This window comes from Oryctolagus cuniculus, chromosome 6 (genome assembly GCF_964237555.1).
Source record: "Oryctolagus cuniculus chromosome 6, mOryCun1.1, whole genome shotgun sequence".
Taxonomy (NCBI): Eukaryota; Metazoa; Chordata; class Mammalia; order Lagomorpha; family Leporidae; genus Oryctolagus; species Oryctolagus cuniculus.
The window spans coordinates 122915841-122987701 of record NC_091437.1 but is presented as its reverse complement, the minus strand read 5'-3'; the positions used below and the strand labels follow the sequence as shown (position 1 = coordinate 122987701).

At 45.3% G+C, this 71861-nt stretch overlaps 1 protein-coding gene across 5 annotated transcripts; it reads left to right on the top strand.

The window, feature by feature from the left end:
- The first annotated feature begins 12742 nt into the window (after nt 1-12742).
- On the top strand, nt 12743-70682 carry TSPYL5 (TSPY like 5). 5 transcript variants are annotated; one of them, XM_070075333.1, is made up of 3 exons: nt 12743-14965; nt 63754-64443; nt 69562-70682. In XM_070075333.1, exon 1 carries the CDS (start codon nt 12850-12852, stop codon nt 14098-14100), a length of 1251 nt encoding a protein of 416 aa, XP_069931434.1. In that variant the 5' UTR covers nt 12743-12849; the 3' UTR covers nt 14101-14965; nt 63754-64443; nt 69562-70682. The 5 variants fall into 5 exon arrangements, with proteins under 5 accessions (XP_069931434.1, XP_069931433.1, XP_008253998.2 ...); XM_070075332.1 differs by having other exon boundaries at nt 12743-15009; XM_008255776.4 differs by lacking the exon at nt 63754-64443.
- The last annotated feature ends 1179 nt before the right edge of the window (nt 70683-71861 follow it).

Below are 71861 nucleotides of genomic sequence, written 5' to 3'. Positions count from 1 at the left end.
TTTCTCCCCCTGTCTCTGTCATTCATCCCAGGCATTGATCACCTTGGAAGAGAGGAGGTGATGTGATTATGTAACAGGCATGATCATACCCTCCCACTGCTGACAACAGAGGAGATCGATCATGCCAAAATTGGGTGTCACCATGGATTCTTGCTCCACCCTGGAGCACTGACCAGAGCTTGCTGACCCACCCAGCATGCACCTCTAGGCATTCCCTGAAGGAGCAGACACTCATCTAAGCCACAGAGCCATAGTTGAAAGATAAAACCCACAGTGGAGAAATCCAACAACTGTTTCCACCAATGCCTAAAAATATACACAGAAATAGAAGATAAACAAGAACAAGGAAGACAACATGACTCTGAAAGACAATAGCATTTCAACATTAGAATGTGAAGACGAAGAAACTGATGAAATGCCTGAAAAGAAATTCAAAACAATGATCATAGGATTACTCAGAAGCAAATTCATCAGTTAAAGAAATCCACACATGACCAGGATGAAAAAAATCCCTTTGAGATAGAGATTCTGAAGAGAAATCAAGCTGAAATATTAGAAATGAAGAATTCAATAAGTTGAATAAAAATACAATGGAAAGTCTTAATAACAGACTTGGTGAGCCAGAGAAGGAATATCTGAGCTAGAAGAGAAATCTTTGGAAATACATCAGAACAAAAACAATAATAAATTAGAAAAATTAAAAACAGTGTTGGAGATTTTTGGGATACTATCAAATGATGCAACATATGGGTCTTAGGAGTTCCTGAAGGTGTGGAAAGACAGAAGGGATTAGAAGGCCTATTCAGTGAAATACTAACAGAAAACTTCCATGATTTGGAGAAAGAAAGAGACATACAAGTACATCAGGCATGCAGAACTCCTAATACACATGCCCAGAAAAGATCATCACCATGATACATTGTAGTTAAACTTTCAACAGTAAAACATAAGGAAAAGATTCTAAAATGTGTACTAGAGAAATGCCAGACTACTTTCAGAGAATCTCCAATTAGACTCAAAGCTAATTTCTCATCAGATACCCCACAGGCTAGGAGAGAATGAAGAGACATAGTCCAAGTCCTAAAAGAACGAAAGTGTCAGTGCAGAATACTGTACCCTGCAATTCTCTCATTTATGATAAAGGTGAAATAAAGATCTTCAATAGAAAACAGAAATTGAAAGATTTTGTCACCACTTGTCTGTCCTTACATATGATGCTTAAGGGTGTGCTACACACAGAAACACAAAAGATAGTTATCAGCTTCTGCACTGCAAAGGAAACACTCAGCAAAGTGAAGAGGCAGCTGACAGAGAAATTACTGCAAACTATGCAACTGATAAAAGATTAATATCCAGAATCTATAAAGAGATCAAGAAACCCTAAAACAACAAAACAAACAAGCTAGTCAAGAAATAGGCAGAACACTTGAACAGGCATTTTTCAAAAGAGGAATTTCAAATGGCTAACAGATACATGAAAAAATGCTCAGGATCACTAGCCATCAGAGAAATGTAAATCAAAAGTACAATGAGGTTTCACTTCACCCCAGTTAGAATAGTTTTTTTTAAAGATTTATTTATTTATTTGAAAGTCAGAGTTACACAGAGAAAGAGAGACAGATAGAGAGGTCTTCCATCTGCTGGTTCACTCCCCAATTGTCTGCCATGGCCAGAGCTGAGCCAATCTGAAGCCAGGAACCAGGAGCTTCTTCTGGGTCTTCTGCATGGGTGCAGAAGCCCAAAGACTTGGGCCATATTCTACTGCTCTTCCAGGCCATAGCAGAGAGCTGGATTGGAAGTGGAGCAGTCAGGAATTGAACCGGCACCCATATGGAATGCCGGCACTGCAGGCATTGGCTTTACCCGCTACATTACAGCACTGGCCCCTAGAATAGCTTTCATACAGAAATAAACAAACAACAAATAATGGTGAAGATGTGGTGAAAAAGGAACCCTAATCCACTGTTGGTGGGAATATAAACTGGAACATCCACTGTGGAAGATGACATGGAGATACCTCAGAACTCTGAATATAGATCTACCATATGACACAGCCATCCCATTCCTGAAAGTTTACCCAAGGGAAATGAAATCAGCATTGGAAAGAGTTATCTGTACCCTCATGTTTATTGCAGCTTAATTCACAATAGCTAAGATATGGAATCAACCCAGAGTTCCATCAACTGAATGCAGGATAAAGAAATTATGGTATATATATACCATGGAATACTACACAGCAGTAAAAAATGAAATCCTGTCATTTGCAAAAAATCGATGCAACTAGAAACCACTATACTTAGTGAAATAATCCAGTTCCAAAAAGACAAATATCATGTTTTTTCCTGTTCTGTGGTAACTAATAGAGTACCTAAAAGGTAATTTATCAGAGGGAAATCAACACTTTGGATGTGATGATTTTGAACAGCCCTTGTCACAACTGTTGAGGAACAGTTTTTGTTTTCCATACTATTTGTTGAACTATTTATTTAGGGTAGGGTTAATCTTATGAATATAAAGTTAACTGAAAATAGGTCTTTGTATAAAATAAGGATGGGAATAGGAAAGGGAGGAGTAAGAAGGATGGGAGGGAGGGTAGAGTGGGTGGGAAAAATCACTGTGTTCCTAAATTTGTATATATGAAATGCATGAAGCTTGTATACCTTAAACAAAGCTTTCTAGGTAAAAAAAGTCATCATTATGAAAGAGTGTGAAGACAGAAAATCTAGTAAAAGAGCAAAGGAAATCCAAAGCAAAGAATAGGAATATTTACAGAAAAGTGGCAAGACCAAAAACTACTTATCAATAGTAACATTGAGTGTAAAAGGCCTGTATTCTCCAATTAAAAGATACGGATTGTGGGCTGGTGCTGTGGCGTAGTGAGTAAGGCTGCTGTCTGCAGTGCTGGGATCCCATATGGGCGCTAGTCCCAGCTGCTCCACTTCCAGTCTAGCTCTCTGCTATGGCCTGGGAAAGCAGTGGAGGATGGCTCAAGTCCTTGGGCCCCTGAAGTTGCGTGGAGACCCAGAGGAAGCTCCTGGCTCATGGATTTGAATTGGTGCATCTCTGGCCTCTCTCTCCCTCTCCCTCTCCCTCTCCCTCTCCCTCTCCCTCTTTCTCTCTCTCTCTCTCTCCCCTCCTGCCTCTGCCTCTGCCTCTCTGTAACTCTGCCTTTCAAACAAATAAGTAAATCTTTAAAAAAAGATACAGATTAATCAAATGAATAAAGAACAAGACCCATCTATTTGTTGCCTACAAGAAACACACCTTGCAAACAAAAATATATGCAGACTGAATGAAAGGATGGAAAAAGATATTCTATGCTAACAGAAAGCAAAAATGAGCAGATGTAGTCATACTAATATCAGACAAAATAGACTTTAAAACAAAAACTGCCAAAAGAGACAAAGAAGGACTTTATGAAATGATTAAGGGATCAATTTAACAAGAAGATATGATTATAACAAATGTCTATGCACCCAAGGCCAAGGCACTTGGCTATTTAAAACAAATGTTAATGGATCTAAAGGGAGACATAGACTTCAATACAATAATAACAGGGCACTTTAACACCCCCATTCATCAATAGACAGATAAACTAGACAGAAAATCAACAAAGAAACAACAGAAATAATCTGTGGACCAAATGGACCTAACTTAATCCACAGATCATTACATTCCACAGTTGCAGAATATATATTCCCTTCATCAGTACATGGAACTTTCTCTAGGATAGACCATAGGCTGGGCCACAAAACAAGTCTCAGCAAATTCAAAACAACTGAAATCATACCATGTATTTTGTATGACCACAATGGAATGAAGCTGGAAATTAACAACCTAAGAATCTCTAGAAAATATGCAAACACATGGAGACTGAACAACATGCTCCAGAATAAACAATGAGTCTTGAAAGAAATCAAAAGGGAAATAAAAAAGTTCTTGGAAACGAATGAAGGTGACAATACAACATATCAAAACATAGCAAAGCAGTGTTAAGAAGGAAGTTTATAGCAACTGGTGCCTACATCAAGTAATTGGAAAGACATCAAATAAATGAGCTATCAAGTCATCTCAAGAACCTAGAAAAAAACAACAAGCCAAATTCAAAATTAGTAGGAGGAAAGAGATAATTAAAATTAGAGAATAAACAAAATTGAAACAATCAAAATACAAAAGATCAATGATGAAGAGCTGGTTTTTGCAAAAATAAACAAAATTGGTCCAACTAATCAAAAACAAAACAAAGAAGAGGCCAAAGACCAAAGTCAATAAAATCAGAGATGAAAAAGGAGAACTAACAATGGGTACTGCAGAAATGAAAAGAATAATAAAAAATGACTATAAACAGTTATATGTCAACAAATTAGGAAACCTAAAAGAAATGGATAGATTCCTGGACATGTACAGTTGACCAAAATTGAATCATGAAGACAGAGAAAACCTAAACAGACCAATAAACAGATGGGGATTGAATCAGTAATAAAGACCCTTGCAACAAAGAAAAGCCTAGGACCAGATGGCTTCACTGCTGAATTCTAACATACATTTAAAGAAGAACTAATTACAATTCTTCTCAAAATAGCCAAAGCAATTGAAAGGTAGGGAATCCTCCCAAACTCCTTATATGAAGCCAGCCTCACCTTAATTCCTAAACCATAAAAAGACACAACAAATAAAGAAAACTATAGATCAATATCAATGATGAACATATATAAAAATCCCCAATACATACTAGCTAATCAAATCGAACAACACATCAGAAAGATTATTCACCTGGACCAAGTGGGATTTATCCATGAGATGCAGGGATGTTTCAACATATGAAAATCACTAGATGTTATATATCACATTAACAAACTGAAGAATAAAAGCCACATGATTGCCTCAATAGATGCAGAGAAACCATTTGATAAAATATAACATCCTTTCATGATGAAAATCTTAAGCAAACTGGGTATACAAGGAACATTCCTCAATACAATCAAGGCAATTTTTGACAAACCTATAGCCAGCATCATATTGAATTAGAAATGATGAATGCCTTTCCATTAAGATCTGGAAACAGACAAGGATGCCAACTTTCACCATTGCTATTCAACATAGTCACGATAATTTTACCCAGAGCTATTAGGCAAGAAAAAGAAGTCAAAGAGATACAAATTGGAAAGGAAGATTTTAAATTATCACTGTTTACAGATGACATGATTCTAAATATAGGGGAACCAAAAGATTGTACTCAGAAACTATTGGAACTCATAAGAGAGTTTGGTAAAGTTGCAGGATATAACGTTAACATACAAATACAAATAGCCTTTGTATACACAGACAATGTCTTGGCTGGGAGTGAATTTGTAAGTTCAATCCCATTCATAATAGCTAACACAATTTAAATACTTTGAATAAATTTAACCAAGGAGATGAAGATCTCGACAGTGAAAATTACAAATCATTGGAATAAATATAAGAAGACTCAAAACTGGAAAAAATCTTCCATGTTCGTGGATTGGATGAATTAATAGCATCAAAATATCCATACTACTGAAAGCAACTTACAGATTCAATGCAATTCCAATCAAAATATCAAGGACGTTCTTCTCATATATAGAAAAAATGATGCAAAAATTCATTTAGAAACAAAAGAGACCTGAGTAGCTAAAGCAGTCTTAAACAACAAAAACAAAGCTGGAGGTATCACAACACCAGATTTCAAGACATACTACAGGGCAGTTATAATCAAAACAGTCTCATACTGGCATAAAGATAGACATATAGACCAATGGAACAGAGTAGAATCCCCCAAAAATCAATAGACGAACCTACAATCTTTGAAAAAGGAGGTAAAAATTAATCCCTGGAGAAAAGACAGTCTATTCAACAAATGGTGCTGGGAAAATCGGATCTGTGTGTGCAGAAGTATGAAACTTGACCTCAATCTTATACCCTATACAAAAATCAACTCAAAATGGATCAATGGAGCAAGGATCTAAATCTATGACCTAATACTATCAAATTACTAGAGGGAGAACTTTGGGGAAGCTATTCAGGACATTGGCATAGGCAACAACTTTTTGGAAAAGACCCCAGAAGCATAGGCAATCAAAACCCAAATAGACAAGCAGGATTATATCAAACTGAGAAGCTTCTGCACTGCAAAGGAAACACTCAGCAAAGTGAAGAGCAACCAACAGAATGGGGGAGACTACTTGCAAACTATTAAACTGATAAAGGATTAATATCCAGAATCTAGAAGGAGCTCAAGAAGCTCAAAAACAACAAAACAAACCATCCAGTTAATTAATGGGCAAAGGACTTGAACTGGAATTTTTCAAAAAAAGAAATTTAAATGACCAACAGATAAATGAAAAAATATTCAGGATCACTAGCTTTTAGGGAAATGCAAATAAATCACAACAAGGTTTTACCTCACCCAAGTTACAAGGACTCTCATACATAAATCAACAAATAACAAATGCTGGTGAGGAGAGGACGAGGGGAAAAAGGTTCTCTAATTCACTGTTGGTGGGATGGAAACTAGTACAGGCCATCGTGGAAGACAGTATAGAGATTCCACAGAAAGCACAAACTAGATCTACCATATCATCCATCCATCCTACTCTTGTTAATTTACCCAAATGAAATGAAATCAGCATATGAAAGTGTTTATCTGTACCCCCATGTTTAATGTAGCTCATTTCACAACAGCTAAGATACAGAATCAACCCAGATGCCCATCCATCAATGACTGGATAAAGAACATGTTGTACTTATACACTCTCAAATATTATTTAGCCACATAAAAGAATGAAATGGGGCTTTCACAACAAAGTGGATGCAACTGGAAACTATAATACTTAGTGAAATAATCCAGTCCTCAAAAGACAAATACTATATATTTTTCCTGATCTGTGGTAACTTATAGAGTACAAAAAAGTAATGTATGTGAGTGAAATTGATATTTTGAGAATTGATTATTGTTTACAGTCCTTGTCTCTACTGTTGTAGAACAGTGCTTCTTTTTTTTTTCTTGCTTTTTGTTGAATTCTTTTTGTAGTCAAGGTTAATCTTATGATTATAAAGAAACTGAAAGTATGTCATTGTAAAAATTTAAATAATAATAAAGGGAGGAGGAGGAGGTGAGGGCACTGTTGGGAGGCAGGGTAGGGTGGGAAGAATCACATCTACATATATGAAATACATGAAATTTGTTCACCTTATATAAATAAAGTTAAAAAATAAAAGGAAAAAGAAAAAAGAAAAACAGAACCTATGCCAACTATTTACTTTCTGAATCTTCCCCGAACTCCTCAAGCCCAGACCAGAGAAGAATCTCACTTCCCATCTGTGTGGCAGAGAAGCGGCTTTATCATTACATGTTTTTTCTCTTTCCTGTTTTGTGTTAGAAACTCTACTCTGAGTATTCCAGGATTAACTCTGAAGAATGAAAAAATATGGATATGTACATGTGTGTGTGTGTCTGTGTGTGTATATATATATATATATATATATTCTTTCAATGCTATTGTATGTATCTTTCCCTTTTAAGAGCCTATTTTGGGGGCCGGTGCTGTGGTATAGCGGGTAAAGCCGCTGCCACCTGCAGTGCTGGCGTTCCACATGGGCACCGGTTGGAGTCCCGGCTGCTCCTCTTCTGATCCAGCTCTTTGCTGTGACCTGGAAAGGCAGTAGAAGATGGTTCAAGTCCTTGGGCCCCTGCACTCGCGTGGGAGACCTGGAAGAAGCTCCTGGCTCCTAGCTTCGGACTGGTGCAGCTCTGGCCATTGCAGCCAACTAGGGAGTGAACCAGCAGATGGAAGGCCTCTCTCTGCTCTCCTCCTCTCTCTGTGTAACTTTCAAAAAATTAAATAAATCTTTTTTTAAAAAAAGAGCCTATTTTGGAATTCAAAGAGAAGAATTTGACTTGCTGAATTCTGCTTGCTGGGTTCTTTCATATTTGTCCTTTGCTAGGACAAAAGCCTTGTCCTAAAGATCTTTATTTTTAAACAATGAAAACACTACAGGCAAAAAAGGAAAGGCTAAGGAGGAAGAGTACATGTGAAGATATTTTAAAATATTCAACAGTTACTTACAGAACTGAAATGACTTAGGTGGTTGACTATAATATTTTTTCTCTTTTGGGCAAAATCTTGGAAGAAGCTACGTATGCTTCTCAAGATGTTATGTTCAGTCTTGAAATTGACCATAAGAGGCAAATTTTTCCTTCCCTATATCCTTGGCTTTGAAAGTATTTCCTATGACACTACCTTCTTTTCGATGCACTTCAATAATCTGGGAGGGCTGGCTGGCAAAATTCCACACAGTAAGCCACATCACTGCCATCTAATAGACTCAAACTATCTCCTTGGGGAGAAAGAAAAAGCTCCTCGTGGCTAAAATTGTCAAGTATGAGATCTGAAATCTCTGCAAGGAAAACTGTGGGGAATGTTATTCCCTTGGATGGGAGATAGGATGGGTGACTGGAATGTCCTTGTCCCAGCTTGTTAATTTCTACTATTGAGGAAAACAGACCTTAAAAGGAACAGACGCAGCACAATTTTCAGAGAACAAAAGTGAACCCAGCTATTTTAATATTTTGAAAAGTGTTTTATGAATTCCTTCATTTTAATGACTTATTTGCATTTATTTGAAAGGCAGAGGGAGAGACAGACAGACACACTGATGTCTTCCATCTGCTGGTTCACTTCCCAAATGGCAGCAATAGCCAGGCCGAAGCCAGGAGCCTGAAGCTCTATCTGGGTCTCCACATGCACTGTACAGGACCAAGTGCTTGGGCCATCCTCCACTGCTCTCCCAGGTGCATTAGTAGGGAGTTGGATTGGAAGTGAAACACCAGTACTCAAACCAATGATCCAATATGGGATGCTGGCATTGCACGCTGCGGCTCAACCTACTGCTCCACAACTCCAGCCCCGATTTATGAATTCTTAATAAATATTTGTTAATGATAAAATATCTGCACATCAAAAAGAATCAATTAAGTGCTAACATTATCACAGATTTAAGCCCTAGATATTGGGAAAAGGTACCTTAGATATAGGAATTTATGATAGTAAACTTACATTTCTTTCATAATATCCACAGAATGCTTATGACAAATTCCATGCAAATGGAGCGGACTTATTCCTAACATGAACTATTGAAACTAAACTCATTTATGCTGAATACTGCCATGTCAGGTGTATAATATACCTCAGAGATAATTCATGATGCATCAACATACCTATGTATGTATGCACATATGATTATATGTATATAAATGCATGTCTATATATACACATATGTGGAGTATGGATTAAAAGCATGGCATTGGAGCTGGATAGCCTGAGTAGTACCATTTATTAGCTGTGTGACTTTGGGTAGCTTACTAAGCCACTCTGTATCAGTAACCTCATCTCCAAGATGGGAGCAATAATTCCACCTGCACCATGGAGTGGCTGCAGAAATTAAATGAGTTAAGACATGACTGCATAAAAGTTTATAAAAATGTGAATTTTATTATGAGAGTATATAAAGCCCTATGTTGGGTGCTTTGAGAGATAAAAATTAAGAGACATAGTTTCTACCCTTACATGTTTACCATCCAATTGGGAACCTAAGCTACATTCCCACATACATTTAAATATTAATCCCTGCAAAGAAAGCCAAGATTCAGTTCAGCAGCTCCACTCTCATAAATACAAAATTCATAGGGAATTGGTGACCTGGGCCAAAGAAGTATTTCTGCAAAAGGTATTAAGTCTTGCATTTGTTGTTTTTTCACCTGATGTTTATCTACTTGATATGAAGACAGACAGACTGTATAACAAATGCTGTTTGCATTAACCTAGCAGATGCTAGTCCTGCAGTGGCTTAGCCATGGGTGAGCACTGAATGGTGCAGACGCTGATGCTGTATTAAGACTCCCAACAACAGAGGAGAGTTGAGGCTGAGTCCTCTGAGAAGTGGACCAGCCTGTCAAGGCCTGTAGGGGATAGAGGCATGGGACTACTGCAGCTCATTTTATTTTCTATTTTATGAGATTTACAGTGAGTTCCAGACTATGATGATCCAGCTTAAGAGGCAATTTTGCACAAGAATGGGTATAAAACAGTATGTGTCTAACTGCCTAAACAACAGTACAGTTACCAAGTGCTCTGTGAGGTCAGGATAGGACTGCTTGGTGTGGCCTGGGGTGATCATGGAAGGCCTTGGGAATAAGAGATTATAAAGAGACTTTAACAAGAATATAAACTAATCCTCAGATGAATTAAAATCCCTTTAAGGTCAAATGTTAATTCCCTAAACTTAATGTGCCACTCTAGACTTTCATCCACGGACCCTCTCTAATTGGTCTTCATGGCAAAAGATAATTTTATGACTAACTTGCGAGTTTAATAAGTATCTATGGATTGATCTGAGAATACAGCCCTCAGCTATGATATTGATTCTGCAGATGGGGAAAAAGAAGATATTATGAATTTCAGACAATTTGCAAACCCATTTTTAAAAACTGCTCTGATTTGTTCTTTCATTCAATAACTATTTATCAAGTGCTTTTGATGTGTCATGCACTACTGTAGGGACTGGGGATACATCTGTGAACAAAATAAGGATCTCAAGGGCAGGCATTTGGCGTAGCAGTTAAAGATACCACTTGGGATATCCACATCTCATACAAGAGTGCCGAGTTTGAGTCCTGGTTGCTCCACTTCCAATTCCAGCTTCCTGCTAATGCACACCCTTGGGAGCATTAGGTGATCGTTCAAGTACTTGGGTCCCTGCCATCCACATGGGAGACCTGGATTGAGTTCCAGGCTCATGGCTTCAGTCTCACCCAGCCCTGGCTATTGCAGACACTCGGGGGAGTGAAGCAACATATGCACGATATTCTCTCTCATATTTCTCTCCCTCTCTCTCCCTGTCTCTTTCTCTCTCGATCTCTCCCTCCCTCCCTCCCTTCTTCTCTCTCTCCCTGCCTTCCAAATATATTAAGCAAACCAAAGCAAAATCAAACCAGCATCATTGCCCTCATGAGGCTAGAGTTTAAAAAAAAAAGCAACAGTTAAACAAAAGCATAATAAACAATTTGCACAGTGTGCTGGTGATAAATGCTATGGATTGAAAAAGAGCAGGATAAAGGGGTGAGGGTGGGTGGCAATTTTAAATAGGATGGTCATTGAGAAGGTGACATTAAACAAAATGTGAAGAGAATTGGCCAAGGTAACTGAATACATCTGAGAAAAGAGCATTTAAGGCAGAAGAGCCAGTGCAAAGGTCCTGTGGCAGGAACGTATCTAGAGAGTATAGCAAGCAGGCTAGTGTAGATGGAGGGAGGATGAGATAAGAGAGGTAAATTGTGCAGGGATGGGGAGGGACACGCCAGAGCATATAGAACCTCGGAGGCTACTGGATAGTTTCTGAAAAAGTCAGAGATTCTGGTATGAGACTGGCTTAAAGTAGGGGCTGCCTGTATCAAAATAATTACTCCCTTTCTCTGTCTCCATCATTTAAGCTTTAATGTGCATACTGATAACCTGAGATGTTGCTGAAATCCAGATCCTGCTTTAGCAGGCCAGGGGTAGGGCCTGTGATTCTGCCTCCTCAGCAAGGTTCTAGGGGAAGCCAGTTTGCTGGTGCACAATGACACCTGGAGTAATGAGAGTAAAGAGGCACTGAGTTCCCAGGAGCTGTGGGGCTGACCCCTTTCATTAGCTGCCTGTAAAGTCCTTTTGGTTCCCTTTGAACCTTAAAGGACCATCTCAAAAGATTTTTTGCTTCTAATTTCCCGTTAGCCTCGAGTTTCCTCACTACTCAGGGTCGGATCATCAGGCTAGCTCTTTGGGAACATGAGGCAGGATGTCTGGCTGCTTCCAGGATGACAGAAGCTTCTAGGCCACCCTCACCGCCACTTCGAGGGCTCTGTGTCTGCCAAGAGGCGGGGCTGACCTTTTGAAGGGAGGCAGCAAAGGAAGCCGCAGAGAGCAGGCCTGCGATGACACAGCGAGTTGTGAATATAAAGCAGAGGCTATGGAGCCAGATGGACTTGGGTTTGAACTGTGTAATCTCAGAAACGGCCCTGGGTGTCTCTGCGCTGCCGTTTTCTCACTTGGAAAGTGGGAATGATAACAGTATCTCCCTCGTAAATCGAGAAAACACATAAAGCAAAGCGCCTGGTACACACAATGCGCACAAAATACTGGTTGCCTTTTTAAAAATATGTAATTTCTGTGAATAATTTCTATGTATTTATGTTTTCGTAATGTATATCCACTGAGGAGTTTGCTTGGAGGCGTGGCGTGATAGCACCCACTTTCACCCCTCGAGTGAAGGTATAGCGCTAGTACCTCGGCAAAGGTGTCCAGAGGTGAGACAGCGGCTAACTGCAGTTTCATCACGACAGACGTCAGAAGAGATGAGCGAAGGGAGTGAAGACGGGATGGTAGGTTAAAAAAAAAAAAAAATAGGTGGTGGTGGGGTGGTAGTGATGGCTTCTGGCTCAGGTTGTCGCGAATGAGAGGAAGCCAGGGGCTCTAAGAGACCCTGAGGCTACATCTGAGGCCGAGGGGAACGGATTTCAGCAGCGCACCTTCCAGGCCCGCCTCAGGGGAAACTTGCTAACAGGGAGCGCGAGTCAGGCGGAGGTGGGAGCGGGTACCTCTGAGGGGGGTGGGCTCCTGCGCAGCTGCGGCGGCGGAGCCAATCACGGGGCGCAGCCCGTCCTCGCGCGACGGTACAGTCGTACAGTCGTTACGTCGACGGTTGCCATGGAGAGGCCCGCTCGGTTGGAACCGCGAGCGGGCGCCCGGAGCGTCGGGGTCTGAGCGTGGGTTTGAAGCCGCGTCCGCTACCGTCATGAGCGGCCGAAGCCGGGGTCGAAAGTCCTCCCGCGCCAAAAACCGGGGCAAAGGCCGCGGCAAGGGCCGAGGCCGCCCTGCTCCCGACGACGCCCCCCGCGACCCGGACCCCCCACAGTGCCAGCGGCTCGGGGACGACGCCGAGGCGGCACAGGTGCAGGCTGGCGCGGGTTGGGGTGGCCTGGAAACCGCTGCGCCGGCGCCGCCCCTCAGGCCGGCTGAGGAGGCCGCCTGTGGGCTCCCCCTGGACTGTGGCCTCGCGCTCCGGGCCCGAGCTGCGGGGGACCGCGGGCTGGCCGCTACCAGGCCGGCCTCCGGGCAGACTATGTCTCTATCAGAACGCCTGGCAGCAGACACGGTCTTTGTGGGAACCGCGGGAACGGTGGCAAAGCCAAAAAACGCCCCCCGCGTTGGAAACCGGCGTGTCCCTACTGGGAAGAAGGCCTCAGAGACCTGTAGTGCCGTGGGCCGGGGGCCGCAGGCCGTAGCTGGCGGGAAGACGAAGAAAGGTGCGGCCGCCGCGGAGTGTGCCCCCGCGCCAGTGGGCGAGGAGAGGAGAGCGGAGAAGGAGCCGGGGTCGGGCCCCCCGGCCACCGACGGCAGCATGGATACGCTGGAGACCGTGCAGCTGAAGCTGGAGACCATGAACGCGCAGGCGGACAGGGCCTACCTCCGCCTCTCGCGCAAGTTCGGGCAGTTGCGACTGCACCACCTGGAGCGCAGGAACCTCCTCATCCAGAATATTCCCGGCTTCTGGGGTCAGGCGTTTCAGAATCATCCGCAGCTTTCCTCCTTCCTGAATAACCAAGATAAAGAAGTGCTCAGTTACTTGAATAGCTTGGAAGTGGAAGAGCTGGGTCTCGCCAGATTGGGCTACAAAATCAAGTTCTACTTCGGCCGCAACCCCTATTTCCAAAATAAGGTGCTCATCAAAGAATATGGGTGTGGCCCATCGGGTCAAGTGATATCTCGTTCTACTCCAATCCAGTGGCTCCCCGGGCATGACCTCCAGCCCGTAAGCCAGGGAAACGCAGAAAACAACCGTAGTTTCTTTGGGTGGTTTTCCAACCACAGCTCCATTGAGTCTGACAAGATTGTTGAGATAATCAACGAGGAACTGTGGCCCAACCCCCTGCAGTACTACCTTATGAGTGAAGGGGCCCGCGGAGAGAAAGGAAGGGAGGTCAGGCCAAGTCCCACAAAGCAGCCAGGCGAGACCCCTGAGCCTGGGGTGAAACAGTCCAATTGATCCTGCCCAAGTTTCCCTACTACCTCCATGCCGGGCGCGTTGCTGGCTGACTACATGTGTGTTGGGCTGTCTGCCGTTTCTTTACGTTGGCCTCTTTGCACTGTAGCCCGTTTGGACTTTAGCTACAAGAATATGGCACTCATGATCATGTTCTTTTGCCTCCCCACGGCCTTTGCTCGTTTACAGTAGTGTCACATGTTACGCGATTTTGTCCGCACACATACTTTTCAGTTGTGTGCTGCCTTTCTCTGTACTGCTTGGACTCTCTTCTGGGCTCTGGCCTTTCCGACTTGTCTTTAACGTGGACACTCGTGGGTCATCATCCAGGAGGACCAGTTCATTTTCAAGCTCTACTGCTTCAGGGCCAGTGACTTACTGGGCTTTGTGTTCACGGTGGCCATGCGTGTCATCCATGGCACACTTTTCCATTGCCATGCCAACATGTGCCAGTGCACATGGTAGTGACCATTAGCCAGAACTCAGTGTTCATTACTCTGGGGTCACCAGCCAAGGTGCCAACTACTTTATCTCCAGCTTTGGCCTGTGATCTGTACTGCCCTGCTGGACACCCAGCAGAATGGCCCTTGACTGACGGGCATGGAAGAGGTTAAGGTCAAGAAGCAGTACGCCCTGTGTTTTATGTCATCATACGTCTCTTCTTGCGTCACAGCCCTTCTGCTGGTGAACTTTCATCAAGGTTTGGCCACTGAGTTTTGTCTAGGTTGCTGTTGACCCTGATTAGCTTCCTGATCAACAAGGACTTCGAGGATTGCCTGTGGACCTGGGCCCCTGCCAGTGCATGAAACACACTACCCTTCCCAGCTTTCCAGGAACTCTACTGGCTACCAGACTGATGGGCGGGCTGGTATGTGTGGACATGTACTCACTGTCATCCTGCTGTGGCGCCAGGTGAGGGTGGGGAATCGGGTGCACATGGAGTCCAGGTACTTTTGTCCACTTTTCTTATCCCCTCCTAGGACCTGACCACAGTGGGGTCATTGCGGAAGAGGTGTTTCTGATCTGTGAACTTCTGTCTAACTTTATTTCACAGCTCCATGCATCTTTACTTGACCTTTCTTGTTCTCCCTCTTTTTCCCCCCTTTGCTGTCACAACCCTCTCCCCTTCCATGTGGTTTTTGTTTAAATAGTACTGCAACTCATACAGAAAACAGAAAAACCCAGAGTTGTCTACATGCAGCGAGGGAGACTTCTGGGGACTTGAAATAGGCTAGAGGAAACCAGAAAGCCAGACAGGTCTGTGGTCAGACCCTGGGTGCCATTTCCTTATTTTGCAGTTTTGAAGTTGAAAATCCTTTTCAGGCCTGTGCATCCGCTGGAGTTAGAAACCCCCAGGCAGCTGTGTTGGAGAGTAGTGTTTACTAGTGTTCTGACTTTTCTGGATACTATCTTGAGACCAGATGCGTCCTGCCGTTTCCTCCTCTTTGTCGCCTCTCTGTATCCTCAGCCCCCAGCTTTGCTACTCTATGTGGTCCTTTGTTCTCATTTCTTCTGCCTTCAAATACCCATAAAAGTAGGCTTCAGTCTCCAGCATGGGGGTCCCTTGGCTCTCCTGAGGCACGGGGATGAAGGTCGTCATTCTCCACGTTATTTTCAGTGGGTATGAAAGCCAGCTGGGCTCTCTTTCCTGCTGTCATCCCTGTGGCTGGGAAGTAGGGCTTTCTACAACATGCCCTCCTCCTAACTTCCCAAGTTCCCATGCAGGGCCTCATTCTAAGTTCCACAAGGGGGTCTTTGATGCAGTTATAGTGAGGATGTACTAGCTAGGCAGAGTCAGAGCAAAAATGTGTGGGAAGCATGATCTTGGTGTGGAGTGTCCTCGAAAAAGACACATGGCTTGAAACGTTTTAGGGAGAGCAGGCCTGTCTCTGAGCGATGGAGGGAACACGCAGGTCGTCTCCCAGGGTTGAAAAAGGAGAACTAAGGTGTGCTCAAAGTTTTTTTTTTTTTTTTTTTTCCCTAATCTTTATCATCATTAGTGGGTTTTATGAATCAGACATGGACCAAAAATGATAATGTTGCTTTGGATGCTTTCTCTTTTGTTCTAGATGTGGCCTTGGGTATATGGAAGATTAATGCTATTTGCTGCCTATTTTGGCTCTAGGTAAAGTCTTACCACTTTTCCCATTTTTTGCCTATTGGGAAAACAGAGCTGTTTAATTTGCTTTTTTTTAAAGACTTGTTTTTGTTTGTTATGGGCATTTTCAGACACACACAGAAATGGAGTAGGTGGTCCCTAGACCTAGTGTGCCCATCAGAATATCTTTATATGTGTGTGTGTGTGTATGTGTGTGTATATAATATATGAAGACTTGTGTGACTGTTAGGATTGTTATCAACTTGTCCTGGTTTTATAACTCTGGTCTTGGAAATATAATTGGGAAATTTTTGCTGTGTTCTGTGAAACTGAGCTCCCAAAAGTAATCAGTAACCGGTTGTTGTACTTGATAATTTGACATCCTGGTAATAATGCACTTATTTCTGTGTTCCTAAATAGTATATATAGTTGTAAACTTGCCTGCATGATGGAAAAAATAAAAACCTCTATCTCTGTTATATTTCTTATTTTCAAAAAATAATTTGAAGTTTATTAGGCAAAGACTGGGCAGTGGAGAGGAGATTCATAGATACGTATATTCATACATACATACATGCATTTTGAGATAAGGGATTCCCAAACCTGAGACTGCTGTGTGATTGGCTACACAAAAATACAAAAGAATTACATAAAATTCTGATCCTCAGGCCTTTCTCAGTGATTGCGACTCCGTGGTTCTCAGAGGAAGCTGGTTTTTAATAAGCTTTTAGCAAGGTGGTTCTAGTAGAAATTCAGTGCTTCTCAGAGTTTCGAGTGCATCTGAATCAAGTGGGGAATCCTGTTAAAATGTGGTCTATGATTTAGAAGTTCAGGGCAGTACCTGAGAGTCTGCATTGCTAATATGCTTCCAAGTGGTGACAGTGTGGTGGTTTGTGAATTGCATTTTGAGTTGCAGGGAGGTGACCTTGAAGGCCCTTTCAAATTAGAGAAACAGTGCTCAGACTTAGTTGCATGTTAAAATTATGTGGGAATCTTAACAAAGTACATGGTCCATGCTCCTCACAGAGACCAACTCTGATCAGAATAGGGGAGATCAGAATAGTGGAGTTGTTGCTTCAGGCACAGATATTTTAAAAGCTGCCCAGCTGATTTGATGTATAGCTGGAGCTGAGAACTAGACTTTGTGATAACTCTTAGTTTCAGAACCATAACAAGGATCATTTTCTATTAGTCAGGGGAAGCTATGGCTGATAACCAAGTATCCTATAAGCTGCCCAGCAGAAATTTGTTGGAACAAAATAGAGGGGTTTGTTCATTGATAAGGAAATAAAATGTGTTTGTTGGTGGAGGGCATGAAAAAAATAAATGTGCAGTGAGGACACTGTAATCTTGCCGCTGAATGAATGAATTCATTTAAAATAGGGTTTCTATTCAGATACTTCAGGGCTAGGTTGGTCAATAAATTTGTTGGGTGGATCAAGTTTGATAAGGATATCAGTATTAGTTGGCTGAGGCTCCCATACCCAGATACCGCCGACTGGGTGGCATAAACAACAGAGGTTTATTTCTTTTTTTTTATTTTAAGATTTATTTATTTGGAAGAGTTACACAGAGAAGGAGAAGGGGGGGGGGGTCCTCCATCCGCTGGTTCTTTTTCCAGTTAGCTGCAACAGCTGGAGCTGTGCTGATCCAAAGTCAGGAGCCAGGAGATTCTTCCAGGTATCCCATGTGAGTACAGGGGCCCAAGGACTTGGGTCATCTGCCACTGCTTTCCCAGGCAATAGCAGAGAGGTGGACTGGAAGTGGAGCAGCCAGGACTCAAACTGGTGCCCATATGGGATGCTGGCACTGCAGGGGGTGGCTTTACCCCTTTACCTGCTACGACACAGCACCAGCCCCCAGAGGTTTATTTGTTCAGGAGGTGTGGAAGGGCTGGAGGTTCAGAGGTGGGTAGGGTTTGTTTCTTCTGAGAGCCTCTCCTTGGCTTGCAGATAGCTTTCTTCTCTCTGTCTTCATGTGTTCTTTCTTGTATGTGTCTGTGTCCTAATCTCTTACAAAGATACTGTCCATCTCAGTGGCCTCATATAACTCTTAGTACCTTTTAAAGACCTTGTTTCCAAGTACAGTGACATTCTGAAGTACTGGGGATCAGGACTTAGGCGTAAAAATTTATTTTGGTGGGGGGTGAGGGAGACATTTCATTTCGTAGCAACATCTTTCATCGTACTCTTTGGACACATACACGGCACATGTTAGAGTAGTTAATTTTATTGAGGCTTATGGTGTACAAAGCACTACTTTACAAGGAGAATTCATTGAAGTCCTATAAGGCAAGTGATGTTATCCCCAGTGAGGGGAAAGAATGAAGAAAAGGGGTGAAAACATGTTAATTGTTCATATTCATGCTGATAATGGAAGAAGCCAGGCTTTAAACTGAGGCTGTTTGAAGAATTTACATTCATATGAGTTATACTTCTTTTTTTCCCCAAAATAAAAAGATTTATTAATTTGAAAGGCAGAGTGATAGAAGGGGAGATTCTCATCTTCTGGTTCACTCCCCCAGATAGCCACAATTGCAGGGACTGGGCCAAGCCAAAGCCAGGAGCTAGAAACTCCATAGGAGACCCCCATGAGGGTGATGGGGCCCAAGTATTTGGGGGCATTTTCTGCCACTTTCACAGACTAATTAACAGGGAGCTCGTTTGGAAGCGGAGCAGCTGGGCTCCCAGCAGTGCTCTGATGTGGGATGCTGGCAGCAGCTTAACGCACTGTCACAATTCCAATCTCTGAGAGCTCTTGATTAAACACAGGAATAGTCTTTAAAATAAATAGGTCCTCACCCATTTTCCATTGTTATATGGAACTGTGTTGTAAGAAGTAGTTTCTAATATAAGGATAACAATCCAAGCCTGATGCTCAGAGGCCCAGTAAGGGGTGTGTATGTGTTTGCACACATGTGTGTGTTTGGGGGGGGGGGGGTTGTAAATTAGGGGCAGTGGCTCTACAGCTCCAGCTTATTGCTTCCTTGGGGCAATGCAGGCCTGGTGTAGCTACATCTGCAAAGATGAGTACAGAGTCAGGATCTTTATGTAGAATCTCATTTTGAGCCAAAAAAACAAATTTTTTTAAACACCTAAAGTTTTTTCTCTTAGCTTGTATGTAGTGTATAAAAGGAAAGGGAGGTCAGCTTTTTTTTTTTTTTTTTTTTGGCCTGGAGTTATCAGTCTGTTTCTTTCCTGCACAGGACTGGCCAGTACTTTAGATCTGTGTATCCGTATGGATTGAGGATGGGCTAAAGGAAGCCTCCCTCACCCTTGACTTTAGGTCAGACTTCACAAAGCACTCAGACCTTTCATAACCTGGAGAGTGAGGGCCTGTGGGATCATTTTAGTTATACTAAGATTCCCTGGCCCTTTTTTCAGCTTTGAGTTTTATTATAAAAGTCCCTTTTCTGTTTGCTTGTTACCTGCTGGGCTTTTTGGAAAGTGTAGTTGGTTAGTACTATGCAATAGATGAGAGAGGAGAGAGAAAAATAAATGGTCCTACTACTTTTGGCTTATAAAAATCTCTTCCAGCTTCTGACTGTACCTTCTTACACATTGGGGTTTCTCCCTTTACTATACTGAAGTGATTTTCAGTAAAGGAAAGAGACGTGCTACCCCAAGGGGGCGTGTTAGAATCACTGAGGGAGGGAACTTGGACAAATATGTTTGCCTCTCTAAAAATTGAGGTCCTCAGCCATGAGATCCAAAGCCTTGCTGAACCACTTTAACTGATAAGTAGAGTCATATCCTCAGGTATCGGATAACAAGAAAAGTATATAGTCAAGGGTATCCAGTCCATGGTTTCTTTTTAAAAAAATGTTTTTTAAAAGATTTATTTATTTATTTGAAAGATTTACAGAGAGGCAGAGAGAGAGAGAGAGAGGTAGAGGTAGAGAGAGAGAGAGAGAGGTAGAGGTCTTCCATTTGTTGGTTCACTCACCAGATGGCCTCAGTGGTTGGAGCTGTGCCAATCTGAAACCAGGAGCCAGGAGTTTCTTCCAGATCTCCCACATGAGTGCAGGGGCTCCTTGAACTGGCACCCATATGGGATGCCAGCACTGCAGGTGGTGACTTCACCCACTGTGCCACAATGCTGGCCCCCGTCCATGGTTCTATCCCCGTTTGCTCTTAGCATCTGTCTTACACTTTTGGAAACTTCTCCAGCTATCTTTCACCATCCAGTTCCAGAACTTACCTTCTGCTGACTCATTTTCACAAACTCTCGCCTCACATTAGTTTTACTTCTCTATCCCAGATCTGCACCCTTGCTCAGGTGTCCTGCTACGAATTATTCAGGACTCCAGCCTTGACTTTCTTCCTCTTCCTGTCTACCACTTAACAAGCTGGTTCTTAGCTGGTGTTTGACAAATATAAGTCAAAATATCTTCCATACATGTGACACTCATTGTTTACAAAGCACATTCACTTGCATAATCTTGATTGTAATATTGTTCAATAAGAAGGTTCAAAGAGGTCATATGGCCAGAATCACCACAAAATCAGGGGCAGGCATTGTGGTACAGCAGGATACGCTGCTACGTGGGATGCCCATATCTGATATGGAGTGCTGCTTGCTCTGCTTCCAGTTCAGCTTCATGCTAATACGCCTGGGAAGGCAGCAGGTGATGTCATGAGTACTTGGGTCCCTGCCACCCGTGTGGGTGACCCGGATAAGGTTGCAGACTCCTAGCTTTGGCCTGAATCAGCCCTGACTGCTGCTGTGGGTAGTTGAGTGAGCGGACTTATGGTTGGAGGATCTCTCTATGTTTCTTCCCCTCTGTCACTCTACCTTTGAAATATGTACATCTTTTTAAAAAAATCACAAAATCAGTGAGTAGTAGATCTAGGACCAAATATAGGTTTCCTGATTCTAAATTCCATCCATTCATGGGATGGTGAATGTGTGGCCCAGGGCATATCTCTGGCACTATGACTGTAGGCATGCCACAGCACAGAACCTGAAATTAACCCTCTGCACTTGCCCATTAGCCAATTGCCATGTGACCATGAACCTTCCTTGCCATCCCAGATTGCAGTATATATGCTATGGAGCTCAGGAGCAGGACCGACTTGACTCAAGAAAGGCTCTTGAACTGCATTGTTCTAAGGTTAGGATAGTTGTAGACTGAGTACACCTGAAGATGGAGGTTGGATGGGGAAGGTTTTGCCTGTAAGTGTTGATACTTGCATGTGAATAATTTGGAAATGGGACATTTTCCTAGTGTTACGAGAAGCCTGGTGATAGGAGGTTACAGGCTTGCTACAGGAGATTCAGTAATATTAAGGCCTTATGCCTGCCTCTTTGCCTCTCTTGGCTTTTTGCTCTCGATTTCCTAGCTCCAAGAATCATATCCTCACCCAGCTGCACTTAAAGGCAGGGAAGAAAAGCTTCTTACAAGTCCCTGTTTTTATTAGGGAAGAAAATCTTTGCCATGAGTCCCTAGTGGATTTCAAACCCGAGTCAGGTCCCTTGGGCTAGAAATGGGTCAGACTCCCAGACTGTGCTTCAAGGAAATCAGCACTTTTTCAGCAACTTTCATGGGAGTGGGTTCTGTTATTAAGGAAATAGGAAAGGTCAAGGAGCTAGAGCTTAGGTGCAATTCTTAGTTCCCTGTAGGTTTGGCTCTTTTTGAGATAATTTTGCTGCCTTTGAACACCAGATAATACTCAGAGGCACCATGCTTTTGCCACCTCATCCCCCTCCAGATCTCCTAGTTGTCTCGAGATAAGAAAGCTTTACCTTGTACTCAGTGCTTTTGCATCTCCTCTATTACATGGTAAATGCTTTTCCAGCCAAGAAATGCCATTTTTGCCATTTTTTGGTTTTTGTATCTCCCACAGCACCTACCTCAGACTCCACTCAGCATGTGATGTAGGTGGTCAGTAAATGCTGGCTGAGTGAATGTAAGACACCAGTGAGTTTCTAAAATGTCAATTTGGTCATGTCAATCACTGTTCAAAACATTCAGCAGTAAGATCCAGAATCCTAAGGAGCTCACAACATGCCCTCCATTATCTGACTCTGCCTTTTTTTACTTTGAAATTTTCTATTATGAAAAACTTGAAATACACATGAAAGTTGACAGAAGGATGTAGTGATCACCCGTTTACCCACTGCTTACATTGCATGATTGTGAACTTTTTATAAAAAATAGAAAATAGTCATATAAAATATGCTTTTCTATGAAATCTGAAGATCATGATCAGATCACAGAAAATTAGTTTCCAATATCTAGTCCATATTTAGATTCCTCTGTTCTCCAGATTATCTCACAGTATTAATTTTAAAATCAGGATCTAATAATTAACATCACATTTGGTTGTTATATCACTGTAATATTTATGAAACAGATATAATCTCCTACCATTTTTTAGTTTTGAATGATAAAAATATAAATAGCATCACATTAATGTCAATTTAGAGCATACAAATGTCTTTAAAGAAAATCTGTAAAAATCTTTCTGTTATAGCAATTTCAGTTTGAAAGACAATGCTCTCCCATACTTCATTTTTATTTTTCCCTCTCAATGAAGAAGTTAGGGCAGGCCGGCGCCACGGCTCACTAGGCTAATCCTCCGCCTAGCGGCACCGGCACACCAGTTCTAGTCCCGGTCGGGGCACTGGATTCTGTTCCGGTTACCCCTCTTCCAGGCCAGCTCTCTGTTGTGGCCAGGGAGTGCAGTGGAGGATGGCCCAAGGGAGACCAGGAGAAGTACCTGGCTCCTGGCTCCTGCCTTCGGATAGGCGCAGTGCGCCGGCCGCAGCGCACTGGCCGCGGCGGCCATTGGAGGGTGAACCAACGGCAAAGGAAGACCTTTCTCTCTCTCACTCTCTCTCTCTCTCTCACTCTCTCTCACTGTCCACTCTGCCTATAAAAAAAAAAAAAAGAAGAAGAAGAAGAAGTTAGGGCAGTTGTCACAAAGAGTGTCCCACATCTGGACTTGTCTGTTTCCTTTTGGTGTTAACTTTTCCCTCTATGTTCTGTATTTCTTGTAAACTTAAGATTTGGGGAAAACCTCTGGCCTCACCTTGGGGAGGCTTTCCACTTCATAATACACCACACGGGTGGTAGATACTATCAGATTGTCCACTGCTGTGCCCTTAAGACAAAGAGCACCAGCTCATCCTTTTGTAAAGCTAGATTTCCTTTTCCAGTTATCAGGGACCTCTGGGATGACACTCTGTCACTGGTTTACTTTTCCAAAACTTCTCATACAGAGGTTTTAGCAATCATTGGTGATATTTGCCCAAATCAGTTCTCTCACTGATGTTCTATTCTTGGCATTCCTTTTTTCTGTTTTAGCTGGTGGGCCAGTATAAGGAAGACCTCTCATCATTATCTAACTAAACTTCCTCCTCCTAAGAAGGCAGTGTAAATGCTTCATTCCTTCCCTTTAGTTACTGATTATTGGAGCCAAAAGCTGGTGAAATAATCACTCCCAGTGGTTTCAAATAAGGGTCATTTTCCTTCTCCTAACTTTGAACTTAGATGCTTTATTTATTAATAGAGTATAGTTAACTATAGTCATCTCTCTATTTTTAAAAAAAAGATTTATTTATGTTATTGGAAACAGTTAGAGAGGGAAAGAGATCTTCCATCTGCTGGTTCACTTCCCAGATGGCTGCAATGGCCAGGGCTGGGCCAGGCTGAAGCCAGGAGCCAGGAGCTTCATCTGGGTCTCCCATGTGAGTGCAGGGACTCAAATACTTGGGCCATCTTCTCCTGCTTTCCCAGACCATTCATTAGCAGGGATCTGGATCACAAACGGAACAGCTGGGACATGAACCAGGATGCTGGTATCTCAGGTGGTGGCTTTACCTGCTACACCATGTGCTGGACCCCATTGTCTCTCACTGCTCCATTGGCTATAACTTTCATCAAACTTTTCTCATCCTTGTCCCTATCTTCTGTTGTCCCACGTACTGGGCTTCACCCATCTGAGCCACTCCTGGTTCTCTGAACATCCACACTTACACAAGCGATTCATTCAGCAGGAAAGCTCATTCAGATGTGGCTCAGACAGACTTCTCTGATGCTGTTTTTAATCTTTTAAGACTGAATTGAGGGAGACCAGGATAAGTACCTGGCTCCTGCCATCGGATCAGCGCGGTGCGCTGGCGCCGGCCGCGGCGGCCATTGGAGGGTGAACCAACGGCAAAGGAAGACCTTTCTCTCTGTCTCTCTCTCACTGTCCACTCTGCCTGTCAAAAAAAAAAAAAAAAAAAAAAAAGACTGAATTGATTCTTTCTTTCTGTTTATTCCCACACTATTATGTCCGTACTCATTTTTAGGACCTAATCTGGTAACTTGTGCTTCTCTCTTTACCTACTTTCTCCCACTGGAGACTGAGGTCCTGAGGTCACAGAATAATAATAACAAACAGTATGTCTTTGTCATTTTTGTATTGCTGTGACTCGGAAGCTTATGCTCAGTAGGTGCTCGTTAAACACTGAAAAAATGAGCAGGTGGATGGTCCCTAGAGATTTATGAAGGCATCAGTGACAAACTACAGAGGTTAGAAGTGCCCAGGAGCAGAAAGGAATAATTTTAAGCAAAGGAGAAGCATAAACCTAATACAAGTAGGTTAAAAGGCATCTGGGGCGATTGAGGGGATGGGGCAGAGGTAAAGGGGTTAGGGGAGCAGTTACCTGCGTAAAGCCTCAGGCAAAAAACTTAGTGGCACCAAATCACTCTCCCAGCACACTGGACATCAAGTGGAAAAATGGGAGAGGGCAGGAAGCAAGTGAAAAATGCTGGAAATGCGCCGTGTACGCTGTGCTTTAGTAATGCTCCCCAGCACAGGAGTCTAACTGAAAACAAGAAGAAGCAAAGCTGGTGAGAGGCTGGACGATGGGGTTCCCAGGGATCTGTCTCTATCTGTTTATACACAGATGCATATATATAGTCTGAGGCCTCCGAAGAGGTCTCTGCAGTTTAAATGGGTTAGAGCAAAGGTAATCTCCGAAAGAGTGATATTGTTGAAAAGCAATCCAGACATCAGATTAAACCTGCAGAATAAAACTGAGCGAGCAGAGCTAGAGGAGAATTACCTTGAGCCTCAGCACTAAATAGCCTGAATTCCAGGGTTATGGAGAAAATAGCCATCAAAACCCAGTACTACTGTGCTCAGCACTGTGGCACCATATACTTCACAAAAAAGTTCAAGACACTTTGGTGGTGGTGGTGAGGCACAAGGGTGCAAGACGAGGCATTTGGCTTGCAGGGACATTCTGGAGAAGGTACCATCATGGAGCAGACTGTCCCTTAGGAAGCAATGTTGTCAGGCCTTGGCGTGTCATCAGAGAGCACTTTATCTTCTCCAGGAACCCATCTCACTATCAGTGCCACTTCTGGCACATTTATTATTCATCTAACATTTAGGTGAGGGATCCTGTGCTCCTGTAAGTTCACATGTCATTTTCTCGCAAGAGGTCTTAACTGACACCTCAGTAAAAGAATATTCCTACCGCTACTGGTCACTCTGCATCCCTTCCCACAGCTCCCTCTTCTACTCCTTTAGAGGATTTATCACAGTTCATGACTATGATGGTGTCTGAATTTGTTTCTTCCCTCAGGGATCCTTGCTCACTGCTGGATACCAACTGCTACACATAGGAGGTATTTGAAAAATATGTTGGACTTGTGGAAATGTTAGGCTCGCAAGCAAGCTAAGATGGCACATTGGATAGGCCATGCCTTAAAGTTGTCCTTTAGCGAGAGGAGATGTCTCTTCCTTACATGCAGTGGGATTTAGGGAGTCCATTGTATTGAATGGCTATCACATATCAAGAATATTATAGGCACTATCACAACAATTCTTTTATTATACTCATTTTTCAGATGAAACAAAAGAGCCCAAGACAGTGTAGGCAACTTGCCCAAGGTTATGTAAGTTGTAATTCCCAGAGTTAGGGCTGAGCCCTTTACCTGCTGTTCTGTGCTGCTGTCAGGCGGGGGCTTGCAGCATGCGTTGGTGAGTTAGGCTAACGTGTGCACATGCTTTCAGAAGAGGGGGGCCGACTGCAGCCATGGATGGGTTTCCAGCTTTCCAGAGTGTGAGGTACACTGTGCCTAATTGTCAGGAAAGAGAAGTGTGTGTGTGTGTGTTACAGGCACATATGCAGTGTGTGTCCAGGGGAGCCAGCAAGCCGGCTGCCTCGGAACAGGGAGTACAGGCTGCCTGCTGCTTGTACCTGGGTCCATCCTGCCCTAAGGCTGCCATTTGGGCATCACTGCCCAATGAAACAGTTGATGAGGGCAGCCTGTGGGGAAGGAGACCTACCTAGACTGAGCCAACCCAGAAGACAGCAGCCACTCTTGAGTAGAGGAATTGAGCAGATGGTTAGATGAGGAGGCTAAGTCATAGGCAGCATCAGGCTCAACCAAAGGCAGGAGCAGCTGCTAAGTGAGGGTGTGTGTTTGTGTAAGGCAACATAGGTGGGCTGCTAAACAGAAGCTGTGCTTGAGCTCTAGCCTCCCACATGGATAGCTGTCTCTATCGTTTCTCTTGTATCTGCATCAGGAGGGTGACGGAAAATTGTGGTTTCTTGACATCACCACAGGGGAGAGATTCCCCCATCACAAAAAAAATCACCCTTCTGCTCTACCCAGAGATTGTGGGGGAAGAAAGGAAGGCCAGGTTAGCACTCATTGAGCCTCTATTACATGCCCTACTAACATGACATATAGTCAGTCGGTATTGTATATATATATAAAAATATATATATAAAGATTTATTTATTTGAAAGAGTTACACAGAGAGAGGAGGCAGAGAGTCTTCCATCCGCTGGGTCACTCTCCAATTGGCCGCAATGGCTGTAGCTGTGCCGATCCAAAGCCAGGAGCCAGGAGCCTTTTCCAGGTGTCCCATGCAGGTGCAGGGGCCCAAGGACTTGGGCCATCCTCTATTGCTTTACAGGTTGTAGCAGAGAGCTGGATTGAAAGTGGAGCAGCTGGTACTTGAACGGGTGCCCATATGGGATGCTGGCACTGCAAGTGGTGACTTTACCTGCTACATGACAGCGGCAGCCCCTATTGTATATATTTTTACAGTATCAAGCTTATTAAGGCTTTATAACTTCCTACATTTTATGGTGGACAATACTGAAAGTTATGAAATTTACTCAGGGTTCCTCAGGCGCTGTCTCACTGGAGTACCATACTGTCCTTCCTAGCTGAAGGAAGACGCCATTGTTGCTCATCTTAAAGAGAGTGATATGAACCCGTTAGAAATACTTTCAGCTGAAAGTACCTGAAACCCTAAGTAATGAGGCCCAAGAATAGGGCAGTTACTGTGTTCATAAAAAGGGGCCTGGTGGTAGTGATTCCATGGGGTTAGTTCTAGCCCCCAGAGTCTTTCCATCTTTCCAGGCCTCCTCTATCATCTGCTGTAGAACTTGACTCATGGCCTCAAAGTGGCTGCTTATGTTCCAGGCATCATATCCTTAAAGACAATGTCCAAAACAAGAAAGTAAGGAAAGGAGTAAATAGGCCTTCTCCTATACAGTCCTCTCTCTCTTTTGTTAGGAAGGAAAATATTTCCTGAAGCTTCCCAGTGGACTTTCCTTTGCATTTTATTGGCTGGAAATGAGTCCACCCTTAGATGAAGAGGCTGTCTCCCCGCCATGACCTGCTTGTGCTGGCCAAGACCAGTTCCTTGAGAATGCAATGAGGAAGGGGCATGACTGTTAGGACATGAAACTAAAACCAAGAGCGCATAGGCTTTGTGACCATGATGGCATGATGGCATGAATGGAATCCGTTGGAGACTGAGGATAGGCACAGTTTACTCACAGGTGTAGACAGCATGTAGTTTAGCAGCACCTCAGATCTCAGGCTGAAGTCAAGAGCGCCAGGCGTGGACGTACTTTATCGTCTGAATGGGACAGGGCTACATAGACGTGTAAGCAACCCAAGGAAAACAGGAAACAAAACTTCAGTAGCAGCCAGCATATGATCAGGTGGTCTCTGGGTCAATGCAGCAGACTCTGTATTTTATGAGTTTCTTTGTCCAACTCATGATTGGACAGAAGCACTCTACATCCTTTATAACCAGCATGATTTATTTTATGTTCTCTGTTTTTGTTACTTCCTACCAAAGAAAATGCATATATTTCTCAGTGATTTGGGGGCTGTTTTTGGCCAAGGAAATTACTGTTAGGTGACAAATACAATATTACTAGTTCCCTTGCAGAATGCACTTGGTGCTTCGTCAAGAGAAGTGAACCAACCTGATAGCTTTACTATAGCTTTACTGTGTGTTCTTGACTTTTAATGATTTTCTTTTTGGTGGGCACCCTGTGAATGTAGGCAGGATTGAAATGAAGTGGTGGCACCTCCCATTCAAATTAAGTGCAAACATTTATTCAAAAGTTACAGTTGAGGCATTTAAATAATGCAAAATGCCACAGCAGAAGCTAAAACTTTAATTTGGTCTCTCATTAAAGCCAATCTTCTCCATCTGGCCTTAGTTTCTAGCATAATCCTATAAACACAGACACATGCTTCACTGATAATCATGTGTTAGGACTAGAGGTTATCATTTGAAACCCCAGATTCCAAAAATGCTAACCCAGAATGTGGACTTTAATTCCTCTGCACCTCCAGCTGCAGAACGTTGCCCGTGGTCCAGCAAGCTTGCTAAGACCACCATTTGGTTGACTCATCCCTTTGTTGTTGGACTTTTGTGATGTGATCGTCCAAGCCAAGTGTAACTTATTTATCCCACTTTCTTGACTGGGGGATGAAGAGAGCAGGGAGGGCTTTTCCTTACATGGCGTGGCCCAGGCATTCTGCGAGCTTCCCTTTCACGGGGTTATTCCAAGTAGACTTGGGTGTAAGAGTTCTGCAGCCTCACTCTACACTGTTGGGTATTTTAAACGTTCCTCAGATAATGGCTGTATTGGCGCCACGGTGACCTGAACTAACACAAAAAGAAACAACTCTGCCAAGCAGTTGTCCGTGGGTAGTTCACTTCCCTGAGTGCTCCAGTGGTTTCTAACAGGCAACTGGGGGAAAACTCTGGATCTCTTGAAATAGGTTAAAAAGCAGATTGCAGAACGTGCTCACCTTGTTGTTCACTCGAGGTCTGTGTTCGAAAGCCCCAGCCTTCTTGACCTAAACTCAAATTCCAGCTGGAACTGAGGAAGGGCAGTGTGTATGGATTGTGGTCTAAGCATGGCAGGCGAGAGTCACTGGCTTTGGGTCCTTGACAGTGATGTCAAATGTTCTAGAATGGTCGATGCTAAAAAAATTTTTATCAAAGTTAGGTCTAGAGCACATTGAGGAAATAGGAGTACACTGAGAGATTGTAGAGTATGACTACCAAGACTCGAAATCAGGCATCTGTGGTTCATATCCAAAGTCTGATGCTGCCAGTGAGGGTATATGTCCTTGGTAGGACACTTAGCTTCTCTAAGATCCTGTCTTTTATCTGTAAAACAAAGATATAAGTTTGGAGTTGGCTGGAAGTCATAAAAATGCCCAAATTACAAGAATAAAAAGATTATTAATGTGTACAACTGAGATGTCTTGTGAGAATCTGGGTTCCAGATAGGGCTTGATCCAGGAGCAGATAATGCTCTCCTCATGGCAAGATGGCTTCTCCATGGTTTAAGCTCACTCATCTTACCCGTTCATCAACCTTAATAAAGAAAAAAAGTATTTCTTCCCTGCCAGTACCCTCCATTTCCTCCCACCCCGCACAATCTGACTCTCTTGGCTCATTAGGTCATTATTACGAACACTAGAACCAGTTACTAAGAACTGGGTCACTGCCCAGTCCTGGAGCCAGGAATGGGGTCAGCCTTTCCCCGCCTGCCCCAAGCTACAAGGACTGACAATAGGGAAGGGATTTTTTTTCTTTTTTCTTTTTTTCTTTTTTTTTTTTTTTTGCTCTAAATGAAAAGGAATCATAGTGCAAGTATCACAGGAAGAGGGGATGGATTCTGGGCAGGCCAAAACAATAGATGCCCACTGGACCAGCAGTCCATTCCTAGGTCACCCTTGTTAACAAGGAAGCGGGAGGGGCAGGAACAACACAGCCCTGTTATTTATGAGGCTGCAGGCCAGGGTCAGGCCTCGAGTACCAACAGCTCCTGCCCTGCCTTTCTTCACTGCACACCAGTGTTCGTGCCACAGAAATGCGGTTGCAGCTCGAATGTATGTGGCTCACAGCCCACGTCGCTTTAAACTCTCAAGGCATCCAGCCTTTTAAAGTTACTCTTGTTCTTCCTTCGGGGTTTTGGTATTTTTCCTCCATATTTTCTGATGTGCCCCTGGCTACAGATAATCTAGGCAGTGATCGCTGTGGACACGTGAGGTTGAGAATTCTAAGAATTGGGGCTGCAGCTGCCACTACTGACAGATGAAGGGGGCTTCCTCCAGGGGCAAAGGCGCAGGGCCAGGCAATACAGGCTGTGCTTCTGAGAATCTGCTAATAGGAGTTTCCCGGGCTCCGTAGCGCTTTCCATGTACAGTCATCCCTGGGTGTCCATGGGGGATTGGAGCCCCTCAAGGTTGCTGAAATCCGGGGATGCTCAAGTCTCTTATAGACCCAGTAGCATAGTATTTGCAGACAATCTGTGGTCATCATCCTGTGTACTTTAAGTCATCTCTAGGTTGCTTATAATACCTAAACCAGTGTACCTGCTGTGTAGATAGTAGTTATACTGTATTGTTTAGAGAATAATGATAGGGGAAAAGTCTGTACAGGTTCTTTCTAGATAGGTTTTTTTCATCCAAATTTTTTTTTAAATTGAGTGAATCTGTGGATAGGGACCTGCCCCTAAGGAGGGCTTGTGGGTGCTTCAGGAGAGGGTTAGGGGCTTCGCCTGCCCATTTCCAGGCCAGTGTGCTCCCCTTCTGCCCTGCTCACAGCTCCTACCCTGAGGCACACATTTGTGCAGCTCCTTCCTGGCTTCTCTGTACAGCAGCTCTGTGCCTCTGGGGAAAGCCACAGCAGGCTGCCCCTAAGCAATGCAGCTGCCATAGAGGGACACGCAGCGATGGGTGACTTCCAACACTGGACAGTGCCAATGAAGGGAGGGATGTAAGACAGGCCCCAAGGGGCAGTCCCCAGGGCTCAGAGACATGGCCGGTTTGGTGGAGCAGGCCAGAGCCAGAAGGATTTCTAACACTGTGACAGGGTTGGCACACAGGATGCGTCCCAGGAAGAGAGGAGCTGCACTTAGTAGTGGTGGTGAGCTCTGTGCCCTGGGCAGTGTTGAGCCCCGTGCCCTGGGCTGTGGTGAGGGGAGGGGGGTCAGAGGGAGTCCAGGGAATTTTAGATGAGTTCCTTAATATATAGGGGTTTGGGGTCATCTTTGAGTGGGGAACTAAGAAAAGGAGAGCCCCAGTGGGAGGACATAGAATGGGTAGAGGCTGACTGGGGTGGACTGTGTGGGTGTCCACACAGGAGTTGTGGCCCACCCCCATGCCCAGGCAGAGATGTTTCCTTCTGCAGCAGTCAAAGGAGCCAGAAGGAGGAAGAGGGAAAGATTCGCTCTGCACGTGGGGGTAGCGTGCAAGGCAGCAGAGGCCGCCCAGGAAGGGGAGCCTTCCCTGGGCCACGGCTGGAGACCCCAAGCACCGTGTGGTTATCTGGGCCTCTTGGACGCCTCGATGCCCCGCGTCTGTGGTGGAGCTTCAGCTTCGCTCTGTCCTGGAGCTGGCTGTAGGAGGGCAGGCGATGAAGTGATCCTGAGGGAAAACGAGAGCCCCATGCGGGAAGCCCAGGACGCAGGACCAAGGCCTCCAACAGAGGATGCCCCTCGCCCCCTTCACACTGGAGTGGCAGAAGTCAGAGCCAACTGGGGAACCCACTGGTCAGCACTAGGAGTGGCTCCTGTGTGCCTTCCGCCTGGGGAGGGCTCAGCCTGGCCACAGCTGGGCCAGGTTCTGTGTCCCGTGTCCTGGCCTGCCCCAGGACCATTGTGGGGGGCTCCCTACACCCCGCTCCCAACCTCATACACACTTTAGTCTCCTGCTCCTGCCAAGGGCATGATTTGTTTTCTGAAGCTTTATTCTGATGTCTATAGTACAAAAAGGGGAAAAAATGGTCCAGCACAAAAAGTCAAACCATTTTTAAACAACCAAAAGTTTTGTTTGGTTATTTCTGGAAGGGCGTGTACTGGCGGGGGTTGGGGGGGGAAGCTGTCAGGGGACTGTGCATCTCTGAGGAATCCAAATCAATGAAAAGTAGGTGAAAAAGTGGCTTCTAAGGTTACACAGAAACATCTCAACCCAGAATAAATTGTGAAAGCGACATTTTCAGCAGGAAACATGAGGGCTTGCTAATGGGACTGTCCTGTGGGCTCTGTGGCCCGGCCCTGGGCATGGCCACGCAGCTGTTCCTGGGAGGACTCCAGTGGAGCTGGAGCGGCCCTTCCCGAGGAGTGCAGTCTTTGCAGCGCCAGTCTGAACCTAAGGTACTCTTGCTGCAGCTCAGTCCTGGTGTCTTCCCTGAGCCCTCTGTATCTTTGAAAGAAGGTGCTGCTGCCTTTCAATGCCTGCCTGGGAGGCGGCCAGGGACTCATTGAAGTGAGCGGTGGTGCTGCAGCAGGTGCCTGCCCTTGGGACTTGCCTGCCGGACCCTGACACCTGCATACCCCAGCAGCGGTTTTCTGCAGAGTGGGAGCTCGGCTTCTCCAGCTGCACTCGGGCCTGGAGGGATAGCCATCTTGTTGCAGAATAGAACAAAGGAGGATGTGTGGGACTAGCAGCCAAGAGGTGGTGGGAAAGGGGAAGGGGACTAGGACAGTGTGAGGAAGTGACTGGGAGTTACTGGGTTTGAATCTGGGCCCCAGGACTAGCTGGCTGAATGGGTCTGAGGCCAATTTCCTTTAATACAGTGCAAAGCATATGTAGTCCAGATAAAGGCTCAGGACCTCTTGTGCTTCACAAAATATTGTATGATTGTGAGATCAAGGCCATGGACTCAGACCTACAGGCTGTGGTTAAGAAGACCTCAGTCTTCCAGAAGTAGGGCTTATGCTCTCGGAGACCCCTCTGTCCCAGCTGCTGGTTTGTGCTGGAGCCTGTTTTACCTCTCTATCAGCCCTCACTCAAAAACCAAGTCCTTCAGCACTTTCCACAAAAATCGGCTCATAGTGTTGCAGGATGATGAGGGTGATCTCCATTATTGCCTATGTGGACAGGGACAATGAGCAAAAGTGAGATTTATTGATGAGAAACCTCTTCCTGCAGCAGTCAGGAGGGAGAGTCCAGGGGAGGAGTTGCCGGAGAAGCTTGCCAGTGCTGGCTCTTTTATACAAAAAGTGGCTCTCTCTGACCCCTTTCTGAAAAGTGAGTACAGATAAAACCAATCAAGAGGGGCAGAATAACAACCCATCAGGAGGCCAAAAAGCCATAACCAATCAGAAGATAGGAATGACAGCCAATCAGGTAAGGAAAGTGTATGCTCCTAAGGCATCCTATGCAAACCAGTCAATGAACTGATATTGGAATAGGCTGTTTTCACAGAATTGTGCACAGTGCTCAGTCAGATCTAGTCAGCAAACTGAATAATATCTAAAGATTACATTGTATGTATTCTCTGATTTCCAGTCTCCTCCTCCCTCAGGACTCCTGGAGAGTTACACCATGAGTTTTTTTTTTTTTTCTTTGCTGTGTTTTCTCTCTTCTTTTCAGGGGTCACTGGAATCCCTATGGATAGCAAGAACTTGGCAAGTCTGCCATACCTATCTGGGGATATGGAACAAGTGGCTTATTGTCTCATTCTTGCTTCATCCCCCCTACATCTCTTCACTCCTATTCCCCTAGATTCCTCAGAATTGGAAATTCTGTTCACAAAGCAATCCAACTCTCCCAAGCTCCCATTTCCAACATTACAAACCCAAAACTTTAAAACATTCAAAAAACATTATTTTACCAAATCTGAATGTTTTTGAAGGCGAGTGAAAAACCTGCCCCTAGAAAGCACCTATTTCTGAACATTTTCTTGAATACTAAATAGATGAAGTAACATGATCACCACCATGTTCGTCTGTTTTTTGTTACTCTAAGCAAAATGCCTGAGAAGAGCTAATTAGGAGGGAAGAAGGTTCATTTCCACTGATAGTTTGGAGGTTTGAAGTCCAAGGTCAGGTGGCTCCATTGGTTCAGGCAGCTGACGAAGCCAAAGGTTGGCGGGGGATTGATCACATATGTAGCCAGGAAGCAGGCACAGGAGGCATGCACTCCATCTATTCTCTGTGTGATCTCCCCTTACAATGCCATCATGATTCAATCATGGGCTCCACCCTGGCAACCTAATCCAATCCAATTACTATCCAAGTACCCACCTTCCGACATGTTGATTGCATCAAGCTTCTGTTTGGAGCCACCAAATATTAACCTGTACCCATTAAACCTTTTTTTTTTTTTTTGACAGGCAGAGTTAGTGAGAGAGAGACAGAGAGAAAGGTCTTCTTTCCTTTGGTTCACCCCCCAAATGGCTGCTATGGCCAGCACGCTGCGCCGATCTGAAGCCAGGAGCCAGGTGCTTCCTCCTGGTCTCCCCTTCAGGTGCAGGGCCCAAGCACTTGGGCCATCCTCCATTGCCTTCCCAGGACACAGCAGAGAGCTGGACTGGAAGAGGAGCAACTGGGACAGAATCCAGCGCTCCAACTGGAACTAGAACCTGGGGTGCTGGCGCCGCAGGCAGAGGATTAGCCTAGTGAGTCATGGCACCGGCCCAACCCATTAAACCTTAACATAAGGCTTTGGAGTTTAAACATCTTCATGAGTTTGGGGAAACAAATCCCATTCCAACCCCAGCAACCACAACAGCTAGCCTATATATAGGTGGTGATCTATAATCTGTAACCACTTGACAAAAGCCAGGTGAGTGTATTTGAGAATCCAAGAAAGGATATTCACATTTTGGTAGCATCAACACATCCTGCTTTAATTTCAGAGGCATTTCTGTGTCGCATCAGCACTCTGTGGTGTGGGTAGGGTAGCCTCATCATGCAGGGAGGCAGAGAGCCCTGCCCAGATTTTATGAAACCTGAACACCACACAGGTTGGGGTCTGCTGGGCATCTACCCAGTACCTTTTACCTATGTCTGTAATGATTCCTTAAGTTTTTAGCTGGAGAATATGGCTGCCCAGAAGACAGACATCATTTCCCATCCCTCTTTGCAGATGTGACCATCTGATGGAGTTTGCCTATTGGAATGAAAGCAGTGATCCCAGTGACATCTTCCAGGAGCCCTGCTTTATACATGGTGGTGAACACTCTGCGCTCCCTGAGTGCCTTCCCCTTTCCCTGGAGGAGAAATGGATGTGTGGATGCAAGCTATGCCCCAGCCGCTGGCAGAGCAGGAGCTGGAAGAAGTCCTGGCTCCTGAAGACTCTAGAGTCACCATATCCATCCCACACTGGTTTCCTCCTCTGGATCTTTATGTCAGAGAAATAATCACTTGAATTTAAGCCACTACTATTTGGGGTGTCTGTTACTTGTGGCTGGGCCCTCTTCTGTCTGCTGTAGCAGATTAGCTGACCCCTGGCCCAGGGCTCCCTTATCATCACAGGCTGCCTGCAGGCCTGGTGGATGGTAGACCTGGTTCCCAGGTTCGTGTTGTTGAATGTTGAGAAGCCTTGAGTTACTTGTAACAGTTGAGATTGCTGGCATCAGAGGGGGTTTGTCCTCCAGGATGCTGCTTTTGGAGGAGCCTGGAATGGGACAGAGGGCAAAGCTGATGCGCAGTCCCTGTGGGCAGCCCCAAACAGCCCTGTCCCAGGCCTTTCTACCCCTGCCAGTGTCGTGGAAAGGGGTGCCCTTGGGTGGAACAGATCTCTGTGGCAAGCATCTGAAGGGGACTGGTAGCTGGAGGCAAGAAGTTCTCCCTTCCGGAAGGGGAATTTGGATCACACATCTGTTCCACACATCCTTGTGTGCACAGTGTGGGGTCACAGTGGCACCAGCCTCACAGCCTCACAGCCTCACAGGGTTTATGTGAGGTAGCATGTGTGTGTCCTCCGTAAACCACTGTCAGTTATCTTCCAGGCGCTGGGAGCGCTCCGCCTGCCGGGCAGCCCTGACTGTGGGAACCCTTCCCGGCAGAGCTGGCCCCAGCTTTTTTCTGATAGGATTAACTCCCCAGGAATGTCAGGGTGGTGAGTCCAGAGCCCTCAGAGTTGGATGAGAGAACCCTCTTACTGGGTCTCCATGACCCTTCATTCAGCTGTTTCCCATTAAGTTGTAATCAGCATTCACAGCAAGAGGCCTCTGATCCAAAATAGTGAAATCAAATATGACAGAAGTCCAGGAAAAGAGGAATGCTGAAGGAAGTCACAATTCATTCCATTCTGAAGATTTAGAATATTATAGAAGGCCTGCAGCTTCCTGTTCTGCACCAGTCAGGATGGAGGAGCCATATTGGAGCCAACTCTTGAGTCGGAGTGGACCATTAGCATGGTGCCTGTAGAAGGTTGTCACAGTGATTGCCCCCCCAAGAATAGGACTCCCAGGATCATGCCTCTCTGTGGCTCTGTCACATGGGCAATGGGGCATCAGCAAATGTAGCACAAGTGCAGGTGGGGTAAGTGCCTGTGCACAGGGATCTCCTGAAGCCGACTCGCCTCCTTGAGAATGAAAGACCAGGTGGAAGAGAGGTCCCACCCGCCCAGCCACATTTCTGGCTGAATGGAACCTTGGTGAAACCAGCAGAGACCCCCAGGTTTCCCACAGGATCACTAGAGTAATAAATTGCTTTTCTTAAGATTTTTAAATTGAATTAAAATTCACATGATGTAAAATTAACTCTTTTAAAATATACACATCCATAACTTTTACACATCCATAAAATATACACATCCATAACTTTTAAAATATAACACATCCATACTGTTGTGTGTTTACCACCTTTTTTTTTTTTAGTTCTGAAGCATTTTCATCACTCATTAAGCAGTAACTCCTCCCAGCCCCTTCCCTCTGGCCCCTGGCAACTCCAGCCTGTTCTCTGTCTCTATGGAGACAGACTTTTGCAACTGGCTTCTTTGACTTAGCATGATGTTTTTGATCTACCTTGTGGCAAGTGCCACTACTTCATTCCTTTTTGTGTCCAAGCAAATGCTTGTGTGCCAGTGTTCATAGGAGAACTATTCCCAGTAGCCAAAAGGTGGACACAACCAAACATCTATCAAGGAAGGAATGGATAAGTGCCATGTGGTATAGTCTTGGGATGGAATATTATTCATCCTTCAATTGCTGTTATTTTAAGACATTAGGTTTCAGGGTAATTGTTGCTATAGTAATAGATAGCAGAGTTTATAAAGGGGTTGGAGAATAACAAGGGCTAATAATTTTTTTTTTGATAGGCAGAGTGGACAGTGAGAGAGAGAGACAGAGAGAAAGGTCTTCCTTTTCCATTGGTTCACCCCACAATGGCCGCTGCGGTCAGCGCACTGCGGCCGACTCACCACACTGATCCGAAGCCAGGAGCCAGGTGCTTCTCCTGGTCTCCTATGCGGGTGCAGGGCCCAAGGACTTGGGCCATCCTCCACTGCACTCCCGGGCCACAGCAGAGAGCTGGCCTGGAAGAGGAGCAACCGGGACAGAATCCGGAGCCCTGACCGGGACTAGAACCCGGGGTCCCAGTGCCACAGGCACAGGATTAGCCTATTGAGGCGTGGAGCCAGCCAGGGCTAATAATTCTTACACAGTCCTATGGACATGCACTTTGCATACATTGTACTTTAATCCTCACAAGAACTCTGTGGCTTGGGTACTAATATTGATGCTATTTAATAGATAGGAAAATGAGACATTGTGTAATTTGCCTAAGTTAACCCAGATAGTCCAGTTTCAGAGCTTATCCACTCACTGTACCGTGGACCAGCCCTAAATGAAAGGCCTGCTCTGGAGGATCTAAGGACACAAGTGTGTGAAAGAGACACCAGGCTCAGTGTTTTGTTTCTCATGATGAATATCACTATTAGAGATAATTGACAGCAATTAGATTCAATTGTAGTTAAAATCTGTAAAATATAAAATTCTCATCTGTGAAGTCTGACTTAGGAACATTGAACTTTGTAGAAGACATGTAAAGTAAGTGTTCAGGGCAAAAGTTATAACCATAATTTTTGATATAAATAAAGCAAACTGATCTATAGTCAAAGCTCTCTCTAGAATTTGCATGGGAAAGAATGAATACCAGTGAAAATAATTATTATGAAATTCAATACAAGGGGCTGGCATTGTGGTGCAGCAGGTTAAAGCCCCAGCCTGCAGCGTCGGCATCCCATGGGGGCACCGGTTCGAGTCACAGCTGTTCCTCTTCCGATCCAGCTCTCTGCTATTGCCTAGGAAAGCAATAGGAGATGGTCCAACTCCTTGGGCTCCTGCACCCATGTGAAGACCTGGAGAAAGCTCCTGGCTCCTGGCTCCTGGCTCCTGGCTTCAGATCAGCTCAGCTCTGACCATTGCGGTCCTCTGGGGAGTGAACAAGCGAAATGGAAGACCTCTCTTTCTCTCTCTCTCTCTCTCTCTCTCTCTCTCTCTCTGGCTCTACTTCTCTCTGTAACTCCTATTTTTCAAATAAAATAATTCTTAAAGAAAAGAAATTCAATACAAGTAAAACTAGGAAGAATTAGAAAGGATTTAACTGGGGTATTTTTAAAAGTTGTACAAGAAATTAAATTAATGGAGTTTTCTCTAGAAAATTCTTTCAGTCCAAAAATATATCTGTGATAATATAAATGTGGTTTAAATGGGCATTATTCTTAGTTAAAATATCCTTAGGACAGAACACTTTTTTGAGTCAAAATATATTTTGTCATTCAAAAAGATTATTTAAAGAGTGAAAAATACTATCAAAATGCAGATGTGGGTTATTCTGCTGTATCAAGCCATTTATAAAATCTGAAACCCTCTGGAGAGTAAATGCATCGGGACTGAGAAAATACTAGATTCTGGAATTGGCTTATGATGCAAGGGGAGGCAATGAAGACTGCCCAGGGGAGTCAAGAATTCACTTCAGTGCAGGGAGGGGCAAGTCTAGGTGTCCCTTCTGAGATGTATGTTCTGTGGTAGGGAGGAAAATGGTACTGGAGAAGGCCGGTGCTCAAGGATCTTGTTAGAAACTCTCCACAGGGGAAGCCTAATCTGTAAGAGAAGAGTTCGTTGAGGGTGTTGTCATCTCAAGGAATCACTGGACCCAACTCAACAGCATTAAGCACCCAGTAGCAATATCTGCTAGATATAGCAGATCTGAGACCTGCTAGAAAGGGGATTTGGGACTGGTTAAGAATGGATGGGGAGAGAGTACAGAATTGTTTATTCATTAGTGTCGCTCCCCCTCTTCGCGGAGGAACGACACAGGACCCTGTGCTGTTCTTTTGTCTGCTTGGCCCTTCCCGGGTTTGCTGTTGGTCCTTCCCGGGTTGGCTGCCGACCCCTCCACCTCCGTGGAGGGGGCGGCTCCCCCTGCCACTTTCCCCACTTCCACGGGGGAGCGGCACACCGCCGGCCGGCTCTCTCGGGGGCTGCTCAGATGTTATCCGGATGTTCCTGGTGCATGTTGTCTCTCTCCTCCTTTATAGTCCTCTTCCACCAATCCCAACTCTGCTACCCACACGCCGAGCACGCTGCTCTCCTCCAATCAGGAGCAGCTCCTGCAGTTTATTGGTCGAACTGGAGGCAGCTGCGCAGAAGCTGTTTACTCCTCTCCCAGCGCCATATTGTGGGAGAGCAGATGCATAGAATAAGTCTTAATTCCAGTAACTTAGTCTAGTCCGAGTTGCTCCCCACACATTAGTCTCCATATCTATAACCTATAAGACTTTCAGATACTATATATTTACTAGGTATTACTATGAAAAGATTCAAAGCCAGAATTAACAAATGAGCAATTAAATTTGGTCATGTCAGGATGAATTATATGTAGGTGTCAAACTAAAAACTTTGGATCATAAAAATAAAAAAATTTCTTAAGTTGCAATTTATGAAAACTGCTCATTTTCAGTGAATTATAGCAAAACAATGTTGTACCGTAGGCTATAGATACCTATATACAATTGTGTCTACGACTATCTTTCCCTGTATCTAGGCATCTGTAGATGAAGGCTGTGCTTATATTTGCATGTGGCTGACATGGTGTAGGAGTGGTCAGAGGCCTTCAGAAGTGTTCATGTGGCATCAAAAAGGCTGTGGCCCATGACTGGAAGGTACGGTAAGGGTAGTTAGCCTGGTAGCAAAACTGGATGGATCTAGAGCCAGTAACCCCGTTAATTAGCCACAGTGCTTGATTATTTTTTCTTGAGGCTGGTGTGGCCATGACAACAAAAGATGAGCATTATTAGAATTCAAAAATTATTAGAAAAATACAAAGTGTGGAGAAAGAATAGATTTGGGTTTTAAAATTAAAGATGAAGACTGTGGTGCCCAATGGAATTCATAATAAAAGCCCCACATCACATTGTGGGGCCTGTGTGTGACTGGAGTACTCGAATTGGACAGCACAGTGACCCTGCCCCATGCTTGGAATCATGGAGATAGCACGTTCTGCGTTCCCTCTAAGAGGAGAGGATTCTGTGCAAGGTGTAACAGGTAGGAAGTGATCACAAGGAGAAGGAAAGAGATCCCGGGGGAGACGATGTCCCCAGGCCACGCTCATTGTGAGCTGGGGGTGACGCAGCTCTCCCTGTTCCCAGAGTTGCTGACCAGATCTGGGCAGCTGGCTGTGGGCTTAGCAGACAGACAGGAAAGCAGAGGGCACTAATTTGTTAGGGATCCCTGAAGCCCCTCCGTCACCAGTCGTTCCTGATGTCCTGGAAGCCTTCTTCGCAGGGACTTTTCTCTCACCCAACAAGCACATCTATAATCTTAATGCCTTTGTGTTTTAAGGGGAAGGAGCGTCAGTCAAAGGCTGTGGCTGTGGCTCCTGTCTCCCCACGTTCCACACACTGTCACTGTTTATCTTGTTTCATGCCGGCAGGTGGAAGGAAGCAATTAACTAGTTTAACTGCACTTGGGAGGGAAGTTGAAAGTTCCAGTTTCCTGCTTCAATGCCAGTTCCTCTGCGACAGGAATCCTTCCCTCTGATACCTTAAGTGCCAAATGGATAATAGAACTGCCTCCCTGAAAGCTGGTGAGGACTCGAACCCAGGCACTCCAGTTTGGGAGCAGCATCTTAACCAGTTGGACAAAGACCCATTCTCCTCCTCCTGCTGAATTTTGACGGCTGGCATATCAGGCCTGAGAAGAATGCGGAGACTGCCTTATCTGACCCCTCATTCCTCCCCCAGGGAGAAGCAAAGCCCAGAAAGATGAACAGCAGAGCTACTGGTTGTTCAGCTTAGCACTCGGTTGTGGCTAAGAGTGGTCTGTAGTGAGCAGGGCTGTTTCCATTAGGGCTTTGGGCTGCTATTCCTTGTTTTTCACCTAAGCAACTGTGGTGAAAGTCCTTTACTAAAACACAGCTAAATCCCAGACTCCTACTTAGAAATGAGTAGAGATGAACTGTTTTCCAAACCCATGGGACAGATTGACTAGGATCAAGCTTCACTGGACACGAGCCTTGCTGTGTGGTCCAAGTATGGTGTGTGTATATGTGTGTGTGTGTGTGTGTGTGTGTGAGAACAGCTATGTGAGATCTTCAAGAAGTTCGTGAAAAATGTGTGTTATGAAAAAGCTGCATGAATTTCAAAAAAATGTACCAAAATAGACATTTTAGTTCCCTTTTCCACTAACATTTTGAAGAAAACTTTATATTTGATGAGCACAAAACAGTTGAAGTTAAAGGAATTAAAGGAATCCTGTGAAGCAGGCTAGCATTTCTGAATCTTGCATTGGTGATCTGGGTTTGGATGAAGCACGAGAATCTGTGTATTTGAATAGCATGTGAAACCTTGATCAGGTAACCTCTCTGTGTCTTTTATTTATGATAATTGCTATTCCTCAGCACCCCCCAACAACACAATTGTGAAGCTATGAAAGCGGTGTCAGTTCCACTGCCTTACACCAGTATTATCAGCAGTTTTTATGCTTCCCATAGCCTTTTGCTGATGCTCCTTGGAAAGCGGCTGCCCCAAGACCTCGAGTATAGATTCGAAGTGTGTAGCAGAGGGCCCTGCAGGTGGTTTCCCTGGTACAGAAAGTATTGCTAGTTAGAATCCCAAACAGAAAGTGTGAAAACCCAACTCCATTTAATTTGTGACTTGAACACTTGTATGCCAGGAGCTGTCCCGTGTGTGTGCAATGGAGAGCTCAGTGAAGGGATGGGCACAGGTGGTCCCTGTCCCCACCCTGCCTGGCAGCAATGTCTTGACTCGGTCGGTCCATTGAGGGTAGAGCCGTTTGCCAGCAACATGCTTTTTTTGTACTGAGGTGGTTCCAGCAGAGTCAGTCACATATATCCTGAAGGATAAGAGGGGCAAGAGAGAGAGAAGAAAGGAGTATAAATACACAGTGACGTGGAGCTGGGATTCTGTGATGCTTAAGTCAAGAGCCTTCTTTGGAACAGTTCTTACCAAGCTCTCACTCAGCAAACAAGTGCTGCTAGCTTTCGTCTAGCCCTTGAGGCTGCACGTTCTGCAGGTGAGCTCAGGTCTTCATATTCTTCCCCTCCCCTCCGTGGCTCCCACAGTGCTGGTAACCATGGAGGCAGCACCTGGCTATGGCAACAGTCTAATATTGTAGAAAATCCCATCTGGAAAGCGCACCCTGCTTAAAAGGAGCATTGACAGATAAGCAGCCTTCAGGATGCCGTTCCTGAAAATCCGTCTCTAACGAGGCATAGCTAACAAAATGTGTATGGTGATTATTTATTCTGCCAGCAAGTCCCAAGGTGGTGGAATCGGTTGCATGTGAAATTTGCTTTGACAAAGCATCCCTGATTATGTAAGCCCTCCTCTGTGCTGTGGACTGGGGAAGCTGCACTGTTGATGGAAGCTTCTGATCAGCTCCTCCTGCACATGGCAGGCTATAGATCTTCAGTCACACCCTGTTTCCCCAGGCCCACAGTCAGAGAAGCAAGCTACTGGATACTCGGGAGTGCAGGGGGCAGCAGGATTGCTCCCCTCCTGAGAAGCGGGCTGCTGCCTCTGTGGGCGACATGTGGGGAGGCAGAGAAGTCTTGGCACTGGTTGTAGTCTTTCCAGGGTCTTGGAGACTTCTGTGAAAGCACAGCTCTGTCTCTCTGTGGGTGCCCCAGTTTCCCCCGTTTCGTACTTGTCCTAGAAACCCTGGAACCTCAGCATGCTCCCGGTGTATCTGACATTACCTGTTGGTGTTTAGAGAGCAATACGTTGGGACTTGATGGATTCAGTGTTGTGATACAAAGATGCATTATCAGATATCCAGGACAGAGAGCCTGGGTCAAGGGGTGGTTTACTTTATTCAATATAATAATGTCTTTCTTAAAAGAGCTCATTTGTCTCATACCACTGTGTCTGTTAGGGTTAGATCCAGCTTCTAGGAAGAGAGACCAGAAATATCAGAGCTTAAATAACACAGAGCTCTATCTCCTCATACATAAACACAGCCTGATGCCTAGATAACTTTAGAGCTCAGCTACAGGTCTCTGTAGCTTCTGTGACCCAGACTGGCATCTGGAGCACCAGCTGTCACATCTGTATTCTAACCAGAAGGGGAAGGGAGAAGGACCAAAAGATCGCCTCTTATGGAATTCATTTTCTGACTTTTATTGGCCATTCTTAGTTGTCAAGGAAGCCAAGTTATATATTGCTTTAGCTAAACACGTTGCTGTTCAGAATATATCGGGCAGGCAACAGGCAGGCTCTGCCATGTCATCTTTTAGGGACAGCCTTTGAAGTGTAGATGGGAGAATAGCGCTTTTGCAGCTAGACATAACTGCATGTGAATCCTGGCTCCATCACTTTTTAGCGGTGTGACGATGGGCAATTTATTTTTGATTTTCTGGACCAGTTTCTGTGGCTGTAAAAATAAAGATATTAATCCTATGGTATGGGGCTGTTATGAGAATTAGATGGTACAGCTGATGTGAAGTGCTCGACACCAGGCCTGGCATCTGAACAGTGGCTGTTCAGTAAACATTAGTGTCATTTCTTCTTTCCTGTCCATTTGAATAAATTATTTATCCACATGGAGGCTTTGACCAGCAGCTCCTTGGCTATGGCCCATAATGCAGATTCTGTGGCCCAGAGAGCCTCAGAGCATGACAGTTACGTTTCTAAACAGTTCCAGCAGCAGTGAGAGCTGGCGTGAATCTTGTGCCACACCACTTCGGCACCAGGCACTGTGCTGGGGTTTGACACAAGTGGTCTCATTGAACTACGACTGTGTCAGACCCCATTCTTGCTCTGTCCAGGTTCTAGGGTCTCTCCCAATGGCTGGCACCTGTGCCTGTGGCCAAGGGTTCCTGTGACTCCTTTGCCCACCCTGAAGAGAGAAAGAGAGCGAGGCTCGGCTCTCTCGCACACGAGCGACCAGTGTGGGAGTGTGGAAGCCAAGCCCTCTCGCTTGAGCCAGGATGTGAGGAACAGCTCACCCTCTGGAGTGCCTTGTGGGTTCAGTCTTGCTTGGCTTCACCTGTCCCTGGCGCCGTCCACTCCTCCCTTGGGAGGGCATGTCCTAAATAAATCACTGCATGTGAATCTTCCCCTGGAGGGCGGCTCCTGGGAAATCTGAGCAAAGGTGCACTGCAGGCCCCAAGGAAGCAGAGCCATCAAAAACCCTTGCCTGGTTTGCGGAAGGGAAAACCCATGCTCGCACAGTTCACACAACAAGGAAGGCGGCAGAATTAGGATTTGAATGCAGGAGATCTCATCTCCCAGCTGTGTCTCTTCTCTGAACTGGGGTCTAGGACCTGGCAGGGCAGAGTAGTGGGCAGTGGCGTGGGAGGGCCTCTGCCGGTCTGCTGCTGTCTGCAAGTGCTTTGTGAAGCCTCTGGTGAGGTAATCCTGAGGTTTGGTCCTCTCCTCAGCTTGGGGACGGAGCAGTGGTGCCATTGGAGAGAAAAGGGCACGTATGTGCCTGGCAAGCCGGAGCAGCCTGTCCCCACCACGCGGTGGTGGGATTAAGAGGTGTCTGCGGTCTCTCCCAGTGCACCCTGCGCCTGGTTGGCCCCGCCAGTGTCAGTCCTGCCCAGGGAATCGGGCTGATGGCCCGGTGTTTACTGCCCGGTTGTGTTGGCCCTATCTCCTGAAGACGACGCCCCGGGCTTTGGCATCACAGAGGGCCTAGGAGCTCACTTCTGTCCCTCCCTGGGGCTTAAGGAGTCTGTCAGCACCATCTCCATGGAAGGATGTGAGGAAAGGCATTAAATTAGCAGTAACAATTCAGTAATTGTAAGAGGTCCTCGTTACCCGAGAACACTTGATATCAGAAAAAATAAACAAACCCGATGAGAGTGAATCCACTTAAAGTACTGCCCAAAGATTGTGGCAAGTAGCAAAAAAAAATAGGGGGAAAAACTCCAAACCTCAAAAGACTTGTTTATGATTTTGCCTGGAATAGCAAAGTAAAACCTACAAAAATAAGTTTATCTGAAGTTGACAAAACTGAGGTCATAATATCAACTATCAGCAAATTCTTGAAGAATGAGTAAAATAACTTTCTGTTACATGTAGGAGAACTTTCCAATAAAATTGGGATTGCCTTATACTAAATTTTTCACATTTAACTTTTTTTTTACTTTTTACTAATTTTAATTAGTTTTTAACAGATTCAATGTGACTTGTAGACACAATTCTAAAAACATAGTGCTATTCCTTTTCTTCTCTCCTTCCTTCTCACTTTCAGTCTGTTTTTTCTAGTTTTTGAGATAACATATTATTAAAATTACATTACAGTAAAAAGGATTAACACTTCACTGAATAAGAAATTTAACCAGCAAAAAGCAAATTTTAAAAAACAAACAAAAAAGGAAAAAGAAATGTCTGTATTTATCAGCAGTGCTGCAACTAGAGTTTTGTAAGACTTTGTCTTACACCTTTGTCAAACCGGTGGTTAAGAATGTTATACTGCTTAAAAAAAGGGGGGGGGGCAGTGCTGTGGCTCACTTGGCTGATCCTCTGCCTGTGGCGCTGGCATCCCATTTGGGCATCGGGTTCTAGTCCCGGTTGCTTTTCTTCCAGTCTAGTTCTCTGCTGCGCCGTGGCTCACTTGGTTAATCCTCCGCCTGTGGCGCCTGCATCCCATATGGGCGTCGGTTCTAGTCCCGGCTGCTCCTCTTCCAGTCCAGCTCTCTGCTGTGGCCCAGGAGGGCAGTGGAGGATGGCCCAAGTGCTTGGGCCCTGCACCTGCATGGGAGACCAGGAGAAGCACCTGGCTCCTGGCTTCGGATCGGCGCAGCGCCGGCCGTAGCAGCCACTTAGGGGGTGAACCAACGGAAGGAAGACCTTTCTCTCTGTCTCTCCCTCTCACTTTCTATAACTCTACCTGTCAAATAGATAAATAAAAAATCTTAAAAGAAAAAAAGAATGTTATACTGGGGCTGGCACTGTGGCACAGGTTAATCCTGTAGCACCGGCATCCCATGGGGCGTCGGTTCAAGTCCCGGCTTCTCCTCTTCTGATCCAGCTCTCTGCTGTGGCCTGGGAAAGCAGTAGGGGATGGCCCAAGTGCTTAGGCCCCTGCACCTGCATGGGAGACCTGGAGGAAACTCCTGGCTCCTGGCTTCGAATCAGCTCAGCTCTGGCCGTTGCGGCCATTTGGAGAGTGAACTAGCAGATGGAAGACCTCTCTCTCTGTCTTTCTCTCACACTGTCTGTAACTCTACTTCTCAAATGAATAAATAAAATCTTTTTTAAAAAAAAGAATGTTATACTACTATAGTTTTAATGATCTATATTTTTAACATTTAACTCTGGGAGTACAATCCAACGAGTCATTTTTATAAAATACTTGAGTTTCTACCATTTTCCCTGAGAGCCTCTTTTAAAGCTGTGATAATCTGATAATCAAGTCCCTTTCTTGGAGGCATCACCAGCCTTGTGCTGCTTCTCACTGTATCCAGCAAGTGGCTGCCTCTGCCCACATTCACTCACTGGTCAGTGGCCTAGCTGTCCGGATTGGGCCACCACCAACATCACTTTCATTGACCTCAGAAGATTCCTTGTTTCTTGCCAGATTTGCAATTTTATTTTGCCATACATTTGCACATATGGTCAAATTTTGTAGATCTTATCGTAACAGGAAGAAGAAGGCCTCTGTGCTTCTCAGAGGAAGGTATATTGGCTTGTACCCACTGTAAGCAAGTTTGGAGTGGGGAGTAATTGCATAAGCACTGTGCTTCAGCCCTGCATGTTTGTATAGTGGTGCCGGCATTGTGGTGCAGCAGGTTAAACCACTGCTTATGACACTGGAATCCCAGATGAGTGCTGATTCCAGTCTGGAGTACTCCATTTCCAATCCGGCTCCCTGCTGATGGCCTGGGAGAGCAGTGGTAGATGGCCCAAGTGCTTGAGCCCTGCCACCCAGGTGGGAAACCAGGGTGGAGTTCCTGGATCCTGGCTTCAGCATGGCCCAGCCCTGGCTGTTGCTGGCATTTGGAAAGTGAACTAGCAGATGGAAGAGATTTCTCTCTCTCTCCGTCTCTGTCTCTCTCTTTGACACTCTGCTTTTAGATAAATACAGTAAATGTCAAAACAAAATGTTTCCAGTATAAAATCTTTGCTGTCTAGTACCGCTCTGTGTTTTATCCATTTGCATTATGAGTCTCCCTCCACCTGTACAGTGTTTCAAAAGCTTTGTGAAGCATGGTGGCATTCCCTTAGAGCCTCGCCAGGCAGCCATCATTTTCCACATGGCCCTTCTGAGAGCCAAGGAGGTAGAGTGATTTGCCGAAGGTCCTACAGCCTGAGCGGCAGGGCTGGGGTTCGAACCCAGGCATGTTCTCTGTCAGTCCTGGCTTTTATTATTTTTTTTTCTCATTACAGTGCTGAAATCAGAGAAGACCCTCTAAAATTTACCCTGAAATGTGGCCCCTTAAAGTTCCCTAGAAATGCTATACAGGGTGCCACATGTGCTACCAGAACTTGGGGTGCCTTACGATTTCACCACGGGCTTATTAATAAATCCCTGATATTAATAAGCCCGAGAGGGTTCTTGCCTAACATTTAGAGGAGAATTCTAAATACCAGCACAGATAAACGAGGCAGCGTGGTACGTTTTAAGCTTTTATTTAGTGAGAAAGATGCATAGGAGAGTGAGAGGTAATTAGGGGTTCATACCAAGCACCAGGAACCAGCCACGTGGAAGAGCATCTAGGCCAGGAAGCCTGGAGCACATGGCCCGAAGGCCATGCGCCCTGGAGCTGCAGGGCTACAGCCAGCCCCTTCCTAGCAAGAGGCCAGGGAAAAAGAGCAGGCTGGGCACACTGTGCTCCAGGCTTTTAGCCCACTTCCAAAGGGGAGTGGTTAATTAACCTGATTGGCTGGTTGGCACCTAGGTCTGGCCAGGTAGGGGGATGAGGACACACAGGGGCGTGGCGAAGGCGTGGTCTTCCAGCTCACAAACCTAATCGATTTTAACCTATATGCCTGCCCACTTCAGTGCTACGTTACTAAGAGGGGCCCTGAAGCGTGCTTAAGTCACACCTCCAAATGTTTCTTAAGAAAGACTTTGATATTTTTAAAATTTATGTCAAAATCTTCAGGGTGGGAAACATCAGAACATGTTAGAAAAACTTACGTGAATTTTACGGGGTACTACCATGTGAGGGTACTTCAAAAAGTTCATGAAATGTGGAATTAAAAGATATTTATCTGGTAAAAAATTTTTTGAACTCCACTCATATGAGGGGTCTTCAGAAAGTCTGTGGAAAGTGTGTGTTTTGAAAAAAAACTGTGCATGGATTTCAGGATAGACTGATCTTTGAATACCATCCTTGAAGTGCCCTTCCATTTTAAATCACGTGTTGTGGACAGGCTGTGTTTTTCTGGTGTTCCCTTTCTCTAGACATTCCCACAGCCCTGCTCACCTGGGCACCCAGTAGAATAAGCACAGACCCCTGGAAACCCAAAGAGGGAGGCCCCCTTCCTGTGCCAGGAGGACTAGTGAAGGCAGAATCAACAGAATTGACACTAGGTCCTGCTCAAATCCCAGCTCTGCATCTAGGTTAAACAGCTCAGGTAGCAAAACACATCCCTTAACTCTACCAAGTCAGAGTTAGCCCCTCTGCTTGGAGAAGAGTGCACCGTGGGTGGGAAGCTCTCCCTGTGCTCTGGAAGCGCTGTTTGATTCACCCTGGTAACATCACTTCAGTTAGGGTCAACAGCCCTCTTAATTATGCACTGGCCCTTAAGAAGGAAGTAATTTTATCGTCAGAATTTTATCTTCTAGTTATACTGATAGGAGTCCCTTGGGCCTCTCCACTTAAATTTTCAATAAGAATAAATCTGAGAGATCGATACTGCGGCAGCCCCATCCATTCATTAGTGCTTGTTTTTTGAGTCTCCTGCAGTTGGGAGCTACAGTACATGGGCAGTTGGCTGACCACAAAGGCTGACCTGCTACCAGCAGCCACCCAGAGAACAGTGGCCAGGCCTGTGCAGAGAGGCAGCCAGGGAGGGAGGAGGTGTTTCTTAGGAGGGTCCTGGGGGAAAGGCCTGGGGTGGGGGCCCAGGGGAGGTACAGTTAAGGAAGCCGTTTTCTCTTCCTGCAATCACTTCTAGCACTTCTCTTGCATTTCTTTCCAAGGGTGTGACCAAAGAGGCCAAGGATGCCCAAGAATCATCTGGTTCACTCTCCTGCCTCTAAAATGCTGGCTCCCACATGCCAGCCTTGAGCCTTAGGAGGACAGAGAGTTAGTGCAGGGGGTCTAGGAGGCTGGGAGTGCATTACCCAGTCCTGTAATTCTTCAGATGTTTCCAGATGCTTCTGGAGCAAATGAAATAAAAATGGTATGGAATAGGAAAGTGATGGAATTCACAGTAGTTCTGTCAGCAGCCTGCTTGAAGGGGTGGTTATCTCTTGAATCACCAAGATCGATATTCTTGGAGAACTAAGCTCCTCCAGCAAACGTGGATTCCTGGGCCTTGTTTGTACCATGTGAACTGTACCCACCCCCCTTTTTTTCCCAAGTCACCAACACTTGGAACCTGGGGCAGAAACCTTGCCTGAGCTCAGCTAAGCAGAGTCTCCATTTAGAAACTTGGGACTGGGGTTCATAGCTAGCTTTTGGGTGCAGGTGCCTGTCCCTGAAGCAGTTGTCACGAGGAACAGTGGGATGGCAACGTTCCACCTCTGTCCCACTTTTAGCACATGGAAAGTCATGTGCAAGGGCAGAAAGGTGTTGCAAACACATGGAGAGAAGCAGAAATGGAGGCAGTGCACAGTCGGACTGGACAGCTCTCCAGCTCCGTCTTCCTACTTCCCAGAGCCCAGACGCCTGTGGGCATCCCAGGAATCCTTTCAATACATGACGAATTGATGGGCAGTAGCTTACACTCATTTCTGTGACTTCAACCCAAGAAATTTTGATTAAAAAAGTGGCTTTTTGATATTATGTGTTTTCTCAGGCAACAGATATTACAATATAACTTATTCTGATTTTTTTATACACCATAAAGGAGCCAACAACAAGAAGTTTATAACAATGTTTTAGGGGGCCTGCACTGTGGCTCAGTAGGTTAATCCTCTGCCTGCAGTGCTGGCATCCCATTTAGGCGCCGGTTCTAGTCCCAGCTGCTCCTCTTCCAGTCCAGCTCTCTGCTGTGGCCTGGGAAAGCAGTAGAAGATGGCCCAAGTCCTTGGGTCCCTGCGCCTGCATGGGAGACCTGGAAGAAGCTCCTGGCTCCTGGCTTCAGATCAGTCCAGCTCCAGCCTTTGCAACCATTTGGGGAGTGAACCAGCAGATGGAAGACCTTCCTCTCTGTCTCTCTCGTTCACTGTCAGTACCTCTACCTTTCAAATAAATAAACAAAATCTTTTTAAAAAGATGGTTTGAGAAGGTTGCGAGTCCCTGCCTTGCCTGGAAGCTCCCCAGAGAAGGAGCATCGGCTGCAGATGACGCATGCGCGGCAGGCCGCACAGTCAGGTCCTCAGGACGCGTCTGCTGTCGTCTTCTTCTCGCCAGAGTGCTCAGCTGCCAAGCCTGGAAAGACCTGCTCATGTTGATTCTCTGGCCAGCAAAGGCACTCTTCGCAGCTCTGCCTTTAGGAGAATCGCTGATGGACATGAGGTGGTCTCCCAAGCATCACCCGGAGAGTGTGGGAAGTTAAACTTCTCCCTGCCTCGTCTCAGACCCATTGAACAGAAACTCGGTGGAGGAGCCTGGGAATCCACATGCCCCAGGTGATTCCCTTCAGGGGAGTGTGCAAAGCACTGATGTAGTAGGATTAGAAACCCTGTCTCCAAGTGGACAAGCCACAGCCGTGGGAGACATCTTAGAGGTCAAGGAATCATGCCAGGGTTTTTAATCCTAGAGATATTGTTGTTCCCACAATTACACAGTATCCAATTGCCTACCTCCTCCCACCCTAACAGCACCAAGATTTTAATTCTATTTGCTTCTTTTTCCCTAAAGGCCTGAATGCTTCTGGGAAACTGACCCTGCTACCAAGTAGCTGATTAAACCAAAAGCAATCACATTAATTTCCTGGTTCAAGTGTTTGGGCATGTGACCCCAGGTGGTCTCATATTTTAGGACCTCTCGCTTTGAATTGATGGTGTGGTATAAAGATGTGAGGTGTGACATTGCTGCAGCTATTTTGTAACCATGAGGGAAATAGCTTAGTCTGACTCTGAGATTGGAAAGCAGAGCAAATAAAAGAAAATAAATCAAGACCTTGTGGGCATTATTAAGATGCCAAAGCTTTTTACCTCTGGATTTTCCATTTATGAAAATCAAAGTTTCCTTTATTGTTTGAGTTACTGTGAATTGAGTATTTACTTGCAACAAAGCATGCTAATAGATATATTTCACAGCATCTTAAATAGGCAACCAGCATGTTTATTTTACATATTGATATAAATTGATGCAGGCATTAAACACTTGGCTGTTCCCTAAACAAGGGGAACTGGATTTGAATTTCAACATGAGGGACTTGGGTTGTTAGAAGGAAGTGAAACTGTTCTGCCCATGAAGTTTGTGAGATCTTTCAAGGCGCGTTATCCAGGAAGCTTCCCAGCCCGTCCTCATCTGGAGATTTGCAAAAAGACAAGTGAATGTTCTAGGATAATCTCAGTGTTGTCCTCAGGTTAATTGACCTTGAGATCTCTTTGCCCCGTGATTTCATTTTGTCCAAACTTTATTCTGGATCCGATTCCTGATTTCAGTTACGAAATTCATCATCCCACTCTGTTGCAGTCGCTCGAGTGACACTTCGCAAACATTCTCAGGGCAGACCCACCCAGATGCCTTCTCCTGGGCGGCTCAGGAATGAAAGAGTTCTTTCTCCTCCGGCCCATTGACTAACCAGATGTGTCACTTGGCCAGCCAGGAGTATTTTTATTGCAAACGATGCTGTTTCCACTGCCCACAATTCCAAAGCCATTAGGACAAAAACAGAAAAAGAGATCACATTCTGGTTTGTTTGATTTTCTGATGTGGACTTGATGAGGTATACATGATTCCAGGCTCTTAAATCTTCCCCCACTGAAATGTCCCACGGCGTCCAAAGCATGCTCCTTGACACAATGAATATAGCAGTCGTGCAGCAGGGGTGACTTTGCCAAGAGAAAGAGTCTTTTCTCCTGTATGGAATGCAACAAGGACCAGGGTACTCTTGCTGTGTTGGTTTGGGGCAGCCATGGGCTGTAGCCCCAAGTTCATTCCTTCCTTTGACATTTTTTGTGCTAGGCATGGGCTGGTTGGAATTGACTCAGACATTTTGTCCCTACCGCCAACAAACTAAGTCTAGGATGGAGTCACACGTACAGCAGTAGGACCAAGAGGCGTGTGAGTCAACCTCTCAAGGAGTGAAGGGGACAGAGCCATGGATGTGCCAGTGCTAGGTGGCTTCCGAGAGGCGCCCTGCCCCTGTGGCCCCCCGCAAATGCCATTGGCTGCAGAGAACGGCCAGTACCTGTGGAGTTAGCACCGTGAGGCCTGTGTCCCTCCTCTGCTGGTTTTTAACTTAAGCGAGTCACTAAATGTTATTGAGCTTGTTCCCCTGACGGGGTTGTGCAGGGCTTGCAAACCTAACTTAGCACAAGAAAGTAGTTTCTAAACTCCGCCGCGTCACTGTCACCTTGCATGAGGTGCTGCCGGGAGGGGGGAGGGGACTGGGTCGGGAGACCCCTGCCATGAAGAAAGCCTGCGCTGACTGCAGAGCCTTGCATGGGAGGGAGGTGGCTTTGGGGAGGGCCCTGGGCCACTGTTGACCTCTCCTGTCCACCTAAACAGCACAAGCACTCAGCTGTCCCAGACGAAGGGGCCAGCCATTTCCAGGGGCTAGAATCAGGAAAATCAAATCTTGATTTTCCAATCCTGCCTCCCTGGTCCTGCAAAAAAGGCTCAGTTTGTCTGCCTGACTATTTTTCCACTCTCTGAGAGCTCCGTAATATTTGACAAACCAGGCTGCGTCACCATGGAGACGTGAACCTGCCAGGCAGCTGCTGGGCAGGACAACAGGCACCGTGGATGCCTGGCTCTGTGTGGCCATTTCAGAGACACCAGGAAAGTGCTGATTTCTTGCTTTCTCCAAGGCCCCGGAGGCCGGCTTTCCACTTCCTCCGCCAACCTGTTCAATAGTGTATACGTTTCCTTTAATGAGGATAAAGCACTTCACCCCCTCATTTACTCCAAGGGCTTCAATGCCATTGCCCCTAAGGGAAAAGAGGCTGACACTGACACGGAGACAGAATCCGTGCCCTTGACATTCTTTGAGGAGGGTGTTGGTAGCTAGAGGACCCCAGAATGCTCCGTGCTTGGAAACATAGAGCAGCACTCCCCTCCCCAAAGTCTGCTGTTAGGCTGCTGCTCCCTCACAGTGTCCTCCGAGGTTGGTCTTACCAATGGTGCCTGCTCTTATTTGTGGCTGCTACCTGTCTTCTGTCAGAGACTGGCATAATGGTGACCATAGTTTGGTTTTCAAAATGGAGAAATGTTGATTTTGAAAATGTGGTGTTTGCAGTTTGATCTCGCCTGCATGCTGGAATAGATTTCTTTGGAAGAGGTTTATGACTCCTTTCAGGGGACCCAGGGCTTGCAAGTTAGCGGACAGGGTTTGCTTAGGCGTTCACAGCTTGTAGCTCTCTTTCTTCCAGAAGTACTATCCAAAGGAAGCAATGAAGAGACATTTATAAATAAATGCATGCATATTTGGTGTGGTTAATAATAGTAAAACTATACCCTAAAATTGAAAATTAGGGATAAGAAAGAAAAAATGTTGAAGACAAAAAAAATGAAAAGAACAAAAATACTTTAGTATCTGGGATGATTGAATGACTACAAATAAACATGAAACTTATACCCAAGATTCCTGGGAACCAAAGCTAAAGAGTGATTGTTAGGCTCTCCTATTCTTTCCATATTTGGCAAAAAAAGAAAAAAGAAACATAGAATTGCACTGAATAGATGTTTTTAAATTTTTTTCTGGCACTAAATTCTATATGAAATTTATTGCGTGAAAATTTTGTTTTACAAGGAACAGCAAGCAACAAAGTATGTTTTAAAAGGTGTAGACAAATATAATACTGATTCTCTATAAAAGCTGAAGACTTTATATTGAATCATAACTCAGTTAAGACAATTTTACAGGAAAGTGTTGTAATACAGACTAGATAAATTTCTTCAGAGTTCCTGAAGGAAATAAGTAATGTGTCCTTTGGTGCAGCTCTCTCAAATAATATCAGGTATGAAGTGGAGCTCTAGATCAGATACCCCTGACAGACACCAGGAATGCCCAAAGTCTGTATTTTTGATGATGGAGAAAGCTAAATGTTTTAGATACCAGACACATGGAAGCCAGTTTGACTTTTTTTAAAATAAAACCTCGGAAGTCCGAAAGTTCTTACCCAAAGAGGCAATGTAGTATAGCAAAACAAGAGTCCAGGATACCATTTAGATAGATGCTGTTTTACCACATCATTGTTTCAAAAATGATTGTTTCAAAAATGATGTGTCAGCTAAGTTTCTTCACTTTTCTTAACCTTGGAATTCTGTTTCTGAAGTTGAACTTTGAGGCTAGTTTAAGTTCATGAAAATACGTACGCTTGGTTAAGACCTCAGAAATCAGTGCCATATGAGTAAAAGAGTAAAATGTGGCCTGAATATTAGTAAAAGCACTGTCCTTTTTAACTCCAAAGTGCTCCATCTCACCTGCAGAAAGCCCATCCTGAGCGCAGCCGTGAGCTAGTGGACCTGCCAACTGTGTTGGAGGCAAGGGCGCCTTCACGTGGTAGAAGAGGCCTGTGGGTATGGTAGGGGGAGAAGAGGGTCAGTGGACCAAACGTTTGTGCCTCCCCCAAATTCGTATGTTGAAACCTGACACCCCCAGTGATGGCATTAGGAGGTGGGGCCTTTAGGCATGAGTGTGTCCTGAAGGTGGAATTCTCATGAATAGGGTTAGTGCCCTTGTGGGAAGAGGCCAGAGAGCCAGCTTGCTGTCTTTCTATCAACGGAGAATACAAAGAAAAGGGGGCCACCGGGAAGCCAGAGGAGAGCCCTCACCGGAACCAGAACCAGAACCCTAGTGGCACCCTGATGTTGGACTCACGGCCTCCTAAACACTGAGAACTAAACTTCTGTTGCTGATACACCACCCCGACTATGGTGTGCTGTTGTTGACCCAGACAGGAAGTATTTAGTCTGTTCCTTCCACACTGGCCCTCCACTGCAAATATTTTCACTTTCATATGTTGGACATGAGAGTTGTTCATTCTACCCATAGTTAACCAAATGTCCCAGTTTCTTTTCAAGGCCACTCTGAGTTTCTGACCATAAAATTAAGTCATTAGCAAAATGGAAGAAGTCCACAAACTCTGTCACAGAGGGAGCACGAATTCATCTCAGTTAAGAGTAGAAGTATCTGGGTTTAAGGGCAAGTGGGACTAGGAGAGAGTCCTGATGTACAGAATTTAGAATTAGAATTTGCTCTGTGAAAAGACTGCTCTTAGCAGCAAGACTGTGGTAAAGGCTTTGATAAAGAAATAGCGGCCTGTAGTCTGTTAAAAATGTCAGATTTTCCCATGCTGAAGTTTTCAGATTGGCAGTGGCCTCTGAGCTGTCTGTCCTTCTGTCCCCATGCAGGCCACTCTTCAGAGTGGCAGCTCTGTATAAACTCTGCCTGAAACTCCAAAGGGCTTCTCTTTGTTAGATTAAGCCAGGCCAGCCTTTATTGTTTTACCACGCTGCAGGGGCCTGAATGGTACGCCCAAAAAATACATACACTTGCCGATTCCCTGAACTGGGAACATCATCTTACTTGACAAAAACATGTCACCGAGTTATGGGTCTTGACCAGACAAGCTTGTCCTGGATTCCACGGGTGGGTCCTAAAGGCGGTCACAGAGAAGAGGAGGAAGCCATGTGATCATGGGCGTGGAGATTGTAGTGACACAGCCACAAGCCGAAAACACCTGGACCACCGGAGACTCCCTGAGAGCCTTTGGAGGGGGGTCAGCACTGCCACTTTAATGCTGGACTTGGGCTCACAGAGCCAGGGAAGCATCAGGTTCTGTTTCAAGTCCCCCGGTTTGTGGTGATTTGTTAAAACAGTCACAGAAAATGAATATACCCACTATGACTGTGGCAAATCAGCTGAGTTGCTGTTGTAGTCCAGGCTCTGCTTAAATGTCCCCTCCTCAGATGTGCCTCAGCTGTCTGCCCAGTCTTTGGCAGCTCCTCTGACTCCCAGGAAGGGGTTTTCAGGGGGGAGGGAATGGCCAAGTAATGACATGCTACCAATAGGGAAGGTAAGATAGGTCATGAGAACCGAGGAAATGAGGCACCGAGAGGGTGAATTCCATGTCCACTGTGCACAGTACATGGACAGGCCAGGAACTAAATCCAAGGCATCTGATCCCAGAGCTCGTATCCTCTTAGCAGTGTGGGGGAGATTCTGTACACAGTCATTTGAACAGGACGGTAGATATTCTTTGGTTCCCTAGTCTACTTATAAAATCTCAGACATCCTTGCTACCTTTTATCCCTCTTGCCCTCCTCCCCATCAGTCTCCTCTCCTGTCATGCCTGTAGGCAGAGACAGGAGGCATCAGTGGAGAAAGACCACTCACTCTCATTCACAGAAAACAGCCATTCTGGAGGTTGAAGAAAGCAAAATGGGGCCCGTGGTTATTAAACCATAAAAACCAATGGCCTGTAAGGTGCATAATTGGACCTGACTTATGTGTTGGTGTGCCGCTTAGCCGTGATGAGTAAATAATGGAAGTGACACACACGTATGAGCTGGGTATTTTCTTTGCTTCAGGCAGCTAATTTTTTCTGAACAAACTGTCTAAAGAGAAGCAAGATTCGTGATTCGTGTTCTCATGATGGCTGTTTGATGAGCCACTGTCAGTTTTGGCATGCACATGCCCTTAAACTACCTGAGAATCAACATGTATTTTACAGACTTCACACTCAGAAGCATGGCGGATGATGGGGTACCCATAGTTCTAGGATGTGTGTGTGTGTATATATATATATATTTTTTTTTTTTTTAAGGTAAAGGACAATAAGATGCCCTGGGAGTGGGATTGGTATTAATACTTAGAGGTATGGGTTCCCAGTTATGCAGAGTTGATCCATAATTTTCAGAGAACAGTACATTAATTGAGAGAACAAAGAGAATTTCTCCCACTGAGGGAGGGACTCTTATTGCTTTCTTTGAATCTGAGCTGCCCACAGTTACTAGCTCAAATAACTATGGTCAAAAATAATATTCTAGGACTCATGAGGTTAGGTCATAAAAAGCGTTACACCTTCTACCTGTGTCTTCTGGAATGCTCACTCTCAGAGCACCCCCTATTAGAACTCTATGCCATGCTGTGAGAAACCTAAGTCCCATGGACAGGCCACCTGGGTACTACAGTTGAGCTCCCAGCCCATAGCCAGTGTCAGCTGCCAGTTATCTGAGTGAACCATCTTGAACTTGCAAATCAAGCTTCGGACAGGTACAACCCCACCTGAATTGAGCACAGTCATATGGAAAACCCCATGAGAATCACCCAGCTCTGATCTCAGTCAACCCATAAAACCATGAGAAACAATGATTATAGTTTTAAGCCTCTAAGTTTGGGGTGGATTGTTATATAACTACAAATACTTAGAACAGGATGTAGTGACTGGAAGGTGAATGCTGTCTTAATAACATGTAGGGTGTTGGCTTTGAACCACAGCAGCAGGAGGAAGCCAGAAAGGCCCTTGAGGAAACTGTTAATAAGAACTGGAGGGAAAAGGAGGAAATTGTTGTTGGAGGCTGGGAAAAATCATCCCTTGTTTTTTAATGGTGGATAATTAGGTGCCACTGATGCTGGTGGTGATGTGAAAAAGAGAAGCTGTACCTGTGAAACGGAGATTCGGTGAAGGAGACTCCAGGGCAGAGTGTTGAAAGTGCCTACTGGTTTCTTTTAGGCAGTGTGAAAAGATGTGACTGTAGAGACATGAGCCAAAAACAGTGAACTATTGGGTTTCAAGCAAAGCTGAGATGAAATATAAAGAAGTCAGGCTCATTGGGCTTAGAAATAATGCTGCGTTTTGTTTGCAGCTGCTCTGGTCAGAAGAAGGCTCTCAAAGTGAAGCACAATACAAGGGCAATGACTATCTCAAAGCATGTCTATAAGACACTGACAGAGCTTTTAGGAAGTTTAAGGGCCTACCTTCTGGGCCATCTAACTGGGCAGAAAGGCTTTGCTTGGATCTAAAGGACATTGTTCTACAGCACCTGACTCTTAACCCAAGGCAGAATTGTGCCTATCTTAAAGAGATTTGCAGCTGGTGTAGTTTGTTGTAGAGTGAGCCCCAAAACATCCTTAGGAATATCTCTCTATCTGTCTCTCTGTCTCCTCTCTCCTCTCTCTCTCTCTCCCCTCTCTCACTCTCTCTCTCTCCTCTCTCTCTCTCTCTTTATCTCTCTCTCTCTCTCTTTCTCACACACTCACACACACAGACATGCACACAAACTGTACATGTGGAAGCACCATAAACTTGGACTAAATAGGAAGCAGACAGTGTAAAGTGCAAACACCCTTCTATGTGTAGGAAACAGGATAAGAAGCTACTGAGCTGAAAACATGGGCTTTTCTTATAGAAAAGAAAGAATGATTCAGAGAGCAAGATCAAAACCATGATGTGGTTGGGGGGGGGGGGCAAAAACCATAAAGCATCGCTCCAAACAGCAAGGCTGGGCACACACTAATCAAGGATCTGGGAACATGTGCCTGACTGGGTTGCAGAATTGCTGTGGGCCAGTGGTGGCCATGTGCCTCCATTTCCCTCCTTTTTTTGAATGAGAGTTTAGTGAGTTTATCCTATCTCCAGATCACCACTGTATGTTGTGTATATGGGGAACAGTGGACAACTTGTCTTCATATTGAGAGGAGCTGTACTTAGGGAACTGCAAGTACAAGGAGTCTCACCTGCATTAGGATTTACATGATGAAGTCCTGGACTCAAGCCCAAGTAATGCAATAATAGGATTCAGCACTTGGGTCTCAGGAGGAGATGTGTGTATTTTCCATGTATACACTCATAGGAATATAAATAATATTGGGTCAGAGGGAGGACGAGGATAGGTTAAAGATGACTGAATATTCTTTGGCCCTCCTAGGGGAAGGGCATATCTAACCCCCTTGCCTTGAAATCCAGGCTGGCCTTGGTGAATTGATCAAGCAATATAATCTACAGGAAGTAAATTTCTGGGACTTCTGTTGTTAGGGCAATTGGAAGCTTGCAGTCTCTACTTCAGTCTCTTCGCAACATTTGCTCTTAGAATACTCCACTTTGGAACTCATGTCATTCTGTACGAAGCCCAAATTATACAGAGATCACATAGAAGTGTTTAATCTGTGGCCCAGAAGAGCTCCTAGCCAATAGGCGACATTACTGGCAGCCATATAGTTGTCATCTTGGACATCCAGGTGAGTTGAGCCTCCAGAGAACTGCTGTCCAGCTGCCATCTGACTGCAGCCACAATGAGAGACTTCAAGTGCAAATCCCCACCTGAGCCCAGGCAGCCTATAGAGCCATGAGAGGTAACAGTATATTGTTTTCTGTGCTATTACATTTTGCAGGTGAATTGTTGTCCAGCAATAGATAAGCAGATAAGATTGAACTTTAGAGGTCAGTAGTCATGGTTTCAAATCTCAAGTTCATTGTCAGTTATGTGCTTGTGGATAAGTCACTGAAAATCACTGTCTTCCTTTTCCTTATCTATAAAGTGGGACTCAAAATAGGACCTACCTAATAGGTTTTTGTTAAAATTTATTCATTTTCATTTTTTTTGAAAGGGAGAGATCTTTCATCCACTCAAATGTTTACTTCAGTCAGTGCTGTACTGGGCTTGAAGCCTGGAGCCAGGAACTATAGTGCAGGTTTCTCATGTGGGTGGCAGGTACCCAAGTACTTGAGCCATCATCTGCTGCCTCCCAGAGCATTAGCAGAGCTAGGGCTTGAACTCAGGGACTCTGATTTGGGATGCAGGTATCCCAGGCAGCACCTTAACCTCTGCACCACACGCTTACCACTAATAGTTTTATCATAGGGATTAACAGAAAGAATGTATGAAAAGCCACAGACACGGTGAGAGGGAGAGTGTGGGTCAATGATGTGTTCTATAGTTCATAAATCAGTGTGAGTCCTCTGCATTTGCCTAAAAGGTAGATGAAGATTGGTGTAGATGAAGATCTACACCAGGTGGAAGTAATCTAAGATTCTGGTAGTTTACTAATGACCTGAGAGTAAGGTCAGGTTACCAACATATTTGCATTTGCTATCCATTTAGCTATAAGCCAAGAAGGGATGTTGAGTCATTGGAGAAGTATCCCAAGAAAATTCTAGGGCCAGAAGAAACTTAGCCAGTTCACTTTATGATTCCATAGATGGCACTTAACACCACCATGTGAGCTGAAGCAACGACTTACTAAATAACTTGAGAGGCCAAGCAGACCTGGTCCTTATCACAGTGAGATCTGCAGGCTTCCCACCTGCAGTGGGCGAGAAGGGCTCTAAAACCCCCTGGAAGCATAGCGTTGTGCTGTTGTCCACTGTGTGTGTGTAGGGGTTTGAGTAGGTGGTGCTGGAATGAATGAATGAATGGAATGAATGGCTGGACTCCCATGGAGAGAATTAAGGGAATATCATAATGATTTTAACACATCATCCTTCTTATATGTTCTGTGGGAGTTCTGTTTCTCAGTCATTTGTCCATATAGGCATTCATTTGTTCAACCATTATTTAGTGCATACCTCGATGAACCCAGTCACTGGGCTATGCTGTGGGGACCCATGATGCATATAAGTCAGTTCCATCCCCAAGGGGCTCTTGATCCAGGAGGGGAGACAGACAAGTAAACAGGAAGAATGACTAGAGGGCAAATATACACAGTAGAGGGCAGTGTGGGAGTTCAGAGGAGGGGCTACAGTCCTGGCAGGCATCAAATCTGCTCCACTTTATGATGAAGTTCTGAAAGGGAGGCAAGTGGGGCATGAGCTGTGCCTGGAAAAAAGGAGTTGATAAGGAGTGAGCTGCAAGCAGAGGCCACAGATCAGAGGCACCAAAGGACAAGCCCACATCGCCTCCAGGGGCTATAGCATTGGCCACTCTGAGGCTCAACTCCTAGAATCTGGCCTGTCTAGTGCATGTCTCCCGGGGGGCCTGTGAAGAGATAGCATCTCTCAGGCACAGATACAAGCAAAGCATCTCTTACTCTTTCTTGGCTCTGAAGATGACTTCTGTATTGGCGAACTGTTTCTGCATGTGTTCTATTACTTCTGTTATGCATGCTCTAAAAATATATTAAAAAAAAAAAAACGAAAAAATATTCACCGGGTTCAAAATGGCAGACTGTGACTGGAGCCAATGTCCTTTTCCTCTGACACTGTCTTGTCTGCCCAGTGATCTCATCTGTACTTGGACAGACTTTGCCTCCTACACTCCCATCTTCTTCCTCTCACCTCCCCCAGTTCCCAACGATGAGAGTTCTCATCAACATCAGCTGAGCTCAAAGGGTTAGACGGGGCTGAAACCTCACTGAATTCTCTTTGAGGCTTGGCTAAGCTACTTGACTCATATCACTCACATCTCTATTTGGAATTTGAATAGCCTACATAGGGTGGGGACTCTCAGTGACTTCTCTTTTTCTTTTCTTTTTTTTTTTTTTTTTTTTAAGATTTATTTATTTATTTGAAAGTCAGAGTTACACACAGAGAAAGGGAGGCAGAGAGAGAGAGAGAGATCTCCCATCCACTGGTTCACTCTCCAGTGGACTGCAATGGCCGGAGCTGTGCTGATCCGAAGCTAGGAGCCAGGAACTTCTTCCCAGTCTCCCACGTGGATGCAGGGACCCAAGGACTTGGGCCATCTTCTACTGCTTTCCCAGGCCATAGCAGAGAGCTGGATTGGAAGAGGAGCAGCAGGGACTAGAACCGGTGCCCATATGGGATGCCGGCACTGCAGGCAGCGACTTTCCCCACTACACCACAGTGCCAGCCCCTCACAGTGACTTTCTGTCACAGACAGTCTAAAGCTCTCTTTATTTTCCCAGCTGATTGGCTAGCCTGAGACAACATGGGCCAGGCATGACCAAGTACATTCTGAGTGTAGTGTCTGATGTCAGCGGGTGAGGGGCCCAGTTCTGGTCTGAAAGCTCCTTTGGGCAGAACCCTAACCTTCCTTCCCCATTTTCCAGTACCCAACAAGCTCTGTGACATCTGGATGGGGCTTAGCATTTGTTGAGTTTAACTCAGAAATTACAAAGGCAGGCAACGGCTCTCAAATTCACCTTATTATGGGGACAAGTGTCTTCTATACCCAAATAATAATGATGATAAAATTATCTCATGAAAACTATTGGTGTATATTGAGTCCTAATGCTTTATCAGGTCCTAGGAGAACTAGTACACATCCTGTACAATATCTAAGACTCAGAATGGCCCGGTGTATAGGTATCACCATATTTATTTTGCTGATGGAGAAGGAGAATCTCAAAGAAATGAGAGCAGTTGCAACAACCCGATTGATGGGGTTTGAACCTGAACCTAGGACCATCAATTCTAAAGTCAACTCTGCAGAATTCCCTAGTTACCAGGGGGACACATTTATACCTGGGTTTCCCTTTGTCTAGGGCAGACATCCACTTCTCTCCCCCTTGTCAGGAGAAAGCCTGGGGAAGCAGGGGCTGGGCTTATGCAGTGGGAGGGCCAGTTTTTGTGTGCAAGGAGCAAGCAATAAACAGAAGTCATCTTTATTCCCAGTGAAAATAAACAAGCAGCCCTGGGGCTCCTGTGAACCCAGCAGGGGCTGAAGGATTAGGTAGGTCTGTTTGTTTCAGTCTGCACTTGACCTTGCACCACCTTCTCCAAGCATCTCCCGGTCAAGGCAGAAACCTTTCCCTGCCCCGGGAGCATTTCCATACAGACAGGAACGCTTCGTGGATGACAAAAGATTAAGATGTTACAGTCCAGCTCACCTTGCTGCATTATTTAAAACAATTACTGTCTGATTTTCCCTTCACATAGCCATGGAAACCCTGCAGAAAGGATTTAATACAATTTATTGTGTGAGGCTTAAGAAGAAATCTGCTTCTTCCAAGCTGGAAAACAAAGCCAGCCGGTTCCTCCCCACCTCCCAGGAGATGTGATGGGTGCAACTTGTGGACGGGTGATCTCACCCAGCAGGGACGAGCTTTCTGGGATGCATTCTGGAGATAAGTGAATCTGCTTGTTTTGTTTTGTTTTGAAAGATTTATTTATTTATTTGAAAGTCAGAGTTACACAGAGAGAGGAGAGCCAGAGAAAGGTAGAGACAGAGAGGTCTTCTATCTGATGGTTCACTCCCCAAGTGGCCGCAATGGGCGGAACTGTGCTGATCTGAAGCCAGGAGCCAGGAGCTTCTTCCAGGTCTCCCACGTGGGTGCAGGGGTCCAAAGACTTGGGCCATCTTCTACTGCTTTCCCAGGCCATAGCAGAGAGCTGGATGGGAAGAGGAGCAGCCGGGTCTCAAACTGGCACCCATATGAGATGCTGGCGCTTCAGGCCAGGGTGTTAACCCGTTGCACCACAGTGCCAGCCCCGAATCTTCTTGTTTTTAAGCCACCAAAGAACAAAGCAGGTGCCGAAGAACAACGATCTCCTCTGATGTGCCCGGAGCTGATGGACTCTTACAGGACCACAGAGCTTCGCCTGTCCTCTCACAGGCTGCCTGTACAGGTGCTTCAGGCCTCAGCCACGGGACCCTAGGGAGGAGGGTGGCTTCACACTGGGGTCTCATGAGAGGGTGGGCTCACATGGAAGCTTCCAGTGCCTGTTAGAAATGCCAGAGGAGCTTCAGAAAACTCTGATGCGGAAGCCCCAGACCTGACTGATCAGACGAGAGCCTGAGGCTGACACAGCCGTTGGTGTTTTTAAACATCTCCACTGGTGAGTCAGATGTGCTCCTAGGGCTCACAGCCACTGCTGTGGGCCTTGAACTTCTTTGGGCTGAACTTTTTTTTTTTTTTTTTTTTTTTTTTTTTTTTTTTTTTAATCTGCTTCCTTTCTGGTTCCCAGCAAGAGACCCAGTGCCTGACAATATATAAACCTAAAAGGGCTCTTCTAGCATAAATTCCAGTCTCTGTGGCTTAACTCGATCCCCAGATTCAGTGGGTGGTAGGGAGAACATTTAATCGCAGAAGAATTTCCTAAAGTTGCGGAAGGATTCGCTTGACTGCTGTACTATCTTTAAAACTTCCTGTGAGCCTGTAATAATCTCCAAAGAGAACGTTCCTAAAAGACTTGAATTCAAATTCTGGATATGTTACTCTTTAAGCACGGCACTTTTGGAAAGAATAGACTCTGAACATTTGGAAGAGAAGGATAATTATTTCTGTTTGTTGTCTGATCAAATGAGATAATAGAGGTGTAAAGCCTAGATGTTAATTGGGATGTCTTTGATAGGGACTTCAGGGGACCCTGGAAAAGAAAGGATAAACATAGGAAAGAAAAAACACATTAAAAAAAAAAAAAAACCCACATCACTTAACTCTCCAGGAGCCTATAGGGAGAGGGAGACAGGAGATGGGGAAAATATACACAATGTAATCTTTTTTTTTTTAAAAAAGAATTATTTTATTTATTTGAAAGACAGAGTTACAGAAAGAGTAGAGCCAGGGAGAGAGAGGTCTTCCATTCCTCCAATTGACCGCGTTGGCTGGAGCTGAACTGATCCAAAGCCAGGAGCCAGGAACTTCTTCCCAGTCTCTCATGTGGGTACAGGGGCACAAGGACTTGGGCCATCTTCTTCTGCTTTCCCAGGCCATAGCAGAGATCTGGATTGGAAGAGGAGCAGCTGTGACTCGAACTGGTGCCCATATGGGATGCCGGCGCTGCAGACTGGGGCTTTAACCCACTGGGCCACAGCACTGGCCCACAATGTAATTTTCAGATGTTGTTGAGTGTGCCGGAGGGAGCTGACTGAGCACTCTGCACACTTCTGTCCAGAACAGGCTTCTCCAATGGCAGTTCCTTGATTGGTTCACATAACATATCTCATTAGCATACATATCAACCAATCAGGGAAAATTTCCTGCTTTAGAAACCCATAAATGTCTGAGCCAGGCAGTTTGAGAAACAGCTCAGGGCAAGTAGCCCTCCGGGGCAGCCAGCCCTTTAGGACAGGTAGTCCCTTGCAGGGCTGGCCCTTCCGGCTGCTGGAGAGCTTTGCTCACTCCTTCCTTGTCCATATGCCCCATTCTTTGTGGTCATGAGACAAAGAACCCAGCACAGCCGAGAAGCAGCAACCCAGAAGAGAGCAGCATTCCTTGACGGAGCCAACAGAGAGAGAAGCTGTGACCCAGAAGGCAGCAACACTCAACAAACCTGGCAGAGGGGAGAAGCTGTGACCCAACAGAGAGGAGGGAGCTGTGACACTGAGAGCTGTCACATGAGAGCTGTGTGAACTATGCAGCTGATAAAGGATTAATAACTAGAATATATAAAGAGATCACGAAACTCAACAATAACAAAACAAACAACCCAGTTAAGAAATGGGCAGAATACTTAAACAGGGGCCAGCATTGTGGCTCACTAGGTTAATCCTCTGCCTGTGGCACCGGCATCTCATATGGGCGCTGGGTTCTAGTCCCGGTTGCTCCTCTTCCAGTCTAGCTCTCTGCTGTGGCCCAGGAGGGCAGAGGAGGATGGCCCAACTACTTGGGCTCCTGCACCCGCGTGGGAGACCAGGAAGAAGCACCTGGCTCCTGGTTTCGGAACAGCGCAGCTCCGGCCATAGTGGCCATTTGGGGGGTGAATCAACAGAAGGAAGACTTTCTCTCTGTCTCTCTCTTTCTCACTGTCAAACTCTGCCTGTCAAATAAAGAAAAAGAATACTTAAACAGGCATTTTTCAAAAGAGGAAATCCAAATGGTCAACAGATACATGAAAAAATGATCAGGATCACTAGCCCTCAGGGAAATGCAAAGCAAAACCACCATGAGGTTTCACCTTACCCCCATTAGAATGGCTTTCATACAGAGATCAACAGCCAAATGCTGTTAAGGATGTGGGAAGAAAAGGTTCCCTAATCCACTGTTGGTGGGAATATAAACTGGTACAGCCTTATGGAAGACAGTACAGGGATAGCTCAGAAATCTGAATATAGACTAAACATACGACCCAGCTATCCCACTCCTGGGAATTTACTCAAGGGAAAAGAAATCAGCATATGAAAGAGTTATCTGCACCTCCATGTTTATCCAGCTCAATTCACAATAGCTAAGACATGGAATCAACCCAAATGTCCATCAACTGAAGACTGAATAAAGACATTTTGGGATATGTACAGTATGGAATACTACACAGCGGTCATTTGCAACAAATGGATAAAACTGGAAACACCATAAGCCAGTCCCAAAAGGACAAATACCATATCTTCTCCCTGATCTGTGATAACTAATAGAGCACCTAAAAGGTAATCTATAGAAGTGAAATTGACACTTTGAGATGCAGTGACTTTGAACAGCCCTTGTCTTGATTGTTGAGGAACAGTTTTTTCTTTTTTCTTATTATTTGTTGAACTCTTTACTTAGTATAAAGTTAATCATATGTTCATAAAGTTAATTGAAAATAGATCTTAGTAAAAAATAAGAATGAAAACAGGAGGCTGGTGCCGCGGCTCACTAGGCTAATCCTCCGCCTTGCGGCGCCAGCACACTGGGTTCTAGTCCCGGTCGGGGCACCGGATTCTGTCCCGGTTGCCCCTCTTCCAGGCCAGCTCTCTGCTGTGGCCAGGGAGTGCAGTGGAGGAAGGCCCAAGTGCTTGGGCCCTGCACCCCATGGGAGACCAGGAGAAGCACCTGGCTCCTGCCATCGGATCAGCGCAGTGCACCGGCCACAGCGCGCCAGCCACGGCGGCCATTGGAGGGTGAACCAACGGCAAAGGAAGACCTTTCTCTCTCTCTCTCTCTCCCCACTGTCCACTCTGCCTGTCAAAAAAAAAAAAAAAAAAAAAGAAAGAAAGAAAGAAAGAAAGAAAAAAGAAAACAGGAAAGGGAGGAGGAAGAGGGGTGTGAGTGTGAGTGGGAGGTTGGGTATGGTGGAAAGAATCACTATGTGCTTAAAATTGTATTTGAAAAGCATGAAGTTTGTATTCCTTAAATAAAAGGTTTCTGGGGGAAAAATGAAAATAGTGGCATTAACTGATTCATTTTTTTTAATTTATGCATTTATTTGAAAGGCAGAGTTACAGAGAGAGAGAGAGAGTGAGAGCGAGACCGAGAGCGAGAGCGAGAGCGAGAGAGAGAGAGAGAGAGATCTTCCATCTGCTGGTTTATTTCCCAAATGGCTACATTGGGCCAAACTAAAGCCAGGAATCAGGAGCTCCACCTGGGTCTCCCACATGGAAGGGGGGTTCCAAGCACTAAGGCCATGCTCTTCTGCTTTCCCAGGTGTATTAACATGGAATTGGCTTGGAAGTAGAGCAGCTGAGAATTGAACCAGCACCCATATGGGGTGCTGGCGTGGCAGGCCACAGCGCTCATCCCTCATTGACTTTTTTACAGTGGCATTAATCCCACCATCTAATACTGTTGCATTGGGCTACATTTTCAACACGAGTTTTCAAAGGGGAGAGGACACTCAAACAATGTTTTCTTGCATGACAGATTATGGAATATTCAATTCATGGGAATTTCTGAGTAATTTACATGCCTGTGGTGACCCGAGGTTGTGAGTTCCTGCTTCCACTAAATTCATTAGTTTAGGCGTTGTCTCACCCAAATGTGGAACTTGGTCATTAATTTTTCTCCCACAAACCTCTCACACAGGCATTTTTGTGTGTGTATAGATGACTTCACTGAAGGTTTGAGAAATGAAATGATTTATACCATAGCATCAGAAAAGGATTCAAAGCACAATGTGATACCGTCTTGTTTCTGAATTATTTGGCTGCTTCCACGGGGCTTGGTCCTCCCCTTTCCCACGCCAACCTTCTCTCCTGTGTTGTTCCTTTATCCCCAAGTTTCCGTCCATTTCTAACGTGGACCTCTTTAGCTCTGTCCTTCGTTTCCCTGGCTCTAATCCTTCCTCCAGGAAGCTTATCAGAAAGTTTCCCATCATTTACACCCTCTGCAGAACTCAAGATTCAGTAAGCAACAAAGGCTAAGGCAGGTGTGACGGTCGCAGTCAGCTCCAACTTGCTGTCCACTTCACTCCTGCACTGTTATACCGTCTCCTCACCAGCCCTGGGGAAATCACAGAGTCAGAGATGGCAGTGTATGTGAGGGCACTGCAGAAAGTTCACGGAAATAGAAGTTAAAGATAGGTTTATGTTGGTGCAAAAAATTTTGGAAATCAAGGCATGTGAGGAGTCTTCAAATAGTTAATGAAAAATGTATATTATAAAGACACTATGCATGGATTTCCATTTTTTTGCACCAAATTAAATTTATTATTAATTTATTTTTTAAGATTTATTTATTTGAAAGAGTTACAGAGAAAAGTAGAGACAGAGAGGTCTTTCATCTACTGGTTCACTCCCCAGATGACCACAGTGGCTGGAGCTGCGCCGATCTGAAGTCAGGAGCCAGGAGCTTCCTCTAGGTCTCCTATGTGAGTGCAGGGACCCAAGGACTTGGGCCATCTTCTACTTCTTTCCCAGGCCTTAGCAGAGAGCTGGATCGGAAGTGGAGCAGCTGGGACCAGAACCGGCACCCATATGGAATGCCGGCACTGCAGGCCAGGGCTTTAACCTGCTACACCACAGCGCCGGCCCCAAATTTATTATTCAAATTCCGTTTCTCTGTGCATTTTTTGAAGCACCTTGTATAACTCGGACTTTCTCTGATTTTCCAGGTTCAGATCTGGATCACATTTTGGACTTCAGGGATTCAAAACTCTACCATCCTTGGAACGAAAAGCATCTGGAGGCTCCTTGTACCTTGAACGAAGAGTGGCATTTTGAGGAGTGTAAACAAGTCAGAAACCCAAGAATTACAGTTCATCTAAAGTGAAGAAGCATGCAGGCAAGAAAAATACGCTGCCAAATCCCACACATTCAAGAGGAATCTGGAGGCACGTTGTTTCCCACGAGCCTCCTACTGAGAAGCCCCCGAGATAAGGAGGGACTGATGTTCTACACACAGTCCTGTCTGTTCTCCTTCCAGGGAGGGGACCAGGGTGGGCCTGCATGCTCTCTGATGATAGGGGACTCAGGGGCTTGAAGCAAACAACTTGCAGCCAGAAGGGGTGAGATTGGCTCCACCTGCCTATGGATAGCTCCAGTCTTCTCTCCCTGGAGGTTCTGGGGCAGACTCAGCATGACCTTGTTGGAGATGGTGTCCCTGAGAATCTGTGTAGATCAGCCTGCCCCGGTGCTGCTGTGGGCCGCTGTTCCTGTCTCCATCAGGGCTGACCAAACCCCCTGCTTGCAGCTCTCGGCTTGCATATGGGCATTCCCTTTCCCCAGACTCAGCAGTAGCTGATAAAGTCTTCAAAGGCCAGAACCACGTCTTTGCCAACATGTACCACAGTCCCTGGCGCAGAGAAGGCAGGCGTTAGACAAGAATCAGTGAATGAATGAGGTCTCACCAAACAACAGCTCTGCACTTGCTAGGATTATTTATTTTAATATTATGCAAACCACAGCACGGGCATCCTCAACTCCTGCTCCTAAATCCTTTGTGATTGGTTAATCAACAAGTTATGTCTGAAGATCACTACAGCCTAAGGACCAAGTGAGACAGATGCAATGGTGACTGCCCACTTTGAGAGAACTATTAGTCAGCTGCATAATAATAATGCTAGCCATTTTACTAGAGGCTGCTTCTTCTAGAGCTCAGGGTTAATCTTACAGAGTGCTTTGCTTCATTAAAAAAAATCCCAGCAAAGTTAAAGGACAACCCAATTTCTAATTACTCACCAGTAATCACCAGCTGGCCTGTAATAGGGCAGGATTAAAATTCAAATCTTTAAGACTTCAGGCTCTGCTCTCATATGTTTCCTTGGAATAATACATTTCTGCATAGAGGAGCTAATTAGTTGTAATGGCAAGGGAAGTGTCCCAGCGGCAGAGAGCAGGGTTCAGTTTTCAGGCCCCACTGACTCTAGAGTCCTCTGCATCTGGCCTGTGGCATCCCAGGGCTTCCAAGTTTCCCTGTCAATGCTGGCAGTGAGGATGGAGATGGACAATGGGGAGCTGCTGAGACAGGAAGGTGCTTGGAAACATTCTGGGAAAATGGAACTTAAAGGCAAGTTTATTTTGGTGCAAAAAATTTGAAATCTATGCCAATGAGGTATTTTCAAAAAGCTCATGAAAAATGCATAGTATGAAGAAAACATAGGTGGACGTCAAACTTTTTTGCACCGAAATAAACTTATCTTTGCATTCCATTTTTTTAAAACAAACATGTGACAGTGTACCCTCACACTTGCAAAAACCTCAGTGTTCATGCCTGTTTAGTGACACCAGATCGAGATGGTATGACGTGCACTCATACTTCATGGAGAGTCAGTCCATACACACCCACGGAGTGCTTCTGTAAGCAGGTGCTGTTGCAAGTGTTGAAGATGATAGTTAAGCGGGAGAATCATGGTCCCTACCCTGATGACCTAGTAGAGAAGATGGACATTTAGCAAACAAAGGACTACAGAAGTGCGCATTGCTGTGAAACAGGAGTGCACTGAACATCCGGGGTGTAACGGGGGTGCGGTGGAGGCTGAGAGCAGGACCACCGGGAGAGGCACATCACACAACCTGTCTGCTCAGTTCAGCAGACAGGCAGAGGGAGGCCGTGAGATACAAATTGAAAAGGAGGATGGCGATTGGCTGGGTTCAGAAAGGGAGACAAGACTCCCAGGAAGAGGGAGTGTATGTGCGTAAGTCCTGAGGCAAAAGGGAGTTGAGCATGGCCAAAGAACTGGAGGAAGACTAGTGTGGCTAAACAAAATCTGAGTGGTAGGCACTGCACAGGGCTGGGAAGGAGGGGTGGCGTCAGACAGGATCCCATTGATTACACTTGCCACAGGAAAACAGTGGAGGGTTTTAGAACTGAAAATGACATGATATGATTTAAGTCATTTTGGGTGTCACTGGGGAAGGTGACAAGATTGAAAGTGTAGAGAAGGGGTCAGGAAGCTGTTGCCAAGAGACAACT

What these genes read in the sequence shown, in the direction of transcription:
- TSPYL5 (XM_008255776.4), top strand. Translation starts at nt 12,850, where the DNA reads ATGAGCGGCCGAAGCCGGGGTCGAAAGTCCTCCCGCGCCAAAAACCGG.